Source organism: Candoia aspera, chromosome 8 (assembly GCF_035149785.1).
Source record: "Candoia aspera isolate rCanAsp1 chromosome 8, rCanAsp1.hap2, whole genome shotgun sequence".
In the NCBI taxonomy this organism is placed as follows: Eukaryota; Metazoa; Chordata; class Lepidosauria; order Squamata; family Boidae; genus Candoia; species Candoia aspera.
In genome coordinates, this window is record NC_086160.1 from 76,564,765 (window position 1) to 76,633,789 (window position 69,025).

General features: G+C 52.3%; 4 protein-coding genes across 5 annotated transcripts in view; 1 reads left to right on the forward strand and 3 right to left on the reverse strand.

Moving 5' to 3' along the window:
- Positions 1–10,191: 10,191 nt before the first annotated feature.
- On the reverse strand, positions 10,192–20,341 carry LOC134501951 (CD209 antigen-like protein C). The gene is made up of 6 exons (XM_063309980.1): positions 18,884–20,341; positions 17,161–17,268; positions 15,650–15,736; positions 13,374–13,537; positions 11,374–11,477; positions 10,192–10,963 (listed from the first exon to the last, which is right to left on the reverse strand). The coding sequence occupies exons 1-6, from the start codon at positions 19,041–19,043 to the stop codon at positions 10,798–10,800; spliced, it is 789 nt and encodes a 262-aa protein (XP_063166050.1). The 5' UTR covers positions 19,044–20,341; the 3' UTR covers positions 10,192–10,797.
- Positions 20,342–24,142: 3,801 nt separating this feature from the next.
- AP5S1 (adaptor related protein complex 5 subunit sigma 1) lies at positions 24,143–25,727 on the reverse strand. Its single transcript, XM_063309872.1, has 3 exons — positions 25,649–25,727; positions 25,083–25,276; positions 24,143–24,655 (listed from the first exon to the last, which is right to left on the reverse strand). The coding sequence occupies exons 2-3, from the start codon at positions 25,250–25,252 to the stop codon at positions 24,229–24,231; spliced, it is 597 nt and encodes a 198-aa protein (XP_063165942.1). The 5' UTR covers positions 25,253–25,276; positions 25,649–25,727; the 3' UTR covers positions 24,143–24,228.
- Positions 25,728–32,730: 7,003 nt separating this feature from the next.
- CDC25B (cell division cycle 25B) lies at positions 32,731–57,378 on the reverse strand. The gene is made up of 15 exons (XM_063310100.1): positions 57,207–57,378; positions 53,319–53,416; positions 51,504–51,562; positions 44,567–44,599; positions 43,653–43,757; positions 43,422–43,535; positions 41,371–41,508; positions 40,291–40,368; positions 39,054–39,230; positions 38,147–38,242; positions 37,953–38,015; positions 35,826–35,924; positions 34,082–34,215; positions 33,609–33,720; positions 32,731–32,923 (listed from the first exon to the last, which is right to left on the reverse strand). Exons 5-15 carry the CDS (start codon positions 43,659–43,661, stop codon positions 32,783–32,785), a joined length of 1,161 nt encoding a protein of 386 aa, XP_063166170.1. The 5' UTR covers positions 43,662–43,757; positions 44,567–44,599; positions 51,504–51,562; positions 53,319–53,416; positions 57,207–57,378; the 3' UTR covers positions 32,731–32,782.
- A 9,704-nt stretch (positions 57,379–67,082) lies between these two features.
- SPEF1 (sperm flagellar 1) overlaps positions 67,083–69,025 on the forward strand; it is an 8,856-nt gene continuing 6,913 nt past the window's right edge. Inside the window, exon 1 of one of the 2 annotated variants that reach the window (XM_063310390.1) lies at positions 67,083–67,241. In XM_063310390.1, the coding sequence (XP_063166460.1) occupies positions 67,130–67,241 (112 nt within the window). In that variant the 5' untranslated portion in view covers positions 67,083–67,129. The remainder of the gene's footprint in view (positions 67,242–69,025) is intronic. The other variant, XM_063310391.1, reaches the window with a different exon arrangement.

The following is a 69,025-nucleotide window of genomic DNA, read 5'->3' on the forward strand; positions in this document are numbered from 1 at the left end:
GAAAAAGCAATGAAGACCCAGGAGCATCCTTATATACTGAATGCACAAAAGATAAGAACTTCCAAATCTTTTGCGGTGGTGGACCCTAATTGTCTGCTCAGGAATGATGGTTTTATCATGTGGGTGTACAACTGTCAGCCCTTCGAGGCAGGTGGGGTCCGGAGACAGTCGCCGCAAGGACCACCAGACCTCTCTGGTTGTGGGGTATAAAAACAGAAACTTGGAAGTCGGCCAGAGCTTCCCTCGGCCCCTTCTTACACCAAAGAGAATCAGGGTGGGGTTATCCTGAGTTTCTTCTTCACACCTTCTTCTTTCCCAGGACTAAGCTGACCACCTACTGGACAGTTCTTGCATTCCTTCTTTACGGAATCTCTACAACAATTCACCCTTCATTCTTACTGCTCCATACCAGTTTCTCAACCAGGGGTGCCTTTTTGCCTATGCCTCAAAGAATTTCTAGGAATCGCAGAGGAATCTGGGAGATGCTCGACGGGGCACACCTTAACTGGACTTCACTGACCGGAGCTACGCCCTGGAAGCACACATTTGCGCACACCCACAGTACGCTGCTTGCGTGACAACAACAGTAGAGGACCCCACTTTTTGCCCTTACGGATCTTCTCGTTAAAGCCTCTCCAAAACTCAGGGATGACTTTGCAAGCTGTGATGGAGAAGCACCCCTAGCAATGCGTGCAAACGTCACACTGTGCAATATTGAGCGGGAGAGGAATAACATCAGAACTGGAAGGGACCCAGAGGGAATGAGGAGGAGCTGGAAACAGAAGGAGAGAAAGAAGAAAAATATAAAACCTGCTCTTCAGAACTTAGGATGGAGGTCAAATGGGCCTCTCTGGATATGCAGAAGTTCTCTGCATCATACCAGTTCTTTTTTCCTCTTGATATGTAGTAGAGGCCATTTCCAAACTGCTGCCACTCTGTCCCAGACTTTATACTTTGCCTGAAGAGGGATTCTATGTAGGAGGGGTGGAAAGAGAAAAGTGCAATGCAATAAGTAATGGGGGGGGGAGACAACAGCCCCCCCCCCTTTGGCACATCAGGTGGTTTCACCACTTAGCCTCTCTGAAGGGTCCTTGCAAAGACAAATGAGATGGTCCCGCCCGTGCGGTTCCGGTTCTTAGCCCTTGGGAGCGAGGAAGGGACCCCCACCCAAGATGATAAACTGTCTCGTGGTCTACATTAGAATTGGAATTCAGCCCTTCGGATGATGAACTCATCAAATAGGAAACTGCTGGGCGGATTCAGTTCCGGGGGCAAACAGATGTCTGTCTCCCGGAGGCTTCCTGATTTTCCCATTAGAAACAACTGGGGGAAAGAACAGCGATGTCAAAGGCTGCTGCTGAAGCTGTTCTTAAGCCCACCAGCTGCACCTTGAGGGAGCTTGAACTGCTGAGTTAGCTGGCCAGGTGGTTGGCAATTACACTTGTGTAGCACCCAAGAACTTGGGTCCTTGGTCAGAAGCTTGGAGCCTTGGAGAAGAGCCGGCACCGATAGGCGACAAACCAACGAAAAATGAAAGGTGTCGCCCTTCACAAGGAAAGAAAGAAATGATGAACCATCCGATTGTCCTCTCCTAGGAACCCACACTGTTCTTCGAACAAGACTGCTAAAATAAAAGTTAGGAAGAAGTCTTTAAAGTAAGCTCCCTATTTATATGTTGGGAGAGATTAATTACAGTAAGGAATCTTTTTTCCTGCAGTTATATGAACGTGAGAACTGAGAGCTCCTTGGCTCATACATTTCCCCCTCAGTCCCAGCTACAGACCATATTTAAGCGCATTCAAGATGTTCCTTATGCAGAATGCCTCGTCATCCAAGTGAGGTCATTGTCGTTTCATCCAACTCTACCATGTCACCGTATTTGGAGATATTGCTACTTACGGTACTTTCTTTTCTGGTTATTGAAGGTCTTTCCGGAATCTTTCATGTGGTCTGGTAGTTTCACTGCTTCCTCCGCTACCTTCCGGGCTAAACGGCCATTAGAAAAGTTTATTCACTATCCACACGACCCCCACGTGCTTTCGTGGATGTCTCTATCCCACCTTTCTGACTCACAAAGTGCAATTTCCAAAGTAGTGAATGCATCACATGAAAATAATAAGAAGGGTGATATAAGCATCCTACCCAATGTCACAACCACCCCCATAAAGCTAAGAGAGTTGTTTTTTTTAAAAAAGCAACAAAAACAAAGAACAAAATGCTAAATGCCAACAGAGCAGGAGTGGAACATTCTCTTGGATGACAGCGGTACCCAGCATAGGCACTCTGACGAAGAACTCCCAGACCGGCCATCAAATGGGCAACAAGCCCTACGTGGCATGGGGCCAGGGCACCTGAGGGACCGCCTCTTCCCCATTACACCAGCCCGTCCCGCCCGACCGTGCGGAGAGGGCATGCTGCGGACCCCGCCTCTAAGAGGGTCCAGGAAGCGGGCCTTCCCTGCGGTGGCTCCCGCCCTGTGGAACTTGCTGCCCCCGGAGGTGAGGTTGGCCCCATCACTCCTGGCCTTTCGGAGGAGTCTGAAGACCTGGCTCTGCCGCCTCGCTTGGGGCGGAGAGGGGAATAGATCTACACAGGGATGGCCGCTACAGACCACGCCTCCCACACTTGGACTGTTTTAGATTCTTTTGCCACTCGGACTTTTTATTTTTTTACTCTTACTTATGTTATTTATTGCTGTGATTTTATATTGTATATTTTATTCATTGTATGATTGTTTTAATTGATTACTGTAAACCGCCCAGAGTCCCCCAAAGGGAGGAGATGGGCGGGGACAAATTGGATGGATGGATAAACAAACAAACAAACAAACAAATAAATCATAATAAACATGTACAGAGCAGACCTAAGCATGTCTGCCCAGGACTGTCAGACTTCAGGCAAGTGGACTTTATGCAGACAATCTGCTTCTGGAAGAACAGAGGAATCAGGCCCTTTAGATATACAGCCCCAAGGTTTAAATCCCAGACCTTCTCCTCCTGCCCATTTTAGTCAACAGATTCTTGGTAACACAGAGAAGGGGATTCCCACTGCCAAGAGGGGTTTTCCACTTCCCATCCTGATCGGTGTCTGGAGAATTCCTGGTTTTCCCCATCCAAAGACTAACCTTGCCTGTTCCCGCTCAACTCTGGTCATGTTCGGTTAGGTGCTGCCACTTGGCATGGCCTGGTTGAAACAATGATGCTTCACCAACGAACACACTTGAATTCACTGATGGAAGCTGCCCTGTGAAGAATTTTCCCTAAACCAGGGGTCTTAAACCGCTTGTGCTGCGGACCTCTCCGCAGGCCCCTTCTCACAAAAATGTGTTTCAACACATAAGACAAAATAGTTCAATGGAGACTGCATTGCAAAAGAAGCCGATTATGCTCAGATATGGTTATCGGAATGTTCACAGCTATTCAGGGCCAAAAGAATCTTTGAAATGCAAACTGGGTTGACCATTATCCATCACAAGGCGTGCTTCAAGGATTGGTTTTGTGTCAATGGAAGAGAACAAGGTGGTCCCACAGATATCTGGGATGGGTGTCATGTGGGGAAATGCCTTCTCAGCTTCTCACAGAGCACACCCAAGGACCTGCTGCACTTGGTGCTAGTAATGTTGAGAACACAGGAAGAGGCTTTCTTAACTCCCCAAGCAAGATACACACACACACACACACACAGAGTGCAGCGGGGATCTTATCTCCTGTGCCTGCAAGAACCTCCCTTGCTGCTCTTCCTGTGTTGCTCTTAAACGGGGGGGCTGATTCTCTACCAGTCAGAAATAAATCACCCTCACTTACGGTTTTCATAACCCAGTTGAGGACTTCTCAGGCCAATCGCCATGGTGGTCTTCAGCTTTTTCATCGATGCCTCAAGTGGATGGGGGGGTCGGTTGACTAATGCTGCATCTGAGGAGGTTGGGAAAGGAGAGATGGTGGGACATCCAGCTGCCCCAATTTGATCTCTTAGAAATTGGCCCTAAATAAACATCGCCGCCTCCAATGCATCTGGGCAGAAGCAGACTTGGGACTGTTGAGCCCAAAACTTTCCCCTTCTGCTGAGAATGCTTCTTCCCAAGTTCACACAGAAAGACATTTCCTCCCTCCTGTGCCGGCTGCTCTCTTAACATGGTGGCCAGGCATTAACTTGGGATTGTGTTGGTTTCCTTGCTTAAAAGATGATACAAACTGATATGAATGTTGTGACAGTCCCAGAGCAGTTCGTAAATGTCAAAACAACTGATTGCAATTTGCAATACGACAAAAACTCATTAATTGAGTAAAATACCTACAGTACTTCTGTTCTTGGGTCTGATAACAGCAAAGCCTTATGGCTTGGACACAGGATTTTGCAATTGTATAGGAGAGGAAAAATTCTAAATCCCATTGGTTTGAATGACCAGGCAGTCTATCTATTCAGGATTGAATTAGTTGGGAGCATGATTCCTTGTAAAATCTGCACCTCAGAAAGACAGGTTCCAAGGTTTCAGTTTGGTCGGATGTACGGCAACACACTCTGTGCAAAAGAGTTTGTTTCTATCTATCATTCACAGTTGGAGAGGGAAGGGCAGCGAAGTGTGCTCTTGAGAAGGCCCAGCAATATTTGGAGTAGGATAGCTAGTTAAAGGATGTACTTGCAAAACTACTGCATAAATAAATCTACTAAACAAGGTAAGGTAAAGGTTTCCCTTGACATTAAGTCCAGTCATATCTGACTCTAGGGGTTGGTGCTCATCTTCATTTCAAAGCCAAAGAGCCGGCGTTTGTCCGTAGACACTTACGTTGTCATGTGGCCAGCATGACTACTGAGATATAAATATGAATGCAAGCACGTAAAACTAAAATATGAAATGGGCCACAGAGCCAAGCCACAACCCTTCGCCCCACACCCGCTTTCAGACGAGCCTTCCACCACTGGGTTTCTTCAAACAGACGACATTACAGTCCCCATCCATGGGACACCTGGTCCCATTGGCAAGAGCTCGGGGGATTTTTAGAGGAAAAATTCTGGAGGGACCCAAGTTCTGGACTTTGGTGAAGCTTCTGATGGAAACATCAAGGGTTTGAGGGAGGAACATCAGAGCAGCACATGATGATGCTAGAGGAGAAATGCATCATCCCAATCCCCAGGTACCATCATCAGGGAACAGACGTAACTATGTGAAAAGAGGAGGGTGTGGCAGAGTGCTAGAAAGCCTTTGGCCCAGGAGAGATCAGAAAAGTCACACACCAGGCATTTCTATAAAAATAATTTTATTTACAGAAAGTAAACATATTTAAAGGCTGTTTGCTGAGAGGAGAGATTTCTCTCAGCTGCATATTCTCTGCAAGCCTATACAGAAGGGAAACTGAAACTAAAACAAGTCCAGGCAAGTTCTCCCTGCCCCCCCCCCAGTGCAAAAATTAACAACTGAACAGGGGACAATTAAATTCAACCTCTTCACTGGCCAAAATGATTAGTTACCATAGTAACCTTAATCTGTAGTAGAAAACATTAACAGAGGGGTGAGCAGAAATGCACTCCGGGTGTCCCGTAGCTCTGGGGACAGCCTTAGAGACCCCTAAAAGCTTCTACCAAGTTGAAATGTTGAATGGGACAGGAGGGGAATGTTATTCAAAACAAGACTGGAGAAGAATCATGTATGTTAACTTTGCATTAAGTCAACACGTCAGCGCAATGACCAAAAAACCATTATTTTGTTTTGGGTGTCATTCTGGCTCTGTCCATTTCTTTTGCATAAAAAAAAAAAAAAAGATTTGGCTAACCCCCAATAGCTTCTTGCTTTCAGCAGCTTCTCATGTACCTTGTTTCTGAGATCTGGGATTCCCTCTGGGCCTTTACTGGAGGGGCAGCAAAATATATGGAAATATGTGGATGAATATGACTGAAGGGTAAATCAAGCAGACTACAAGCGCAGAGCTTCAGTTGGATCCCCTTTGCCCATTGGATGGGTGAACAGGCTCCAGTTAACCCCTGGCCATTTGCTCCCTCTTCTTCCGCATAGGGCAGGCGGGCGGGCGGGGGGGGATTCTGGAAAGGTGGTCACGCCTGGTGACCAAACTTGGTAGGATGGTTGTGTGTCAGTGGTTGTCCACAGGGCAACGCTTGCCTTCCACACCTCTGGAGACTCGGGGTTGCTTTGGGCTCAGAGAAACCCTCCCAGACTGAACAAATCCTCCCCTTTGCTGGCCATGCCTCCCGTGAGCAACGCGCAGAGCTTGGAGAGAGGTGGCAGGAGGAATTCCTCCCACCTTCGACCAGCGCATGGCCCACGAAAGGCGGAAGGCACATGTTAGCAGGCCAAGCCGGACTTACACAGGTAGCTCACCACCGTCAGGACCACAAGGCAGATGATGGCAAAGGTTGTGAGAAGCATCCACAGGACTGTGGAAGAAACGCCGCTGAAGGGATTCGTTTGTGGGGCTTTTCGTTGCTTCTCGCTTCCAGGAGCAATAATCGAAACTTGGCTCTTGGCCAGCCGGGATGCCATGGCTTCAGGGCAGGAAGCAGAGACGAGAGAGAGAGCCCGCTGCCATCTCCCAGAGCCCAGTTCAGGGCTCCTGCCCCACAGCTAAAGCAACAGCCAGTCCCGGGAAAATTCAGGTGCCTCCTGCATTTGGTCCTCGGGGGGGTGCTGCTGCAGCAACGCTGCCAAGGGAACGTAAATACATCCTTCGCAGGCAGGAAACCCTCAGTGTCTTGCGAACACCTTGGGAGTGTTTAAGAAAAGTCTTCAAACGGGAGCAGTGTAACTTCTGAAAAGGGAGGGGAGATCCTCAACATCCAGGGATCCACATCGGAGATCGCCAGACCCATCGAATGGCAAGGCGGTGGGCAGGGCCATGGAGACCCCCTAGCCCAGCCCCCTGCCAGCGCAGGGGCTCCAGACGGGCGGCCGTCCCTCGCGTACCTCTGCTTGGGATGCCTCTCAGGAGCCCCCGGATACTGTGGGAGGGTCTCCCTTGCTCACCTCCCGGGCCTGCCTGTCTCGGACCCCCGCGAGGGTTCTTCTGAGGCCGCGCCGGCCACCTCCACTCCTTTCCACGTCCTCCAAGGCTCAACTGCTGGGCCCCCACCGGATTCTCAGCCAGCAGCACACCTGCAGCTGAAAGGGAGAGTGGCATTGTGACATCACGGGGGCCGGGCCCTGGGAAATGGCCTCTGGATATCCTGTGGGCTGAGAAGGGGCTGCCCCCTTTGCTCGTTGCTTGCCTGGCATGGGCAAAGGCGCCCTGTCGAAAGGGAAGTTCAACGGCGCCCCCCTTTGGCATGGCCTTTGTCACCCCAAGAGGCAGCATGGGCTGGTGGGCCTCCGAAGTAGCACGGCTCTGGGAGGGGGCTCTGGGAGGGGGGTCCCTTTCCCACCCTGCTTCGCTGCTGCAGGCCGAGGGACCAGGATCGCCTCCCCAAATCTGGAGCTGTGGGGATGCGTGCAGTTTACCAAATTCTGCAACGTGCAGGTTGGGGAAAGCAGGCTGAGCCCCTGCCCCCTCCCCCGGAGGAGGTGCGCAAAGTAGGGACAGAGTCTAATCCACAAAGCACGCACTAGCCTTGCCAGATTCACCAGAGGAGCCATTTGGATTGCCAGCTGCGACTACTGCTTTGTACAGACACAGGCTGGGTTGGCCAGCCAGCCGGCTTGCCCTCCCTCCCTCCCTCCCAAATCAGACTTGTTTAGAAGGAATCTGTTCAGATACTCGAGATCCCTTCCAAAGCTCTGTCCCAGTAATTCAGCAACTGACATTGTTAAAAGTTAACCAATGCTCTGAGTTAGTGGCAGGTGCCTCGAAGGACTGATCGCTCTCCTGCCTTGCTCCCAGTCGCGGCCTCTCGCCCTGACTGTGTGTGTGTGCAGGTGCAGCGCTGGCCAGCAAAGCAATTGGCTGAGTCCCCCTCCGGCTTGGCTGCCCAGAGCTCTTTCGGGAGGCAGGACCAGTAGAGCAGCAGCGCGACGGACTTGTGAAGCGGAAAGGGTCCACGTCACCCCAAAAGGGCCCAGAAGGACCCTCTGGCCCTACTTATCATAGCCCACCTGCTTTCACCTCCAGTGTGATAGGTGGATTTTAAGCACCAGGTCATGCTGATGCTCTGGGTTGCAGAAGGAAAAGATGGCTTAAACTCCAGACCTTAGGCCTGTCTTATGCCTGGGCAGGGAGGAGATGAAGGCCACATCAGAGCGTTTGTGCCGCTCCACAAGCGGGGATGCGGCTGATGCCTCCCTTCCCTGCTCTACACCCCGCAGGATGGATCAAAACAGCCAGAAAACGCCAGCATTTCCTCTGCCGGGTGGCCTCCATGCCGCCCGATGGCCTCTGCAGCAGTGCCCCAGTCCCTGACACACCCCTGATGCCAAGGTTAGCTATCAGAAGCCTGGCAAAAGAGATGCGGGTCCACAGTTTTTCCGAATGTGGAAAGAGCGCACGGTCCACCAAGCAGACGATGCAGGAGGAGGCCTCTGCCGGGAGCCCCCACGAGCCTCCGACTCAGACGGGCCTTCCAAGCAGCCAGGCAGAGGCCGTCCCCAGACAGCCGCGTCCTACGCTGCCTAAGGCTTTACGTCCAGGGCAGCTCCTCCACTTATGCACTGAAAACAACCAGCAGCCACTATGCTCCTTCAGCACAGGCACCGCATGAGCTGGGTGCAAGTTGTGCTTCAGGGTGTCTCAAGGGTGCCCCCAGAGCCCTGTGCAGGACGCGACAAGGACAGGGAACTGGCCCCCCACCCGGCTGGCTCAGGGCATCTGAGGGGGAGCTTTGCAAAGGGACTGCTCATCACCAGTGCCCCCTGCAAATTCCACAAAGGTTAAGCAAGACTCCCAGGCTGCACACTGGCTCCTTCAGAGTCAGCATAACCCACAGGGTGAACCTCAGCCCGCGGCCCACGCTTGATGATAGCCACGGAGAGGCCCAGGAACTAGCAGGGCTGCCTTCCTCCTGCCCATCCACCAAGTGACCAAATGGAGTGCATGACTCCATTTGATAACTAATGTGTTTTATTCATTACATGCCAGCCACTTACTTGACAGGCTTACTCTGAGCACCTAGCAGTCAATTAAAAACCACCAACAATAAAGATCATCTAACCAAAAGTACATCACAGCTAGGGGGCTAAGAAAATACGCAGCCAAGACTCAGCACTGTTAGGAACTGTAAGGTCGCCAATTTCTTAGCCACAAATCTTTACAGCCAGAAAGGGTTTCTTTGATAGTTATAGAACCCATTGCCTCCTTTAAGTGGTGGAGATGACTTCCCACTCCTGGAAAATTATTGATCACCTCCCTTAACCATCGTGACCAATTTAATCAGTCAGAAAGAACCAGGGCAGACTAGCCTTCATCCCTTCCTAAACCCATTCACCTTCTTGAGTTCTACAGAGTGAAAAAGAATGGAGACAGCGTGGTACTGGTTTAGGTGCTGGACTAGAAATGGGAAGCTGTGAGTTTTCATCCTCCCACCCAAGGAAACCAGCTGGGTGATTTTGGGCCAGTCCCTCTCTCTCAACCCAACCCACCTCACATGGTTGCTTCTTGTGCTGAAGAGGAGGATGGAGCAGGCTGCCACCTTGAGTAAGTCAGGGTGCATTTGACTCATAGACAGCCACGGGTTCTTCCCCTCTACCAGCTTGTATGGAAAAGCCAGGTAGCTTTTCATTCCCTCCACAGCTACCAAACAGGAATCCATGTGGGCCTTCCAAAAGGTCTTACTCCATGCTTGATTTGACTCTTCCAGAGGTCCTCCAGGTGTGCCCCACCTGACGTCCCATCCACTTATTGTCCTCAGTTCCCCAGTGAACCAACGTGCTGATTTGGTTCAGTGAAGGGAAGGAGAGTTCTCAGGAGCAAGAATGTCTACTGTGCCATCTCTCTACTCCCCAGAGCACTGAGAACTTACCTGGCATCAATGAGCAGATTTACCACCTTGGGTGCCCTGCCACTTGAGAGGGAGGGAGGCCAGCTGGAGGAATGCCATCCATCCCCGGTGCCAGCCAGGTTGCACCCTCTCTCTAGCACGCACTTCAGCTTTCCTCCTAGACCACCTTCCATTCCCCATTCTCTCCCACCTATTCATCCCCTAACACCAGGTTTCAATACAACCAGCAGTCCAGTCCCTCTTGTGTTTAGGCCACTGCAAAGACTATGGTGGGGTACCTTTGGTTCCCCCCACATTCTGCTGGGAAGATAACATCAAGGATTGCGCAGGCATGGTAGAGTTGGCATGATCTGCAGAGCGGAGAGACCACCAATATCTACTGGGATGCCACAAACATGGTCTCCTGAAGAAAAAGACCTTCCTTCTGCAGATTATTGGAGATGAGAAAGTCCAGGAGGAGTGCCCTGAGATGCCTGGAACAATGCACAGAGAAAACAGGATGGATCCGCATCCTTGGGTCTAATGGCTTGGACAGAAAGCTTGGGCTTGGATTAAGGTGATGCTCAGCCTTAAACCAATATATTGGCTAGGTCCACTTGAGATGCTGACCCATAAGTTAGTCAATCCCATTTCAGTCTAGCTGCAGGAACCCAGTGCACAGCCAGTACATCATGTGAATCCAGACCACTGAGTCAACCACAGTTCAGGTCACGTGGGAAGTGTGTCTAGGCTGAGACCAAGAGGTGGTTGCACAAGGTCTGGGCTTGGTTGCAGAGCTCATATGTGAAATCAACCTTATGTCTGTTCCTTTGTTCCAGGATGCAAGCACAACAAGATATCGTTCATTATTTTACTGTGTTAGGTGGAGAAAAACAAAATTGGTTTCACATTAGGGTCACTCCACGTAGTAGGTTCGCTTAAATATTATGATTCTTCGGTAACTAGGATCTCTTTACAAACCCACTGTTTAAGTTCATGGCAGTTGTCGTCATTCCAGTTACGTGCACCAGACAAAGGTTTTATGAACACACAATCTCGCTCCACTTCTTCTCTCTGCTGTAACCGGGTGGGGCTGCCAGCATCCCAGTACCTGGGGGTGGGGGAGAGGGAAAGGTTACTCCGGGCCTACGCCATAGAGTAGAAGGATGGGGGGAAGGGTGTGATCACAAGGGGAAGAAAATAACACTTTTGCCAACCTCTATCTAAAAACAACCTCAAAATCGGGCAGTCTTAAATAGCAAAGAAGAAAAATGGACCCATGTCAATAGTCTTGGTGCAGTTTTAGTCTTTTAAATGCCCAGTGTGGTAGGAAACGACAGCTCTGACTTTCACTGGAAAATAACCCTATTTGAGGAGCGCTGCCAGAAGGGCCCACAAAAGCCCATGTGTGGCTTCATATGACACCGCCCCACCACCCACCAGTCTGCCCCAAATTTAGTTATCAGGTGCGGGCCTTGGTCTTCTGGAAGCCCCGGGGGGAGCCTGTGGCTGCAGACTCACTGTACTGTCACTCTTGACCCATCCGACCATTCCCAGGTGCCTTCATCTTTTTCATCGGTCAGGCCAATCCAGGCAGACGCTTTGAGGTGCCGTGAGATGTACTTCTGCCGAAAAAGGAGAGGAGCCACTTCACGGGATCATTCAATAAAGCGCCTAAGCTTAACAATAAACCACTTGTGCTCCTTTGCTAAAGGAAGCCAATTCCGTGGCTAAGGAAAGCCCCAGACACATTACATACAGGTAAGACACCCTTTCATTAAAACCTGAAGGGTCACCTTTCACAGCTATCCAGCAAGCAGTTTGCTTGTCCTCCAAGCCTTTTGGGGAACCTGGGACAGATCTGGGACGGACACTTCATTTGGGCCCAACCGTAATTTCTTGAGGGGAAACTTGATGTGCTCCAGGGTGAGACGCTGTAGAAGATAACCAAAAGTGGGCCCCTTGGCAGGGTGAGTGGCCCCAGTGGACTTGTGGGGTGCCATGGTCTCAGAGTTAAAGGTTTTTTTCCCTGTGGACCCAAATCAGGCTCAGCGGCACAGAGACACCGAGAAGCTTCGTGCTTGCTTAAACCCCCGCCTTCTAGCTGGAAACATATAAAAGGGCAAGAAGCATTCAGGAATGGAGGAGGAGGTTGCTGGACACCCCTAGGGTCCTTTGTGGGTGGCGTGGACTGGTGGTAGCCTGCATATCAACAAGGAGGAATCTGCAGTTGTGCATCCAGCAAGAGCAAGCAGGACCTTTTGAAATGATCTCTATAGAATGTTCTGTGTGTGTGTGTGAGAGAGATCAGGGTCAAGGCTGAGAGAAAGCAAAGGCCACTGTACAGGTAGTCCTTGGTTAGCAACCACAATTGGGACCAGCAACTCGGTTACTAAGCAAGGTGGTCCCTAAGTGGGAAATTGCATGATCACGACTGTGCTTTGCAGCTCGAAACTGAAAACACCTTCCTAACCACTTCCTTGCCCTTTGGAATGCTCACCCCAGTGCTGAATAATTAACAAGAAGGGAATTAATGTTTGTATTTACATTCACTGCAGAGAAAGGGATTAGAAGAGAGTAAGCAGGCACACAATGGGGAATACTGTACTCGTCGAAAGCAATGCGCTGGCACTGGCAGCCGCAAGCACACTCAGCAAACAGCCATGTATTCCCTACTGTGTGCCTGCTTACTCTTTTCTAATTCCTTCATCTCCAACCTCTCCACTCTGGAGGGGTGGGGGGAGAAAAACAACAGGTCCGACACAGGATAATGAGTGCTGACTGTAATGGTGATCGCATGACAAAGGGATGCTGTGAATGTCATAAATGGTTGCAAATTGGTCATAAAGTTATTTTTTCAGCACCGTCGTAACTTCGAACGGTCACTGAATGAGTGGTCGGTAAGTAAGGACTACCTGTATACTGTATATTAAATATTGCTGTAGATAGAGAAGAAGGGTGCTTGCATCTCTGGAAAGCTTCTGTCCCTTTTTCCCACCCTCTGGGAGGCACATCCCATTTGCTAAGCATTGCCTATTTCCTGATTCCAATCTTCTAATTGAAGAGCCTTCATAATTTGCCATGGATAACTTAGGACACACTTGCAAACTCTACAAAGCTCCTTGAAGGAGCTGCAGTGTCTGGATAGAGGCACAGAACCTCAGAGTTGGAAAGGACCTTAGAGTCATCTAGGTCAACCTCTTGCTCAGTTTAGGATCCACCCCACCTCACCATCTTTGACAGATGGCCATTCAGCCTCTGCTTGAAGGCCTCCAGGAAAGGACAACCCACCACTTCATGTGGCAGCCTGTTCCACTGACTGACAGCTTGCATAGACAGGAAGTTCTTCCTGACATCTAGCCTGAACCTACTTCTCCATAGATAGGAAGAGTTTAATCAGTACCTGCAAAATGTTTGCCCAGGAACATAAAGGGAACAGGATAACCCAAGTATTTAGTAAGGGTGGAGCAGTGCTTAAGAAGCAATAGAGATCAGTCAGGGGAAAAAGAAAATTGTGAAACCTGCTCTTTGTCAGTTATGATGGAGACCAGGTGGGCATCTCTGGAGAGGCAGAAGTTCTGAGCATCATACCAGGTCTTTCTTCCTTTTGATATGTAGTAGAGACTCTTCTCAAAAAGCATCCAGCCAGTAGAGGACTTCACAGTGCCTTTCTTAAAGATGGATTCTAAGAAGGAACAAGGCCAAGGAAAGGCTGAAAGGCAGGCTCCGTGGTGGGAAAGCCTGGCTTACATACACATCTCACAAGTGCCATGTTCCTCAGCAGATGAAGGGAAGGGGAGTCCACACCTGCTCAAGCCTGCCTGACTCTCTGTTTTGCAAGTCCGGTTTGGCTGCTTGCAGAACGCCTGATCCCAGAGCAAGAGGCCATGGGCTGGTGGCCTGAGGTTCTCAGCCGCCCGCCAAAAGCAGCTTCCCGAGCGACACTTCAGGACTGGACATGCATCAAAGGGGCTTTACTAGCTTGGAATCTCTGGATTATTTAAGAGCTGATCTGCAATGGGGGTTCTCTTTATGCGTCACAGGCGTCAGCATAAAGCGTTCAAGGCAACAACTCAAAGCAAGCCCCATTTCGCAAGTAGCCCATTGCCAAGTCTTTTTTTTCCCCACAAAGGCATTTATGCCAAGCCAAGGTCTTGATTGCAGTCCTTGTTTCCAGAGTTTAACGAAGGCGGCTGACCAAGAGAGCAACGGACAGTGCCCACGCATCTAGTTGTCAAAGTTCCTGGAGAAACATAGATCCGCCCCATCTACCTCAAAGAAAACAACCTGTCCTCTCTCCATCCATTTTTTCTACACGCCTTGCATGCAGCTGCTGTGGGGGGAAGCCGCTCTGTTGTAACGGCCCCATTCCTGCCATTCCTATCCAAAAGCCTTTGCTGGCTGGGAGGCTGGAAGAGGAGCCTGGCAGCCTGTGCACAGCCACAAGAGCCCTAACAGTGGCCCTGGTTCCAGGGAGACACTTTCACCATGGTTTTAGGGGGCAACATAGAGCCCCCGAGCGTGTATGCGGGAAAGGGGGGGCAGGAGGTAGACCTAGGCAAGGGCTTGGTGCAGCTGCTTACAGGAATATTTGACCCAGTAGCTGGCGAAGCTGACCAGAAGGATGAAGCTGTTATGGCTGCCTAGTTCCTTTTCTAGCCCAGCTAGATGACCACAAACGATGAGCAAGGATTTGCTTTTAGGGGAAAGCAAAACCAAGCCAATAGAAAAATGTAAACCCAGTGCCGCCCACTGCCCCCCACAAGCGGGGGGGATGGCTTTGCTTCAGTTTCAGGTGACTGAGAGAAGAGAAACTCTGTAGGCCAGGGTTGAACTGTGGAGCCCCCGGTTCTCTCTGGGCCCAGCTCTTTGCCTGCAGACGTTTCTTTACCCATGCAAATCGCTCCCACTGATGACGTTACCCGGTTGGGTGGTGAAATGTCTACAGGCAAACAGCCAGGCCCAGAGAGCACCAGGGACTCCATAATTTCAGGTAAACCAGGGAGGAGTTAGAAAAAAGGCCTCCATGGCACGCATTGGTGTCATGGGGACAGGCTGTGCACAAATGGGCACTGTGGTGATCACCATTAGGACGAAAGCTTGCGACGTCTTACCGACTGTGTTCTGATCCTCAAATAAATCAGAAATGGGACCTGGGCAGGGTGTGTGTGTGTCTGTGTGTGTCCCCACATGCGTTTTGGAAATATTTGGGGCATTTTCAGATTGGTCACCAAGGGAGGCTTGGTCTGTTTCTCAGCAAATACTTTGGCTCGGGCTTTCTGTAGGATTTGACTTCCCTGAAACTAAAGGCCAGTCAAACCATGTTTCCTTGCCTGATCACAGCTTCTGCGGAACAGTGAGGGGTACCTCTCTCGTACCCCCCAGGGGAAAGGTTGCCTCTCTGAGTGGGGACCACTCTTGGGGGCTTTCTCATAGCAGGTTGTGCCCAGAGCTGAAGCATGGGCACTTGGGCATATGAAAGTGGCGCCATTCTGCTCCACTCCATGCCCATCACATCTCTGGAAGAGGGAGGGAGGACAAAGCAGGGGGCTTCAAAGGAGTTGGGGGGAGGGAGCAGAATGGGCAGGCTCACTGGGAGGGTGTGGACACCCCCGCCCGTCTGCACCTTTCTCTCTGAATGCCAGCATTCACCCAAGGGGCTCATTCGCCCAGCGGCAGCTGTACAAATGGAACCCTTTTTTTGCAGCCGAATCACAATTAAAACTTGGAGGTGTTAGCTGACGGCCACATTCCCCAAGCCTGCTACAGCACCCTGTATGGAAACGCAGCTGCTTACGGTACTTTATTTTCTTCTCCTTGTAAGCCTTTTCAGATGTTTCCAGGTAGTTCGGCAGTTGTATTACCTCTTCTGCTGTCATCAGATCTGAAAGAGATTCAGAGTTTGGAAGCTCTCCCTTCAAGAGCGTGCACGTTTTGACATAGCCATAGCCAGACCTCCCGACATAAAAAAGGAAAGCTCCTCCCCAGCCCATCTGCAGCACCTATATATCAAGGGGGCTTAAAGAAAAGTCATAATGAAAAACAACAAGGAAGCCGGAGTTAAAGCAGAGCAGTGCCCCGTTGCTGGGAAGGCAGAAGCCGGTGAGGAAAGGGGGGATTTGACAGAAAAGGAGCCCAGTGAACGAAGTTTCCCAAAATGGAAAGGCCCTGTCCTCCGGGCCCACCAAGCACAACTATGGGACTGCAGGAATAGTCTTCATCAAAAGCCAAGAAGCCTGCAGAAAATCAGGAGGCACTGGTAGCACCTTTTCCGACCAACAAATTTGAGCAAAAGGCTCCAGCTGAGTCTACCTAGTCCCAAAGCAGGACGTGCCCGGGATCTTCCCCAGCACTGAGAAGACCACACTGCTTCTGATGCTGGGTGCAAGCCACAGGCTTCGTCATTCATGACCAAGGGCCAGCGCCTGCCTTCCCCACCTCCATTCATTGGTCTGGTCCCTCTGAAGCCACCCAAGTCGATGGCCATGGTTGTGTCTGCTAGCTGAGCAGTTTAATGACAGGAGCCCTTTCGTTCTGGGCTCTTCCTTCCCTTTAGTGTCACTGAGTCAGTCTGGAAAGAAAGAAAGAAAGGACACAGCTTTCCTCTGACTGCCGAGCATTTCCTGGGTATCATCCCAGGCATCCTAATCTATGAGAAAATCTGAGAAGAGGGCAAAAGTAAAGGGTAGTTTAGCTTCCAAACTGCTGGTTTTGAGGGTTGCATCCAATTTCAGGAACGGCCTTCACCCCAGAATTACCACACTGTCTTGGCCAACCCGTGCACCCAAGTCAGCATGGCAAAGACACAAGGCGTTTGCAGGCCCCACCATCTTCTGTGGCTTTGCAAGTGGTGATGGTTCAAATTGCACATGCTCCTTTCAGTAGGACCCTCTTCCACGACTGCAGCGTTTCACCCATTCCAAGGAGAGAAGCCGCTCCCGTCACACTCTGTTTAGTGCCTCGGCTTTTCCCCAGCCCCCCAGTCCTGCGAAGGAACCCAGTCCAGATTGTGTGGTGAGGCCAGATTGAGTTTGGGGTGCCCCAATCAATTCGCGGAGTAAAAAGAAGCCTCGAGGCTGAACCAAAGAGATGGGAAGAAAAGGTCCCGTGAGCAGAGGGAAGGGAGAGGAGGGCTGGAAGAGAGAAGATCAGGATCCAAAAACACTTGTGCTGGCAGGGTGGGGAACCCCGCAGTGTTCCCATCCCAGCTCAACGGTCTTCCCAGGAGCTCCCTCGCATTCTCGCCTGCCATGGCAAAAGCGGGGCTGAGCCCAGCCCACCGGGCAGAAATCCTCCCCCTCCACTTACGGCTTCCACCACTGAGAGACGGTTTTCTCAAGGCATTGGCCATGATCCTCTTCAGGCGGGCCATGGATGGCTCCAGAGGGTTGCCTGGCGACAAAAGCAACTGAATATCTAAAACGAAGACAGGGCAAAGGCTGTCATTTTGTAAAGTGGCAGAGAACTTTACAGCCACCCTCCCAACAGAGACTGAGGGACCGAGCACGGTCTCCTCTGCTGGACCCAGCAAGGCCCTTCTCTTTCCAAAGCTGCAGCTTTGTTCTCTGGCTTGTTCCCCAATCCTGGCAACTCCCAGATGAGCAGCCTTCAACCTCCAGAACATCCAGCAACTGCTGTGCTGGCTGGGGCAACCTGGGAGATGGAGGACACATCTCTGAAGGTCAGGAAACCCAGCCTCAGATGTTTGAGATGCTGCCCGCGGAGCTTTGGGACAACTCTCCAAAACGGGAGACTGACTAAATAGGTGTGAAACGGGTTCCATCTGTTCTTTGGAATGCAGTGCATAGGCTGTGCCAGTCAACCACACGGCAGAAATGAAATTGGGGCTCTGGATGGTTCCTCCAACAGAGAAAGAGGCTGGAGGGACGTTCTTAGAGATCCAGCTCCCGAAATGGAGAGCTTCTCAATTTTAGTGCCCCACCCAAAGCTCAGCTGCCAGACAGCACAGGTGGATTGTGTGGTGGATTGGTGGCACCAAGAAGGCTCCCAGGGAGGGAATGACAGGATGTGGCATGACAGCACTCCCTTCTTAAATTTCCACTCCCTACCAGACTTCTGCAAACTGGCCCCCACATCCCAGGCTTGCTATGATCCCAAACTATCTGAAGCGGTTCCCTTTGGCGGGTCTCCCTCCCTTACTGCCAGCACATCTCTGCAGCGCTTCTCTTCTATCACAGGCCAGGAATTATGATGTTACCCTTGCTGGATGGGGCCCACGATCGCTCCCATCCAGGGGCCTAGTAACATGGCCAGCTTTGCTGGAAAGCATCCGCCTGCCCACAGCTAAGGGGCAGCCTTGAAAGGGCCACTCTCCATGGAAAGAAAGCCAAGGCTTCCATTGCCCCATCCTCAAAGGGCAGGACACCGGGCCATCCATATCCCCATGGCTGGTGCGTGGCCAGGCCGGAGGCCGAAGGTTCTCCTTGGACAGAGCAGCCCAGAGGGAGGGACGAGGGCCAGCACAAAGCCAGCCGTGCATCTCCATTTCCCTTGTCGGCAAGAGGGAATTTGGGCCACTGGAGTTAAGAGAACATGAGAGGACCGGGACCCCCAGATTAATCCCCCCTCGCACTCCCAGTGCTTGCACGTTACAGTCCCAGAGCTTTACCAGCTGTGCATTCAAGGCACACGGGAAGCCGACGCCGAGTTATGCCCTCTTCAGGCACAGCTGTCCTGGCTTCAATGCCTCTGACCCCAAAGAGCGCTGCGGGGGACGTCCTGCCTGCAACCCTAGAAGCTCACTGCACGCGCGCGTTTGCATTACTCAGGCTTTCTATCGGGCCCCTCCTCCCCCGGACCGTATCCTGTCCGTACGGCTCAGAACTCCTCCCCAGGGCTGCTCGACAGAGAAGGCGGGGGGCCGGGGTCAACCACCGCCCCCACCCCCGGAGAAAGCGAGGGCCTTTCCTCGGCCCCTGATTTCCAGCGGGGCGGGCTGGAGACTTTTGGCAGCGAGGGAAACCCGGCAGTTGCTGAAAGACGGGAAACGGGCAGGAGGAGCAGAACTTACAGAGAACCGTCATTACGATGAAGGTACAGAAACAGGCGAGTCCAAACATTCTAATTATTCGCCATTTAATCTCTGGAGGAACGGCTTTAAAGCGAGGCGCAATAGGGACCCCTCCTGCCGCCGGCGGCGGCGGCGGCGGAGCAGGCTTTTTCGGCGCCATGGCTGGGGAGAAAAGGAGAAGAAATCGCCACCAAGGGGACCGAGCAAGAGGCAGTGCCCACCCTCCGGCCCCCTCGCCCACCGGGGCCCCCAAACCGGTCAGCTGTCCCGCGCCCAGGCCTTCCAGCGCTTTGGGAAGACACCTGGGCAGGTGGGGCGCTGGTCACGCTGGGGGGCGGCGGCAGCGCCGGGGAAAAGAGGGGGCGGCGCTGCCCCTCCCCCCGGCCCCTTCTCTGCTGGTGCAGCCCGGCCACCGCCCCGGCCACCCTCCCCCCAGTTGGCCGGAGGGGAACCTGGGCCGCGCCTCGGGAGGTGGAAGGGGGCGGTCCCGCGGGGAGACGCGGGCGAGGACCCTTCCTGCCAATCCCCGCACCTGTGGGGCGGGCTGGCCGCCTGAGCTCTCCCGTCAGGTTTGCCCCGGTGCCCGGAGAGCTCTACTGGCACTGGCTGGCCGGCCGGCCGGCCGAAGCCCATGTTAATCCTTCGGCGGTGGAGTTGGGGGGGAGAGAGAGAACAAAAACCATCTTGGGGATTTTCTCAGCTGTCCAAAAGCCTCTTGCAAAGAAAGAAAAAGCTGGGGGGTTCCAAGTTCTTCAGCCGCCCGGAGGGTTCCCACTCCTTGCACCCATCCAGCTGTCCTGGGAACCTTGCCCCCTCCCGCTCCACTTGGGGGAGCCCCTCTCCGCACGAGACCACCCAGCTTTTGCACCAGCCGAGTGTTTCTGCGCTCTCCTGCGCAGCAGCCCTAGGTGGACCGTCCTGATTTCTGACCCAAGAAATCAAGAAATCCCAGCTTGGGGGCCTCCTGAAAACCCTTCTCTTGTGGGCCTTCTGGCTACCTGCAGCCGTCATTTGCTATTTTCTGTGTTTTGTTATACCGTCCTATTTGGGGGGTTTCCAATTGCATTTAATGCATTTTTAATTTTGCGCATGCCCATTATGCGCTGCATTGTATAATGAGACAGACAGCACCCACTGGGGTCAAAAAAGTGAAGGTGACAACTACACCCATGCATCAACGCTCTGCCCCTTTTCCATACATGTATACATGATGCTCCAGAGAAAGGAGCAGGGCTTTGATTACAGGGTTGCAGCTGCCATCTTGGCTGTTTTGACCCCAACTCTCATGGACATCCATGATGCTGATTGATATCCCCACTCCATAAGGGAAGCGGGAGGTGGTAGGAAACTCCCCAAAACAATTCGAGGACATCAGCCTTCACATCTCAGTGAATCTAAATCCCAGCGGGGAATGATTTGTCCATGCTCCGAAAGCTATCAGAAGTTTTCCCTCACCTTCAACCATCCCTGCCATATAGGGAGAAACATGTCGCCTGTGGGAGGTGGCCAGGTCCCAACAGGACAGCGCTGGAGTCTGCTGAAGAAGACCAGGAGCAGCAGATGAGGCACCAGGAGTCTCCCCACTTGGTCCCAACAATCCACCTTCAGACCAACAAAACGGGAAGGTTGTGGGATGGGACCTCCCGGGTCCTGCCAGCTGCTCCAAGGCAAAGGCAGGAAGGAAAGCAGGTGGTGCAGGCCTGGTGTCATCTCAGCAGACCTCGACGAGGCAAATCCAGACAGCTCACTTGTCCAGGACTGGTCTTAGGGGGTTCAGCGAGACAGACCGAAGACACCAGACTTGGGAGCAACCAAGGCTGAACTCAAGGCTGCCCATTTTCATTAAAAAAAAAATGCAGGGATTGATGCTACCATGTCTTATCTGATTCTGATTTGGTTGGGGTTTAAGCTGGAAGGACGTTTTTTAATGATGGTATCATTCAAGACACCTCACAAGTCAAAACACTTGGAAGTAGAATTTAAAAAATAACCTCAACCCTGTACCTGCTACTTGTGATTCCCGTTAAAAGTCCAAAGCTGCTGTTCCTGGGTGTGCTGAATCTTGGGCAAGTTCCTAATGGGGTCTTTCATTGCTCCCTCCTGCTTCTCCTGCCTGCTTGGTCTTCTCAGTCCTCCTCACTGGGGGCACCCACCACCCTGTGACTCATGCAAGTAAAGGGAAAGTGGGATTGTGACATGGGGGTGGGGGAGGACGACACAGACTGGCCTTTTGGCTCCTCCTACCAAAGTGGGACAAGGCCACCGCATTTGGTAACCATTGTGGGACCTCTAAGGAGAAGCATCAGTAGGGATCTCATTGGCATTTGGGCTTCCTCCACCTCTGTGGTCCCTGGGCGGAGAATCTCTGGCATGAGATCTGAACCACTGCAGCTCACAGTTCTGCCTCTCACCCACTGCTTGAGGCTTGGTTTGCATGTTCACGTTTCAAATCTCTCTCTCTTAAAAACAGATGCATTTCCTAAAGTGTCCTAGTGACAGCATGGACATCAGTCACTTCCTTTTTGCTGCAAACCGTAGTTGTTTCTCCCTGGTCACATCCAGCAAAGGAAAGACACGCATTTGGCCCAACAGCTCCTAGTCATTTGCACACATAACACACCACCTTGGGACAAAGCAACGCACACGTTGTTACATTAATCCAGACAACTGCATCCTTGCACAGATCTTCCTCTCATGCAGGAATCAGGCGTGAGGAAGGCCAAACCAACAGGTTTTGCAGGCTGAACAGCAGCTCGGAGGTGATTTTTGCTGGGAAGGTACCCCAGCAGATAGGGACAAAGGGGAAATTTCATGTAACGTCCCTTCTCTGGTGGTACCCTAATCATTATGCCAAGGGACAAGGAGGGGAAGCACACCATGCACCCCTCGCAGGCTACACCCATCCCAATTTTTGGAACAGATTTTTATGGCCTGCTTCTACTGGCATTCAGGAACCACCTTGGGATAAAGCCCCAGGCAGAGATGAGCCACCGGTGAGTTGGGGGGCCACATTCCAATTGGGATATCACCTAAAGGTCTGTCTTCCAAAGAGGGACCCCTTCCAGTTCCTAAACCTTGGGCATTAGAGCAGAAACGCTTGAAAACCACCAGCATTACGAAGACTGAGATCTTGGCTCCTCTGCCAAAGGGAGTATGTGGGGGCCTCTTTTTAGAAAGCGTGCTGGAAGATGAATCATCGTTCCATGGTGATCCTAGGATGTGTGCTTGGAAATAGTATTCTCCACCCACAAAGGCCGGTGAATGCTGAACACCACAGACTCTAGATCCCTCTCAGGTGACCTAACCTGCACAGCTGGTCAGACCCTCCCTCTTTGCTCTGAATGGTCCCCACCCCCATTTCCATGATGCATTCAGTGCTTTCTCCATGCTTCCATTGCTCCACCCCTGCTACCCAGTTATCTTTCCATCAAGAGCAAGAATCGTTTTCACTGATGGGGCAGACATTATGGGGGCTCTTCTGGCAGCCAGGACTTGTCTCATTTCACATAGCAAGCAGCAGCTCCTAGCTGACCTCAGCTGATCTCCAAAAGCTAAGCAGGGTCGGGCTCGGTTAGCGCCCAAAGGGAAGATGATTTAGGAAACTGCAGGGGTATGGGCTGAATTGAGAAAAGAAAAAAATGAGGAAGGTGGCAAGGGCCAACTGCCGTAAGAAAGCCACAAATGGAACTCAACTCCAGGAAGTCTATACCTTTCGTTAACCCATGGCAGGACCTACAAGCGATGGTCAGTGATCTCGGTTGGAGACAGCTCCACTGGCATGAACCAGATTCAACCTGTTCTGCATTCTGAGGTCCTGCAGCATCAAGCATCCACTGCTGCTGGAGCCAGATATGTCTCGTAGAGTGTTGGGGTCAGTTTGACAATTTTACCAAGGCCATGGTCCTTGTTCCCAAGCATCCTTGACTGAGCCCCACAATGGCTCTTCATTCTCCTAAGGAGCTGAGAGCTACAAAGCAGTCTGATCAACAGCCTGAGCCCCCAGGAGTTAGGAGGAGCATAAGCCAATGCAGCCAAGTTGGGTCACAGGGCAGAAATGTGGCAGAATTGCTAGTGGGGAACTTTTTCCTCCTGACATTTCTACAAGATGGAGCAGGCAGCTTTTCTGATGTTCTCTTGTGTAGGTTCCAGAGAAAAGAGGAAAAAGTTAATTCTCTTATTATTTGCCTTTGGTCCTTTCTTTTACAGGATATTAACATCTGCCTGGAGTTTGTTTACTCTCAGGACCTCAGAGTTGGCTATGAAATTGTTCAGCTCCAGCAACAATGGTCCTGAGTCGGACGATCATGCAAACCGGGACATGATATCTTACTCCTGAGCAAGAGAATGGAGAAGATTTTCAACACCAAGTGCCCTCAGATGACACAGCTTTCAGGCAGCATTAGGTGACCTTCGGAGACATGCTTTTTGCTCCTCCAAAGAGACAGACTCTAACGGACCATTCCTTGGGATCAGGACACAAAGCCACTTTTGCCCCAAATGAATATTTTACAAAGTTCTTGGAAAAACTGATAGGACAATTGATGAAGATGCTGATCATATTCAAGCAGCCCGACCAAAAAGCTTCCTAATAGTTTACAAGCAAAGCAGGGGCTTCTTTAGAAAAGTGGTCAGGCAGGGCACCTTTTATGCACTGCCAATTTCTTCTCTCCCACAACCCTAGGTGCAAAGATTACTGCAGATGCTGACTGCAGTCAGGAAATCAGAAGACGCTTAATCCTTGGGAGAAGAGCAATGACAAATCTCGATAAAATAGTTAAGAGCAGAGACATCACACTGACAACAAAGGCCCGCATAGTTAAAGCAATGGTGTTCCCTGTAGTAACATATGGCTGCGAGAGCTGGACCATAAGGAAGGCTGAGCGAAGGAAGATTGATGCTTTTGAACTGTGGTGTTGGAGGAAAATTCTGAGAGTGCCTTGGACTGCAAGAAGATCCAACCAGTCCATCCTCCAGGAAATAAAGCCAGACTGCTCACTTGAGGGAATGATATTAAAGGCAAAACTGAAATACTTTGGCCACATAATGAGAAGACAGGACACCCTGGAGAAGATGCTGATGCTAGGGAGAGTGGAAGGCAAAAGGAAGAGGGGTCGACCAAGGGCAAGATGGATGGATGATATTCTAGAGGTGACGGGCTCGTCCCTGGGGGAGCTGGGGGTGTTGACGACCGACAGGAAGCTCTGGCGTGGGCTGGTCCATGAAGTCACGAAGAGTCGGAAGCGACTAAACGAATAAACAACAACAACACAAAACAACAGGACGAAGTACTGAGAACTGGCTAGTCTATCTGGAAAACATGGAAAACGGAAGCCTCAAGGGACCTTTCATTTGCCGAGATGGGCACTCAGCTCTCTCTCCAGCCCCACCACGAACTGGTCGTTCAGGAAGAGCAACTGCCCGTGAGGGAGGAACTTCCCAAGGATCACCTCCATCCGGTCCGTCTTAAGGAGCACATTGCTCCCAGAGCTTAGAAGCTTGAGATGCTCCAGCAAAGCATTCACCACAAGTCTTAGGGTGCTCTCTGCAAGCATGATATTTTCATCAGGATCACAGACCAGGGCAAAGGCCAGGCACTGGACCCCCAACCAAAGCACCGTTTTGTCCTCAGAGAAGGGGTCCCCTGTGGGGAGACGGAAGACCCCTAATGGGGTCTCCTGCAAAGAGAGCATGTCCTCAGGTGGCTGGTGCAGGTGCTCCGGGTGACGCTTTCCTGTGACGGTCTGCTGCAGCTTGCACACCGCTTCCACCTGCCTGTGGACAGACAGGAAGTTAGGGTTCACGCTTAGTGTTTCTTACAGCTGCTATTTCAGAAAGTGGGGAGGAGAATTGTTCAGAGTCACGGAGATGGCTAAGAAAGCCTCTTCCTTCCTTCCTTCCTTCCTTACGGGGCACCTCTCACAGGAGACAGGCACCCCGCTTTGGATAGATGTTCCCGCAAAGACTTGCTAAACACAAAGTCCTTTAATTCCAGCTGGGAATAAAAGCTGGGAAGGCCGAACGGCCGGGAAGGGAACAACTGGCCAGCTTCTGTACATCAGATGCCTCCACTGAAGTCAGGGGACGGAGGGTAAGTGTACGCGATTAGTAACACTTTGGGGGAACCTGGCAGCCACGCGCATCCGCCCGCCCGCCCGCCCGCGGGCCCCAGCCAGCCATCCACCGCCTGGGCGTCCATCACCTGGCAACGGCCAGCATCCGCTCCTTCTGGCCCAGGCGCGCCTTCTCCTGCTCCTGGCCGTCTTCCGGCCCTTCTGCCGCAAAGGCCCGGGAGTAGAGCACCCGGCAGGGCCCGGCCGCGTCCTCCCCGGGACGGCCGCCCAAGGCGAGGATCAGGAAGGCGTGGACCATGGCGGCAGGCCGGGCGCGGGCGGCCTGCGGGCGGAGGAAGGGCGGAGGTCAGCCTGGGGCACCGCTGCCCCCCCCGGAGCATTCCCGCCCCCAAGAGCGATGCAGGCTGCCCCCCGAGCAGCTGCGCAAGCGTGAGGCAGAGAAAGAGGAGGGAGGACGGGGCGGCAGGGGGGCTCCCCCTCCCGCCCCCCCAGAGCTCCTTGGCTCCGCAGCCCCTCCGCTCTTGCTGGACTCCCTTTAAAGGGGAGGGGAGGGGAGGGGAGGGGAGGGGCAACCCCTCCCCCTCCGCGGCTGCCCTTCCTCCAGGGAGGGCCGCGAGCCCAGCAGCCCCGCCCGCAGGATTACAACTCCCCCCGCCCCCGGCGTGCAAGGGGTCCCCGGCGGGCGGGGGCGCACCGGGTTCGGAGCCTTCCTTGCGGGGGACCCTCCGCGCCGCGGCCGGAGGAGCGAGCGTCGCCCGCGCGGGGACCCGGGCGCCGAGAGACTACGCTTCCCGGCGGGCCGCGCGCCATACCGGAAGTGGAGCTGACTCGGAAGGCCGTCGCCCTCCGCTCTACCTCGGGGCTGGGTCTTCGTTCGCGCACGCGTTTTAAAACCTCGGGCGCCTTAGCGAAGGGGGCGCGGCCTGGCGAGGGGGCGGGTCCTATTTCGAATGGGAGGGGTGAATCCCACGGGATTGTCCAATTAGCAAAACGGAGGCGGGGCGCGCTGCGGCCGCGATTTTCAAAGGCGGGCCGGCGCGGATTGGCTGTCCCGCAGAGGGGCGTGGCGCGAGAGCCCCGCCCTCCCGTCGCACGTGCGAGGCGAGGGCTCTCGGTCCGGGGCTGGGCGGGCGCGCTGCCCGGCTCCCCCAGGCGCGCGCCTGGAATCCGGAAAGGAGCAAAGTGCCTCCGGAACGCCGGGCCAAGGTGAACCCCTCCCCGCCAGCCCTGGAAGCCCCCAGACCCCTAAAGGTGCCTCTCTCAGGGCAGGGTATTCGGGGGCCGGCTGGATCGATTATGTGCCGGGACACGTAACGGCCACATCGATTGATTGTCTGCGGGGCGGGCACAGTCCCCAACCTGGTCCTTCGGTAGGATGGTTTGAGCGGTCACTTGCGGCCCGAGTGAGAACTCTGGCTTGATGCGTTCATGATCCATTCACAGGGTGCCTTGGGTTAAAATGGGAGGAAGGAAAGGGGGGCCATCTGGAGCCCCAGAACGAAAGGAGTTATCACGTTCCTCCATTTTCCCGTGTTAGTAAACTTCCACCAAAGTACACGGATCCATCTACTTGTTCTAGGGTTTCACCATGTATATGCAAGCTGCAATCATTCTGTCTCTGACCAGCCATGATCTTTGATAGCCCAAGATTCTTTGTTGCATGATACACTTTGGCGAATAGTTGCTGTAAATGTATCCCCAGTACACAGGATGAAGAGAGCGCCCAGTCACCCTGGAAACAGGCGGTGCAAAAATTAAACTGTATTATATACACATGCACACGACCACACACATGTAGATCAATGCTATTGAGCTTTATTATGTACTTGTCGTTGACTTCAAGAAACACTTCTTTTTCAGTTCTTCAACCAACCCCCTTCTAGTGTCAGTTCACGTCAGTTAGTTTATAATCTCATGTTATTGTGTGAACCCAGAAAATGGATTAATTCAGTCATCAGATCAAGCATTTGTACGACTGAAATGCATGAGTTGGCTGGTGAGATGTTGCAAACGAGTTCTAATCCCGCCTTAAGCCTGAAAGCGGGCTGGGTGACCTCGGGCCAGTCCCTCTCTCTCAGCCCAACCCACCTCACAGGGTTGCTGTTGGGGGGAAAACAGGAGGAGGGAGCTTGTTCCTCCACAAAGCAGGAGCTGAACCCCTGCACATGGTTCTTTTTTAACCTCAAATCATAGTCGACTTCCCTACATTTAGTTGCTGTCTTTCAACCTTCCCTACATTGCAAGGGAGTTGTGAATGTGGATCTGAGGAGGAAGAGAACGTGTCTTTAAATATCTGAAGAGGGAGTGGGCTTGTTCTTTATGGCCCCACATTGCAGGACGGGGGCAGTGAGTTAAAATGGCCACAAAGGAGGTTTGGGCTAGACGTCAGAGGAACTTCGTGGTTCTGTGAGCTGTCAGCCAGTGGAACAGGCTGCCACATGAGCTCTCCTTTGCCAGAGATCTTCCAACAGAGCCTAGATCAGTGTTCCTCAACCCTGGCAACTTGAAGATGTGTGGGCCTCAACTCCCAGGGGATGGAGCAGATGGGGGGAAACGCCAGGGGTGGGGAGCAGGTGGGGGCCTGCAGGGAAGACCGATGCCCAGTTTGATTTAAAAATGAGAACGGTGGCGCTATCCAAAGCAGAGCTGAGCAAAGCATGTGCCGAACCGCAGGGACAGACTGAAGCAGGCTTTCTTCTGAATTGCCCTGGCAAGTCATGACGGGCAGAGAATTCTTCAGCTAAGAGCAAAAGAGCCGTTTGGCCACAGAGGTGGAGGAAACACGTGCCGAGGGGGCTAGAAACGGGTGGGATGGCACGGGTGGGTCTTCCTTCCCCGAGTCTGTTTAATTCCCTGGAGCAGCCTCAAGTTGAACATTTAAGCAGAAATGCAAGTCAGAGACTGCTTCAACCCCCACCCCGATTTCATGCCTTGCCCAGTGGATCTCCGGTTCAGAAAAGGTAGCTTCCCAGGGGTTACTTCTGAGTAAGCAAACCTAATTTGGGGATCAGGTTTCATTTGGAATCCTACAGCTGCCAGGAAAAAGGAGGGTGACGCTCCCAACAAGTTGGTTTGCAGATGGGAAGCGGATCCCAAACCTTGCAGGCCCAGCGACTCATCCCTGCCAAGAAGAGAGCTGCACTTCTAAATGCAGGAGGCTGGTGTTCCTCGAAGTGTGTTCTTTCTGGAAGGCCATCTGCAGCTTTTCAGAGGTGAAGCTTGCCTGTGAATTATGGGATGGCGTTAGAAAAGGGCAGTCACAGAATAGCCACAGTAGACAAGGTACCGCCAGAAAAACCCAGGACCCATGGAATCCTAGGGTTAGAAGGGATCGTGGAGGTCGTCTAGTCCACCCCCCTTCCCAAGGTAGGAATCCTCAGACCAGCCCAGCCCAAAAGCTCACCAGCCTTGGCTTGAAAATCTCCAGCAACGAAGTCCGCACAACTCCAGCAGGCAGGCAGCTCCACTAGTAAAATTCCCGAGGATTTCATGGACACATTCACAGGGGTTTCCTGGCAGCACTACGGAAGTGTGGTTTTCCCCACCCGCAACACTTTCCCATTTCCAACTTTCCTGCTGGCCTCGCGTCTAAGTACGAACAAGTCCTGCCCTGTTTTCACCAACGGTGGTCAAACACCCGATCTAGAGATTCCCAAACGTCATGGAACCCTGAAGTGGCTCTACAGTTTCCCCCACAATCCCTTGCCACTGGCTGAATCCAAATCTGCCACTGGGCCGGGGGGGCGGGGGGGGGAGGCGTCTACCCTATTTCTTTTCCCCCTTGCAAAGAAAGCGAGGCCACAATTCCCAATCCTTTCCAAGACCTAGCAATTTATTCAACTCTCTGATTACACACGACTGCATCAGGCAACATAGACAGCAAGGAGACATTTTTACAAGGATTTCATGGGGGTGGGGGGGGGGCAAGTACATTTAGCAAGTGTCAGAACAATTATCCCAAGCAACATCTGGCAGTACAATCTCTCAACCCCCACCCTAAAGGAAAGTCTAATACATTTCAAGCCAAATTGGATTCAGCACTTGGGCCTTTCCCTCTGAGCCGCCCCAATCAAGTTTGGCTTCTGACACACAGACCCTGAAACAAGCAAGCCCCCATCTCCGACAGGGTGCCCTTCAGATGCAGGGGGCCAATTCCCTCAACGTCCCTGGAGTGTGGGGGGAATGAAGTCTGGTGTGTGTGGACAGCGCCGGGTCAGTGATGGCTGGAACGCAGCTTTTCCCAGCTGAAGCCAAAGATCACCCGCAACCTTCATGCCAATTGCCTCCTCCCACATGGGGGCCCTGACGCCTCAGTGCAACCTCCACAGTGCAAGGAATAATGCCTGATCCTTTGTAACGTGGCATGCGCTCGTGCGCTGCGCTATAACCCCACAGCATTTTCCCAGCAACCCTGGCAGGCCTCCGTTCCATCATCCCCAAAGGGAAGAGCAGGAACGGCTTCCTGGGGTGCATCGAGCGGAAGGGGGCAACGCAACCTGCAGGATTCGTGGAGGAAGAGGTTCGACCCCTGCCACAAATGGGGTCAAACCTTCCTGAGATCCCCCAAATCTAGCATGGGCTGAACAATCAGGGGTCTAGTTCCATTGTGCCCAACCTGATGCCCTCCAGGTGTGTGGGGATTCTGGAAGATCTCCTTATGGCACATCTGGAAGGCCCTGGATTGCTGCAGGCAGATCTGTACAGTACTCAACTGCACACAGAGCAAGGATCAATTTCTCACACAAGTTCATCAGGTACTGTGTCATGCAAATACTCAGAAATCTGGGCTTCCACAGCTCCCACTACAGAATTATCCATCCATGGGGTACCTTCCCCCTCCACACCCGATTCCTTTTCTACTCTTCATGGACACCCCCACCTCCCACTCCAAAGATTGATGCCTCCAGCCACCTTCTCTGCCCCGGCACTGAGGTTAATTCCCCGCCCTCTCTTTAGCACAAATGAGCTTCAGGGTTGAAGCGAAGGACGTCGCATTTTCTCTCTCTCTCCCCTAGAGAACTTCAACATTTCTGCCCATGATTCCAAGCATACCATAAATAAGCTGTACAAAGGCACTTTTCCAACTTTTTACAGGCATGCTACTACTTGGATTGAAAAAAGACAGGACTGACAATCAGCCTCGTACTAGGTAGTGGTTTTGTATTTGTTGATAAACGTTGAAAGTGAGTCTTGCTTAAAAAAGAAAAAAAAACCTTTTTTCTTGAACCACATATAATGAAGAACCACATTCTTCATTATACGTCAACGGTAGCGCCAAGCTGAAACATGCTCCAAGAGAGATTTTTTAACACAAAATGCTATCATTACAAAATGCTTTGATGATTTAACCCTACTGGAATTCCACGCCATAATTCCACATCACCTAAAGGCACCCATGCAGGGATGGGTGCAGTACACAGTAACTTGCATTCCAACTCACATACCCAAAATGAAATGCCAGGCTTCTCTTCCTCTTTCCCACTCTGCCTCAAATCACCCCCTCCCTGTGTGCTTCAACCAACTTTCCCACCTGCAGGTCCCAGAGCAAAAGAAAAGAGCTCCTTGGGTTCATTAAGCCAGAGGTCAAGAACCCAAAGCTTTAAAAAATTCAACGATCCACGGGAATAAAGTCCCTTCTGTGCAAATTCAGGGTTTTAAGTGCTGTTGCTCCCACCTGGGAGTGTGCAACTGAAAAAGAGGCTTGTGTGGTGTGCGAGAGACCAAAGCCGGACCCCTTTCATCGATCGTTTCAGAAGCTTGACTCCGTTTGTTCTCGCTTTGCAACGGCAAATGACGGACGGTTGGCTGTCGGAGGTCAGATCTGCAGGGACAGCCCCTTCAGCAGATGGAGGTGAACCTCTCTTTGATACCAAGGGTGGCAATCGCTTGCAAGTGGCCTGGCCAACTCTGCTAGTTCCCCTTCCGTTTCCTTAAGCCAGCTCGACTCCACTTTTGGCTGAGCACCATGCGGAGCGTGCTCTTCGGTGTCACTGGCAGATCCAGCCCAGCACAAGTCATGGAGGCAGGGGCCAGCTGGCTGCAGTCCTTCAGATGCAGGGCGGGCGGGGCAGCTTCCTTGCTTGGCCTTTCTTCATTCTTGCCCAGCATCTTCCTTCCCCCGGAAACTACGTGGTTCGTCTGCTGTTCTGTCTCCTCCTCAGCGGGTGGGGGTTTCCATCACACACACACCTTTCCCAGTGGAAGTGAAGGGTTGTTAGCGAACAAAAGCAGGAAAAGCAAAAGCAGCATTTTGCCATGTCAAAGAGAGAAACGAGGGGGAACTGGGTCCCTCTTCTGCTCTCAAGACGAGGTCCCCCTCTGAAACCAACTTGTGCACCAACCTTGCTGTTCCCTTCTTAAAGCCACTGGCTAACACAGTGTTTCTCCACCTGGGCAACTCTGAAGTTGCCCAGGTGGAGAAATACTGGGCTGATACGACCCAAAGGAGGCATACAGGTTTTGGCTTTATTTTCAAGCAAGTCCATTCCTCCCCCTAAATCTGGAACAAAACCTGTAAATCTGGCGTTTGGTCTCAACAGACCTCTCCAAGTGATAAACTGTGTAGTTTTGGGGAGGGGGGAGGGGGTGGTTGGGAAGAGAGGAAAATATGGTTTCCTCTGTCATGTTTTGATCATCCGTTTGAATTCAACTGATAGAGGCCAAAGGGTTTGAAAGTTCTAAGTCAAAACCGGTTCTGGCTTTTAACTTAGAGAAAAGCTTGCTTTCAACTTAAAACTGGTAACTTTCAAACGGCGAATAGTCTTCGGCGTCCAGCTCTGTCTTCCAAGTCCTGTCTCGGAGGCCAAAATAAAAATACAGGTACTAAATGCATCCTTAGAGAGTCCATTTCCAACCTGGTTCAGCTCCAGATTATGGAAACCAAGCTAGCTGATGGGCTTGCCGTACTCAGCATTTTTCTCTTATTTTTTAAAACTGGTCTGCACTATTTTTTTCTTGTAGTTGTTGGGGGGTTCCCAGTCCTTCACCCCAATGCCTACAGAGATCCCAGGACATCTGCTTTCTGCATGCAATTAAAACAGCCTCTCCCCACTGTCCTGCCCCCGAATGAAAGAGTCCTCCTCCGATGCTAAGTACGTACAGCGGGATCTTGTGGAATCTCCTTCCATTTAAGCAATCCGGACTGGTGCAAACGTGACACAACACACACACACAACCCCAGAGGCACATTGTAAACACTGCAAGCAAGCTCCCAAGTTGCTTCGTCGTCTCTCGCTCACTGCTGAGGGAGATGGGAAGGAACACAACGAGGCATGCTCACATCTGCTCAGGACCGCGATGCGGCGCCTAGGCAGCTGCACCGTATCAATAACAGACTTTGTGTTGCATGGAAAGACATTCCCCACAGCCACCCCCTTTGTTCTGCCTTTCAGCAAGGAGGGGGAGGCGTTTCCTGCACGGGGGAGGCCTGGGTGGATGCGAGCCTGCAGCAAAGCCACAAGGAGGCGTTCTCGGCTGAAAGGTGTCTCTCGGAATCAGGAATGGGTCCTGCTCAGCATCGCCATGACCCAAACCGCAGACTGCGGTTCACAGCGCTCTGTTGGCTTCTGGTGAGCAGGAGCAGGACGACACTGTTGTAAGATAAGGGGCCGGATCCTGCTCTTTGACCTTCCGCCAACATCCAAAGGGTGCCAGAAGGGAACAGTACAGAGTAGGGGAGGGATCTGTTTTTCTTAGCACTGCAGACGTCTGTCCTGGCTCGGCGCAGGGCAGGAAATGCTCTGCCCTTGACACATGCCGCAGCTGCCCCATCACATCTTCCTACCCCCCTCCCAGCCCAAACTACCCCCCGCCACGCCTCTTCCGCCTCTCAGCAGCTCTGGAGACGATTGTAGAGCTCTCGCTTGCTCTTCTCCCCGGCCCACGTGCGGCTCTTCAGGCGAAAGGTGCGCAAGTCTTCCTTAAAGTCCTTGTGGTGCATTGGACGGTAGTTCTGCGGCTCACAGTGATTCTGGGGGAGGAGGAGGCCAAAACATCAGGTTACAGGACACCCCAGGAACCCAAAATAAGCTCTAAACCGTTAAAAAATGTCAGCCCCGCAGGGCAGACCAGACCAGGGCACAGCTCAGAACATTCGACACAATCAGTGGCTGACAAAGCCACTTGCGCCCACCCAGTTCAGTTCTGGAGCATTCAAAGTCTGCATTCTGCTGTGGCTTAAAATCTATCAGTATCCCCCACTGGGACCCACAAAATGTGTGTTCTCCATCTTCCATAATCCCCAGCCAACGGTGGAGGTCGGTTCCCAGACACAAGCCTCTATAAGAACCCATGACAACATCACATGAGCCACGACCTCATTGGCGCAACAACGGCGCCTATGATGTCACTTGCATCTCTTGCGGACATCCCCCATTCCAGCACATCTGGATGGCAACTGGTTTAGGAAGGCTGGCTCGGTCCGTAACCGTGTCCAGATAAAGCTGGAATGGGATAAAAGCCGCAGAGAAACGTCTGATGCTGGAAGGCATTCTGCCTGCGACCACGGAGGCCCCATTTGGCTTATCAGGTCAACCTCTCCCTTCTCATAGTTCTTCACGTCCCCTTTTAAAGCTGCCATGGGGGCAAACTGCAGGTGAAAACAAAGACAGATGCACTAATGCACAGAGCAGAAGTGCCCCTTGCAGGAAGCTCACCTGATACTGGGGGAAAAATTCCTTATAGCCCCCTTTCAAAACATACAGCTCTGGATAGTGGAGAAAGGGGTACGCATTGCAAGCTCTGTCTTTTTCCCGAACAAAACGGCACCTTTGGGAACAAAAGATAAGGATGAATCGACACAACGCACGCCCAAGAGGAGTCCCACCCCATCTGGCTCTCCAGCCTCATCCTCTGTTTTACAGCAGCAGCAGGGTGTCTGCAGAATACAGTCAAAGAAGTCAAGATGGTGGCCACGCCGGTGCGATAGAAGCTCCACTTCTTAATGTGTGGAGACAGAGCTTCCATCGCACCGTTGCGGCCGCCCGTGCCCCGCAAATACCCCTGGCAGCAGCTGTTCTTTCCAAAGGCTTGCAAGCCTTTGAGCTTTAGTGTTGCCAGCTGGGCAGTGAACACCAAGGAGCAAGTGGAGCGCTAAAGGGAGAGTCGGCGACCAGAAGGGAAGACTTACATCCGGGGCCCTCTTTCCGACGAGAACTCACAGTGGAAGACCACTATCACCCGCTTGGCAGAATCACAGGGCACAATGGGCTTTGTGAGAAGGAACTCCTCCACGTCCTTCTCCAGGGGAAGGTTCACAGCTCCCTGGAAACAAAGCAGAACAAAAGGGTTTGTCGTTTTGAAAGCTGCTCCCCAACTTCTGTCACAGAATCAGGCAGCTGTTTGGGAGAGCCGTGGGCATAAACAAAGCTATCCTCAGCCTTAAAATCTCTCACTGACACCCTCTGACATTAAGTCTGCCATCCTGACGGAGAACGTTCAAGAGAAGCAGGGGAACTCAGGAACCGCTTTTCAACAAGCCCAAGAAAAGGAACAGGGGTGGGTCAAGGTGGCATCTCAAGCTCAAGCCAAGATGGCAATGGGGCCAGCTGAACCCATCTGCTGGCGGACGGGACTGGCCAGAAAGACGGTTCCCCGCCTCCTCAGATATTCTCGGAAGAAGAAAACTCCCTTGTGCTTGGCATGAGCACCCAATCGGTTTCAAGCCAAGAAAGATTCCATCAGGATGGTCAAATGCACAAAGTGCCATTGGAACAAAACTTGAAACAGCTGGAGTTTTGTTCTTGCTGCTGTTCTGACCTCAGAGAAAAGAGAAGAGAAGAGAAAATCTCTCAGAATAAACATCGGAACAGTCCATGCAAAATTGGTGCTTCCCAGCTTGAGATTATTTTTTATGACCAGAATACTCTAACCGCAGAGTTGGTTCGTAGGTCAAAACAAAACACGTTTCCTATTTTGCACGCGTTCTTGTCACAAATGCTCGGAACAGAGTTTTGTTCCAAACCTGGAACATCAAAAAGGCCCCTTCCCGCTCAAAACATGTTGCTCTCAGGCTACTTTGCACTCCCTGACATTCATTCTGAGAAGCACTTTTCACAGCACTTTTTAAGTGACAAGAGATAAAGGCAAGGGAAGAATTAGGGCTGAACAGTATCACAAATGGGATTCAGGAGGGCGTATTTGCACACCAGTGTTGCAGGTTTATTGTTCTGTCCATTCAAACCAGGACAATTTCAAAAAGTTCAGTTTAAAGCTCAAAATCAACAGCAGAGCTCAGCTAAGAGATTCTGGCTTGTTTACTTCCCCCCAGCCAAAAAGGGCTGCAGTTCAGCCTAAGTGTAGCAACCATCTTCTGTCAGTTTCTGTCAGCCCTTCAAGGTAGACCAGGCTAGGAAACCAAAATTACACAGGCCAATACTACTTTTATTGTAAGTTTATGGTAACAGACTCTTGCAAGTCTGAATGCGCTTCCCCCCTCCCTCCCTTTATCTTCCTGAGAAGTAGGGAGGGTCTCGTCTGAGGCGCTTCCTCGGGTTACAGTTCCAGACCGGACTCAGGTTTCTCTTATCTGACCCTTGTCTTGATAGCAGCTCTTCCTCCTGCTCCTTAAGGCCATTCCTTCTTCCCAGCATAGCTTCAGACATAAAGGGGGTCAGCGAGACCCCCTTGGAACAAGTGCAACAACTTATTCCATTCTGCTAAGCTTAGCTGGCAGCCATCTTACCTGCCCCAACCCAAGCTGGCTGGGAATGAGAGGTACTGAAGTCCGGTGTGTCTTGAGAACCCCAGATTAGGGAAGGGGTTGTGCCAGTCAATGGGCCAGGTGCTAGCCCACCCAAGTTACAATCTACCCACCCGCCTCATTCATGCCAGCCTGCCAATTTCCCTTAAGAAGCTGCAGGTGGAAAACCAACCTTGATGTGCCCGCCTTCGTATTCATACGGGTATCGACAGTCCACGATCACACAGTTTTCAATGAGGTTGTTGAACTGGCCGTTCAGCACCGCCACCATCTGTGGGCAAAGGCAGGGTTAAAAAGAAGCCCCCATCTCCACAGATCTGTCTGGCAAAGCACAACCTGGTGGAGAAGGTCAGGTCCATCCTGGAGGCCAGGGCCAGGGCAGGCTCCGCATGCTCGTCTTCAGCCCTGACTGCCACACCAGACCACCAGCTTCCACGAGAAGACACCTGGGGGGGAGTGGAGACCATTCCTTTTCTTCATTCCCAGCCAGAGTGCCAGGACCTAACGACGGGGACCCCGTTTCAGTCCTCGCTGATCCCAGACAGCTACTCTGAGCATGGGCAAGACATCATCGCACCAATGCTGCCACTTACCTTCTCGCTTTTTTCATGGTATTTTGGTGAAAAATTCGAGGGGCAGCTTATCCGTGGATGGGCTTATCCAGAAGTACGTGCAGGATATATAGAGGGGGATAGAGCTACATGGGGATGGTTGCTATAGACCACTCCTCCCACACTTGGACTGTTTTAGATCTTTCATCGCTTGAATTTTTATTCTTTATATTTCTGTTGTTGTTTATTCGTTCAGTCGCTTCCGACTCTTCGTGACTTCACGGACCAGCCCACGCCAGAGCTTCCTGTTGGTCGTCAACACCCCCAGCTCCCCCAGGGACGAGTCCGTCACCTCTAGAATATCATCCGTCCACCTTGCCCTTGGTTGGACCCTCTTCCTTTTGCCCTCCACTCTCCCCAGCATCAGCATCTTCTCCAGGGTGTCCTGTCTTCTCATGATGTGGCCAAAGTATTTCAGTTTTGCCTTTATTTCTATTTATAGTATTTTTATTGTATTTTATTATTCTGATGGTTTTAATCACTTGTTGTAAACCGCCCAGAGGCCTCCGATGGGAGGAGATGGGCGGGGATAAATTAGATAAAGAAAATAAAGAAAATAAACAAATATTTGGGTACTTTATAAAAGTATTACCGTATTATACTCACAGATAAGCCCATCCACAGATAAGCCGAATCCAATTTTCTGACTGTATTTTGGGACCTAACATTCTCAGTTTATCCACAAATATATAAATGAATACAGGTAGTCCTCGCTTAACGACTGTTCATTTAACGATGGTCCAAAGTTATGGAAGTTATGACGGCCTCAGAAAAAGTACTTTACAACCCGTACTTGCATTTACAACCGTCTCAAACCGTTGCACTACCCCTGCGATCACATGATTGCAATTTGGCACTTGGCAGCCAGCTCCAATTTATAACCAGTTGCGCATCTTGCGGTCACGTGATCTTGATTTGTGACCTTTTTTTGCTGGTTTCTGGCAAAAAATGTTCATTGGGGAAGCTGGATTCGCTTAATGATTGTCTTAAAAATGGTCATAAAATAGGTCCAGTCATGTGGTGACTCACTTAACAACTGTACCACTTAACAATCAATTTTCCAGTCCCTATTGTAGTCGTTAAGTGAGGACTACCTGTACGTGTACAGGAAGCGTACAGAATCTGCTTGTTTCCACCTGCTCTGGCAACAGCTGCGATCCCACTTGGATCCTCAATGACCCCAGGCAGCTCTACTGAACGGGCGCAAGATGTGCATTTCCGTTGTTTTGAAGTGCCTTTTGCAGAGGAGGGTCCAAACATCACTGTAAATGAATTCTATCTAGCCCTCACTGGAGTGTCCTTGGGAAAAACTTTTCCCGACACCCACAAATGGGTAAGGGATGAGCAAAGCAGTTAATCTGTGACTGCACTGTTCTGAAGTAATGCCAGCCTCAGATTGTGGAGGGGGACTGGAGACCTGGTAAAATGCTCTCCCTAGGCTTTTTTGCACAGATGCACCAACTTTAATTACACACACACACACACACAGACACACACACACACAGAGGCAGCGTTGCTCCTGGCCACTTGCTCATCTCCTGGGCCACCTGCCTAAGGACAGGGGCGTTCCTGACCGCAAGAGGTGCGGATGCAAAACCAAAGGGTGCACGACTGGGGGAGGGACGTTTCCTGCGCACCGAGAAACATGCCGTACTCTGGAGTGACAGATGTTGGTGGTGTTTCCTTACTATTTCTGAAGAAATGTACTTGAGGTCTTGGTGCTTCCCTTCCACGGTCTGGAGGACGTACGCCTGCAAGGAGGAAAGCAGGAGTGGCCATCAGCTGCCACTCCTCCTGTGAGCAACTGCCCCCTCGCCCCCGATCCTTAACTGGCGCCAGGGAGCAAAAGCCGGGGTGGCTTTCTTCTCTTCCCAGCCAGTACCTTTGAGAAGTCGCCGATTAGCTCCCGCTGGTCGTTGTCCAGGATGTTTGCAATCTCGCTGGGACAGCAGGAACGGGACCGGACCAGCCGAGGCTTCTGGGAGGAAAGGGTCAAAGGGCATCAGAGGAGTGGGAGATGGGTTTTGATGAGCTCCCACCCAGCAAAATCTTCACGTGCCACGTTGGAAGACAGAAAAGTGTCCTGCATCATCCCCTGCCTGGAAGTGCAGGTCCTCCTTGACTTAGTCTCAATTGGGACTGGAATTTCCACCATAAGTTGTGTCACCACATGACCGAGCCCATTTTACAGCGGTCATTAAGCGAATCACTGCGGTTGTTAAGTGAATCCAGCTTCCCCAATGAGCGTTTGCCGGAAAATGGCAAAAAATGTCGCAGGACGCTGCCACCAGTCATAAATGCGAGCCGGTTGCCAAGCGCCCGAAATGCGATCGTGTGACTGCGGGGGCAGTGACCTTTTGCGATGCTCAGAAGTGCTTTACAGGCCGTAAAACACCCATTCTGAGGCCGTCGTAACTTCGGACTGCTGGTAAACAAATGGTTGTTAAGTGGAGGACTACCCGTAGGCTGACCAGTGAAAGGAGCCCATCAGTTGAGAGAGGCCGGGGTGGGGCCTAGAAATTATTTAAATCACTCAAATCAATCAGCTTTTAAGTCTAGCTGCAAAGGGTTTGGAGATCTTTAGCAAGATCCTCCTGGGGAAGGAATTGGAGCACTGAAGGTTATGACAGCCTCTTAGAATCCCCCCCCCCAAACACACAGCTGCAAACAGGCCGATTTTGCCCCCCCAAAAAAATCTAGGAAAGGGGGCCCCTGTGCCACTGCTGGGCATCCCAAGGCAGCCATGGTGGTGGGGCTCAGATCCAGGGGTCTGCCCCCCGGCCCCTTACCGCTTCCTCCTCCTTCTCCACAATGGCACTGCCGTTCAGGCTCTTCCGCCGCTTGGTCTTCACAGGGGCATCCTTCTCATGGGCCCGGTCCAACCGTTTCATGATGGGCCGGATGGCGCTGCTGGGCATGGACGGCGACCGGAAGAGGCGCTGGTACCTGGCGCTCCCCGCCATCGTCTGTGCAAAGTCAGGGGAAGGAGAGGTGAGGCAGAAAGAAGGGTCCCAGCAGCAGGGAAGGAAGCACAGCCTCATCCCAGCTTCTCTGCAAAGTAGCTCCTACCACTCCCAGATGGTGGCGACACCAGCAATGGGGTGCGTGCCCATCTGCCCTCATTGATCTGCGTGGCCTGAGGCCAACCTTCTCAAGCATGATGCCCAGGCAAAAACGTCTGCCAGGGAGGGGTCAAAAAAGTCAAGATGGTGGCCGCAGCCAAAGGATCAAAGCCCCACCTCCTCCATGCAATCACACGTAACAGGGGGGAGGGGCTGGTCATGCAGTGGCACACACTGTCTTGAATCCCCCGCCTGGGGCTACAGCTCCTAAAATCCTCGGACTCAGCGCTACCGGTGCATCTGGGGCTGTAATCCCACCCACTGGAGGGAAGGGTTCCAGAAGCCCAGAGTTCTGCATGGCCCCCTTTCTCCTCGAGGGGCATCAAGACATAACAGTTGGCTACTGGCCATGAGCAAGTCAAGGTGGCCAAAGAGTGCGAGGTCTGGCTTGAATGGGGAGAACCAGGACCGGATGCTCTTTTGCAGCATCATGAGAATCCCTTCCTCCTCCTCGCTCAGTCTGACCAATCCGGGGAACGTTGCTCTGCAATTAATTGCATTAATTTGGATTTAACGGATTGTTGGAGGCAACGGGCAGCCTTCCTCCCACGTGGCCTGTTACATCAAGAGTTTGCTGAAGAAAGCATCACGTTGGCCAGGGAGACTCTGAGGCCTTGGTTCGCCACCTTCACACCTTCAGGACCCCCCAGCCAAACCCAAGAGCGACAGGAGAGTTCAGGAGGTCCAGGGCAGACTTGTCTTCCCAGGAGAGAAACTCTGGCTTCCAGTTTCCGGCTTCCCTTCTCTCCCGGGTGAGAAGCAGGGCAGAGACCCCGAATGCAAGCAGGGCCACAAGGAATGCATCACACACACACACACGATGTTGCAGGGTGTGTTAAAACTTGCATCCGAAAACTGTCATTCCCCGCACCCTCCTTCAAGGATAGCAAAGGGCTCTACGCACCAGGCTGGGTTCACTCTCTTTCCTCACAAGTGGAGCCGTCAGCAGGTTCTCCATGCCCGAAGGGACATCAGCATCACCCTGGAAGAGGGAAGGGTGAAGCGTCACGCTGGCAGGTAAAGGACACCGTGGCTGGCATGGCAGAAACCTGCCCCCCCCCCAGTGAACAGCAGAGGGGGACCCCTTCTCTTAATTCCCACACCATCTCCTGAAGGGGGCATTGAAAGCCTGGCTGCAACTGGCAGGACGATAAGCAATCCCAGGCCATCCTTTCCAACGACGGCTACCAGCAAGTTCAAAGTACCAAGAACCGCCCTCCTGCGTGGAGATCCTTATGATCAACCAGAACCAAGCAAAAGCAGCAGGAGGAAGGGATCCTGGCAGGGAGTTGAGGAGATGTCACCCCAAAATGGGGAGAGAGCTCCAGCTCCCAGAATTCCCAGGCTGAGAGAAGCTGCAGTTTGCAAATTGGGGAGTTAAATGAACTTGGGTCACAGCCCTGGCCCAGCTCTTGTGAGGGAGGCTCTTTGATTAGGTCAGCCTCCCAGACAGATCAGACAGAAACACGGGGACGTGAGCTAATCCTACTTTATTGTAAGGCTACCTTAACAGGACCTTGCAAGTCTGAAAGTCCAAATCTCTTTTTACAGCCTAATACGTTAAAGGGAGGGCCCTTTCTAAGTTTCTTTCTGTGCCCGTTATGCAGCTGTGGACTCCTCCGGCTTTTATCTGACCACTCCCTAGGCAGCATCTCCCCGCCACGTCTCCAAGGTCATTCCCACGTACCACTTCAGATTAGCAGGGCTTTTTCTGCAGAGCTCAAGCCACCGTGGGCTTTGCAGTGCCTCCTCCCCTCATGGGACCTGGATGTGGCTCCACCTGAGGCCAGCCAGTCACCGGAACTATTGGCCAGGAACCTCTCTGCCCACCTGGACACCTTTCAGCGGTATGGACTTCACTCCCAGAAACACCTCAGCAAGCAAGGGGATTCTGGGAGCCAGAACTCCCACACATGAAGAGGGCACCCAGTTGGGGAAAGGCAGCCTCCAACCAAGGCCAAGAAACAAGCCACGTAGCATTTACCTTCAGCTCCTCTTCGTCTAGGATTTCCAGAAAGCCATCATCATCTTCATCGTTCATGAAGGACGTTAAAGATGAACGGCGCAGGTAGATTGGACTCTCAGCCTCGGGATTCACGTTCTCCTTCTGAGGGCTGCAGCACTGAAGAGCGAGGATCCGTAAGCGCAGCCCCACGGACCTTTGGATGGCCTTTTCCCAGGCAGTCAAGTCCTCCTAAGAATGACTGCGCTGGGCCCTCCCAACCAGGTGTCCACTGTCTCCCAGTGGCTGCTGAGTTGAGGTGACGTGGCTGAGAGCTGCAGCCAAACCATCTGCAAGGGCCATACGAGGAAGGTGGTGCCTGAAGAATAGCCCCTCCTGCCCCCCCCCCAGCCAATCTATTCCCTCTCTGGTAGATCTAAAAGGGCTGCCATCTTTTGGGTCCAATCGCACCCGCAATGTGATCTGGTGGGGCCCAGGAAGTTGCTGCACCCCCTCTGGAATTGGGTCTGCCGGTCTGCCTGCCTGCCTGCCTGCCTGCCTGCCTGCCTTCCACATCTTTTCCCAAGAATTGGGCTCTGGGAATTGGATGACCTGCTGACTTAGCTTTCCTTCCGGCATTTCTCTGCTGGCACACTTTTTGAATTGTGTTTTTATATTTTGTTTTATTACCTCGGTTAAATAAATTATTATCCTCCATAACTGAATGAGATACAGCCATCTGGACTTTACTTTTATTTATATTATTAACAATATGTAACTTTATAATGCATTTTATATATTTATTCTTTTACTGAGTATTCTGTTGCAAACCACCCAGAGTCCCTCCAGTGGGAGGAGATGGGCAGTGACAAATCTGATAAATAAATATAAATAAATAAATAATGTGCACCACCCTGAGTCGTGTGCCAAGCAGGGTGGCTATATAAAGCAAGTCAATAAATAAACAAAATTGCATGCCTAATCTAACGATTAGGGAGGGGCAAACACTGTTTTCAGTGGGAAAAAAAATAACACATGGGATTCTGATCAGGGCTGGAATAGAATTTCATATTGTGATGGGTCATGGTTAAGGCACCAAGCTAGCAACCGGGAGACCGGGAGTTCTAGTCCTTCCTTGGGCACGAAGCCAGCTGGGTGACCTCGGGCCAGCCACTCTCTCACAGTCCTGGGAAGCAGGCAATGGCAAACCACTTCTGAAAAACCTTGCCAAGAAAACTGTGGGACTTGTCCAGGCCGTCTCCCAAGATTCAGACACGACTGAATGGATTAAAAAAAAAAATTGTGATGCAGCTTTTGTTCGTCTCTCATTTTCCAAAGGGGCTGTCAATCGGTTGAGAAGCTGGAGGGGAGGGGGCTGGGGAGCATCAAAGGGATGGTTGGGCCCATGTAGACAGCGAGAGGACAGATGGTGTCCTCCCAGGAAAGAGATTTTTAAGGTACTGAAGACAGACAAGGCCTCTCCCAAGGGAGAACGCCTGGGCCATTTTAACAACAAAATCCTTGTAGACATTTTGGCTATGAATGTTTTGCTAGCAAGGGCCTTTGTCAAAGAAGCCAATCTAGAATAGGAAAGAAAAGAGTCTTGGCTGATTTTCCCAAAAAGGCTCAAATTCAATCTTCGGAATACACATTTCTTGCATCCCGTCCAAAGCACTTTGAATGAGGGAGTGGGGGAAAATACCCCCAGGTTCCTGCAGCTCCACAGTTCAGTTCTGAGGATCTCAAACAGCTCCATTCACAAAAAAAGGAGCCCCCCCTCCCCACTCCCTTGCTGAGAAATACCCTACATTTTCTCTGTCACTTTGGGGCTTAAACATGATTTTGTTGGCTGTTTTTTCCATTCTCATCTTTAACAACAGTTACCCTTCATTTTAACAGCACCAATTTAATTTTTCACGACTGAGCTGTAGCTGGTGGGGTTTTACGCTAAGCCTTCCGGAGCCTTATTGACAAAACGGACTATAAACGGGGGATGAATAAGTGACAATGAAATGGCCCGTGCGTGAGTCTTCGCACGCTCACAAGCATCCATGCCTGCACTCGTAAACACGCTTCAGAGAGTCCACACTTACCATCAGCTGTGGGGCAGAATTTGGCCTCTGGGCAAAGGGCCCCCTCTCCCCCTGCCCCCCAGAGGAAGACAGTCTGCTTGTCGGTCGGGAGGGCTTCTTAAAAATGACCCCTTCCTGTTGGACAGACGGAAGGCAAAGCACGCTGCAATTTTAGGAAGCCAGGAAAAGTCCTGGGGGAGGGAGGGAAGGGGAGGGGAGGGGGTCAGGCCCATGGCCTTCCCCCACACCTACATTTTCCATGTCGCCTTGGGGAGCCAAACTCTTCTGGCCAGGACCGTTGCACTGCTTGCAGTGTGAAATGTTCCTGAGGATAGGGCTGGCCCCCAGAAGCCTCACCTGGGGAGAGATCAGGCAGTGAGAGAGGAAGAGGGGTTGGTTGCTGCTGTAGCTGTGGCTGTTCTGCTCCAGGACGCAACCTTGCAAAGGGGTGAAGGGGAGGCCCAGCTCACGAAAGCCCTCGGACCCCTGAAATTTTGCCCCGGCCTCTTTTCCTTTGCAGTCTGAACAGCGCAATCTTCAGGAGGTGCACGAAACACTTCTAGGCAAAGCGTTGGTCGGGGACTAGCTTGTCCACGCAGGAAAATTTGCACCGTCAGCTCTCTGTGGTGCAAAATCTCTTGCCGCAAGTAAAACCGGGGCCACAGCAAGCTCCCCATCTTTGTGGGTGACGGAGGAGCCTCCAGCTGAGACAGGCATGCTGCTAAAGGCCTTGATCAGAGCGGGCAAGCTGGGGACCCCCTTTCCACCCCCCCAAACTCCCTCTGACTCTGCTGCCAAGTTTCGGTAGCACAGCCTTTGACAATTCAGCACCCGGTTTCCCTTCACAGAACCCACTACCCAGCGCCTCCACCAGATTCCCAGGGACGTAGAGATCTAGCAGGCATCACGACAATGTCACAGGCACGATGACACCATCGTGCACATGGTGTGCCCTGCCCCAACCCTCATGCCTGTGGGATAAAGACCGACCCCGACCCTCATGCTGTGGCCCGGCCCTCCAGGTCCCACTGGACTAACCCAGAGATCGATGCCACTAAATGGCTGCCCAGTCCTGGCTAGATGGGTCCTGTTTCTTCGGCAAAACCCACCCAAGGGTCCCCATCCACAGGACTCGACCAAGGCAAGAGAGCAGAAAGAGCATTTACCGGTAAGGACTTGATTCTCCGGAGGGGAAGCGACTCCCTGCTGAGGGAGGGAAACAGACAACAGTTAGGGTTTCTGACCAAGAGGCTGGGTTGCAAGCTAAGACGGACCCCCAGGAATCGTTCTATGAGGACTGTGTTGGTCGCTTCCCAGATGGATCAAGATTTGGGAGACCGTTGGTTTCTTGACCATCTCTGCCTCTTGCACATGCTGGCTTTAAACCGGAGACAGTTCAGCTGCTGGGATTCTCATCAGCCCACCCCTTCCTTCTCAAAAATCTTGCTAAAGAGAGTCATCAGGACTCATGCTTGGAAAGAATCACTTTCGGTTTTAGGCAGCTAGCAAAGAGTCTGACAGTTTGCACCGATGCAGGCTGCGGACTACGGGCACCAAATATGAATTTTGAATGGTTTGTGTCATGCACGAGACCCACCTCAACCCTAAACATTCAGCTGGGAAAAAAAAATAGTGGTTCGTTCCCAACCTGTCATCCTCTCTCCCTGCAGAAGAAATTATTTCCAGGGAAAACTTACGGCCTGTTCCCAGCCACCTTCATCCCAAAATAGTGTGATCCAGGCAGATCTGCACCATGTGACTGTGCTGTCTCTACAAATGGCTCCCCTTTGACCCCCAGCCCCTCCAAAGTGTCGGCTTGAAACTCCTTGCAAGAAGTTTCCCTGCCACCCCAAGCCTTGATGTGAACTCCCTTGGAAGGGCCTCCGGCATCTGGAGATCATTATCAGCACCTGCAGGACTTGACACACAGCACAAAAGGCTGTGCATGTCTTTCTATGCTACTTGCACAGAATCAGAAAAATCACCAAGGCGCAAAAGCTTTGCAGCAGAACCTCCTCGGAACCTCCCTGCAAAGGGAAGTACCCCTCCAGTTTTCTAAGGCCCTTTGCTCCCCTGCATCTTTGCCACGCTTGGAAAACAGCATGGAAACCTCACAACTTTTTCTACGGACCCAAAAACTACAAACAGCGGCGGGGGGGGGGTGCTTTACTGAGGAATACGCACCTTTCCCCTGGATTTCACCTTCATAATCCTGCTTGCTCTAATTAAAAAGAAAAATGCTTTTGGGAGAAATCCCTGGAAACAGACAGAGGCTTTCTTAGCAAAGTCAGAAGCACCGATATATCAAGTGGCCATGAAAGGGCCATTAATGGGGCCTTGTTGAAGGTCCCAGCAATGGAAGGCAAGCTCTCCTTTCGTGTAAAGTAAGAAAGGGGGAATTAGAAGATCTCCCTGTTGTTCAGGAAGGTGTCAGGAAGCCACAATGCCACGCAACGCATTCCACCAATCTCCAAGCTCCTTGGCGCACACATACAGCCCAGTGTGAAAACCGGGTAATTCCAGGATTAGTTACAGGGATGCCAAATGAAAGGCTGGGCTTGGGTGACGGCTGCATCAGTAGCCCACAGATGCCAGGCTCACACAGCAAGGGAAACACGCTGACCCACGGCTTCCATTCCCAATTCCCATCTCAGGCGCCCACAGAGGCAGAGCGACGTAACTGAGCTGCTATAGAACAAGCACCTGCATTCAACTCCTGCCTGGCACATGCCGGGCAAGCAAGCACAAGGCCGCCATGCCTCCTCCCCAGCTAACTCTTAACTCCAAGCTTTCCTGAAGGGGAAGACGCCACCTGGAATTCCCCAGATAGAAAGAGAGAGCTTAGAATATACTGGCATCGCTGCTAACGCATCCCCAATTCCAGGACAGTTAAACCCTGAGTCCCCCCTCCCCTCCAGAGCGGTATCATCGCCAAAACAAGGGCTAACCCTAACCCCACCCCACATCAGGCCCGCAGGTAAAGCCATTCTCCTCCTGCATCCTTTCCCCCGCCCGCCCCATCTTGCTTCCCAAACTAAGCCACTGTTCCCCCTTCTTGCAGAAGCAGGGCTGACTACAGGTCCCATGCTCGAGAGAGCCCCTTTCTGCTCCTTGCTGCGTTCCTTGCCTCCTGGGGGGCAGGTCTAGAAGGCCTCCAGGAGCCCAGGTCGACACCGACACCAGCTTCTCGGGGATGGAACGGAGGACTTTCCGCCGAGAACAAACATCCCCTTCTGTTAAAACGCAGTGGCCTGTCTCAACCCCTGCTTCTCCCGCAGCAGAGGGTCTTCCTCCCCCCCCCCCTTGAAGGAGGGAGCTTCAAGCTCTCCCAGGCTGGGCCTCCTTATGCCCCCCCCCCCATTAACAGGCCTCCTTTTCTTTTCCATTGCTGGATGGTATTCAGAGCCTGCAGAATGGCCGCCCATCTCTTGCTCCCCTGCCCGGAAAGTGGGGAGGGGGATTCTGCCCCCCAGCATGCTTGGCTAGGCCCAGCCTGCTAGGAGTGGTGAATTCAAAAGACAGGCAGACAACAAAGGAAGGAGATCAAAGGGGGCTTCTCCAGGCCTGGGACTGACCCCCCGCCCCCCCCAAAACCGTTGCAGTTTGTAGCCACCCACCTGCATGCAGATTAGGGTATGGAAAGGGAGGCCACGCCGGCACCATCTGTCAGATTCAAGCCCCACAGCCAGGCTGCCAGGCCATCCTCCCCATAACAAGAAGGGGGGCGTGAGACACCACAGCTTACACAACCCTCCACATGCGCCCCTTCAGGGTGGCTCCTCCACAGCAGCCACTGCCCGCTGGATGCCCTGGACCACAGCATTCCCTGGCCAGGCAGGAGCGGGCAGACCTGAGACTTACTTGCCAGGCGGGGGGGGCAGAAGGATACCCGATTTGACCCACCTAGGCTTGATGAAGGAAGGCAGGCGTGCCCACAGAGCCCAGTTCAACTTTTCCACTACGTCTTAGCAATCTCCCTTGGGAAAACGGAAGGGCATGAGTCCAGCCGGTGTGCAACTGCCGGGGAGGGTAGCACGTGCCAGTCTGCCACAGGGGAAGCGGCACACCTCCCTGTGCAGAGGAAAAGGTTGAGAATTGGCTTCAAAGTCTGCTGGACTCCAGATCCCACCTCTAACTGCAGCTTCCTCAGAAGGTCCCCCCCACCCCCAAATCTATGGGAAGACGCACAGGAATAGGTAGAGCCCTAAATGCATGCACCCCCTTAATTAGGAAGGGAGTCACATGGGACTCAATTGGCAAACATTTACTGCACCCCTCCAAAAAAGCCACCCAATTTCTCAGAGGCCAATGTGGGAGGAAGAAAGGAGGGAGGGAGGGAGGGAGGGAGGGAAGGGCTTCCCCCTCACCAACCATATGGCCTTGCTACGTATCTACCAGCTATGCAATTGGGGGAGCGGTCCATAAAACTGCAGGGCAGATGCAAAAGAACTCAGCCTAAACTCTGCGAAGGGGGTACAATTTACTGAACAACCCATGGGGCAGTGTTTCTCCACCGTGGCAACTTCAAGCTGTGTGGACTTCAACTCCCAGAATTCCCCAGCCAGGATGGGGGAAGGACCAAAATAAAGCCTGCTCCCGCAAGACCCTCAAAGCCGAGTGAAAGAGCACGCATTTTACTACACAAAATGCTATTTTCCTGGAGCGATCCCTGCCAGATTTGAAGGGTGGGTCACCCATTTTTTTAAAAAAATGCAGCTTCCCCAAAGCACCGTTGAATATTCTAGCTAGCACCCGCTAACGATCACCGATTTCAGAGGATGATGTTTTGCTGTCAGCATGTTTAGCTCTCTTTTTTCCCTCCAAGGACAGGACTGTGGCCTGCCTCCCCTCTCTCCAGATTTTCAGCAGTCAAGTTTCCATCTATTTTTCATCGATTTCTTCCTCCCCATTCCTGTATCTTGTTTCCTGAATTTTGGCAGAATTTTTACAGCCAGTATAAGCCATGACGCATTCGTGCATGCCAGTTGTGGTTTCAAGAAAAGTAGGGCGTTGGAGCATCTGTCTCAAAACACTCCAGAAAGCCTCTACTGAAATTCGGAAGGCAAGATGAAGGCCAGAAATTCAGGTGGAGAAGGAAGACACAGTGCACGGGGCAGATCCCCAGTACTCATGCTAGAAACTGGAACAACGCGCCGTTGAAGCATGCAAGAGAAGGCCTGAGTGGTCGTGTCCTTGCCCAGCTGGTGAATACTTCTGGCACAGACTGTAGGGCGTCTTTCAGGTAAAAAAGATGAAATTGCTAACAGAAAACCAAGAGATCACAACAACATCTGTCAACTTGAAACAGGCAGGAAGCTTTCCACGTAGTTGTGGCTTCCGGGACAGTGGTGCGTGTGTGTGAGAAAGAGAGAGAGAGAGAGGGGCCCCATCAGAACACAGCAGGCTATTTTTTGACGACTAAACCCCAAGCTGGTCTATGACTGTAATAAAGATTGATTTGATTTGGACTAATAACCCAACGTGACCGGGCACACCCAACGCACCTTGCCGTCTCCTGCCCAAAGGAGAACATTCTTTGCTTCGGTCTGACTCATGTCTTGCTCCACGTGGCCTGAAAGAAACCTGTTTTCCCAAACCACGTGCCTGTAATGGTTGCCTATCCTAAAACCCTCTCAGACTCACAAGCAAGAGCTTCATAAAATCTGATTTATTTAAGAATAGTATGCAAGTACAAAGAAAGCTGAGAATGGGAAAAGCGCGCCAAATGCAAACTAAAAACCCTCGGTACAAACGAGATCCCTCCCCCCGTGGACTCTTCCCAGGCTCACAATCCCAGGTGCTCCCAACGGCTCCTGACGGTGCGGTGGAAAAGTCCTTGAGCCGAGCACATAACCCAAACACATTCCATTAACATGAACCTAGATACAGAGCTTGGCACAAAGTCCCCCACCAGCTCCCTCCCAACAGCAACTCGCGTCAGCACCATGGCATGTGAAACGTTATGATGTACAGTGCACGCTGAAACAGTGAGCATGACAGTGCCAGCCCACCAGGCGTGGGATTGCAGCTCCCCTTCCGCCCAACACAGCTGCCCTCCTGTGCTCTGATCACCACCCATCCCAAGGATTAAAACTGGAGCAGGCCGCCAAGGGAGTTTAGGCCTTCTCCACAGAAGAGCTGGGCCAAGAAACTGGATGAGGACCTCCCTGAATGTCTCCAGAGGAAATGGATTGTTTTCCCACTGATTCTTGAAGAGGCAGGAGCACCCTCCTGAGAGTGCCCAGGGGAAGGGGTTCTCCTATAGCAGTGTTTCTCAACTTTAAGACATGTGGACTTCCCCATGCTGGCTGGGAAATTCTGGGAGTTGAAGTCCACATGTCTTAAAGTTGCCACGGTTGAGAAACACTGCCTCCAAGGTCTTCTCCTGGGCTGTAACAGAAGGGTGGGAAGCCGAGAGAGGGAGGGAGGGAGACGGTGCAAGGAAGGAATCCGCACACCTCTCCCCTTCTCAGCCACCCCTTGCAATGATTGCTCTGAAACTCCCTTATCTTTGGAAACTTTCTTTCATCAGCTTTAAGGGGACTGATAGGAAAAAGAAGAAAAAGCAGGAGGAATTCTCCCTGCCCAGCTGTAACCCTTTAGCAATGCCTTTATCCCTTGCTGGGTTCTGGCCCCAATATTGCAACCTGGACTTCATTTCTGCTGCTATTTTTATAGTTGCTAATGCTGTTTACATTTTTATATATTGTATTGTTTTTGTATTTGTTGTTTTAATTGGCTACTTTTGTTGTAAACCGTCCAGAGTCCCTCTGGGGGAAGGAGATGGGCAGTGACAAATTAAATAAACAGACGAACTACCGACCCCACAGCAGACCCACAAACAATAAAGCGACTAATTGCCGGGGTGCTCCCACCAGCAAGACCGACACTTGCAGAAACTGGAATTTCTGTCGGCTGCAGCTGGAAACCTTCTTAAGCAAAGCAACGGAGCACGCGCACACCAGTCCGTTTCCTCCACCAGATGGAAACTCTGTGCTAGGCCTCCATGCTCAAAACACGGTCCAAACGCTTTCTGCAGGCCATGCAGTTCAACTGCCTCGCAAAGGTCTCTGATTACTGAAACTTCCTGGAAGTGCAAATAAAGGCCCTAGACTTAAGCACCAAAATCCCACATCTGCCGACAACAAACCAGCGTTAAGCCACAGGCAGTAAATGGATTAAGGCGGCACCTCCGAGGGCAAAAGAAAGCCGGGGCAGGCCATAAACCCCAGTGAAAATCTCCCAACAAGCCTCAGAGCAGCTCCCCATTCCATTTAGCTTTATTTTTTCCCCTTCTTCGCTCCACCAGCAGATCCAAGCCCTTTTGGATTTAATCCTCTGAAAGGAACTGATTGTTTACAGATTTAAAACTAGTTTAGAGCTGATAATAACAGCCAGATCTGTATCAGGTGACATTCTGCAGGAGTAAAAAAAGGCCAAGAATGCAGTTAGCGGCAAAGGAATTTGCTCCCCTTAGAACCCCAGGTTAAAAGGGAGAAAGGGGGAAAAAATGTTCAACTTCATGAAGCCGGAGGCTAATGGCTGCAAAACTTAAGTTTCTAAAGAGCAATGAACAAAGATTCCCAGAGACCCAAGACCTCTTTTGGGTCCTTCTTCTAAGAGCAGCAAAAGGAGCATGAAGCAGATTTACACAGGTCACCCTTGTATGGGTGCAGAATTCAGATTTAAAAAAAGGAAAGATTCCCTGGAGCTGAACTTGACATCTGTGTCTGCATGGATATGTCTGTGCTACGCAGCAACGCAGAGTCTGCAACGGCCTCTTCCTACGGTTTTGTGTTGAATTTCCCAATCTAGGCCGCAGCTCTGGTGATCTCCCACCCAAATCTTAACTAGCTTCAACCCTACTGAGCATTTTGGAGATCAGCCGAGGGCAGGTGGGCTCTGCCGCTTGAAGTGGACTACAGAATTTGGGCAGCTGGACACAAAAGACAACACCGTGCACGCTCCTCCATGGATATTCAGAAATTCCTCGGCTGGGTCCTATGTCCCCAAACACCCTCAAGTTTATAGGGAAGGTAAAACATGTTCATGGCGGGCACAGCCACCCAGAACCCCCATGTTTAGGCAGAAGAGCGTGCTAACTTACAGATCGTCATCTAACATCTCCACATCTGGCTCCACGGGGGAATCTGGGCCAACACCTGCGTGAACAGCAAAAGATGCTCTAGTGATTATACAGCGATTATACGGAGAAGGGCAGGGCAATAGCCCTACGCAGGGACCCCCCCATCTATTATCCTCCCAGATTCAGGAGAAGAGCAGTTGCTGGCTGTCTTTGCATGTCCACCTAAGCCACGCTCCAGATTCGTGGCCCAATTCCCAGAATTCCCTAGCCAGCATGGCCCCTGCTGAGAATTCTTGTGAGTTGGAAATCCACTCATCTGGCAGGCACCCAAAATGAGGATGGCCATGTCAAAGCAGCCAGGCTCACACTTGGTGTGAACCAAGGTGACGGTCATGTTTGCACACAATGGAAATGCTTCATAATAACTGAAAGTAAATTAGTCTAGTCCGGAGTTTCTCCACCTTGGCAACTTTACGACATGTGGACTTCACAGGCTGGGGAATTCTGGGAGTTGAAATCCACACGTCGTAAAGTTGCCAAGGTGGAGAAACACCTGACTAGTCCCTTCAAAGACTGGAAGCAGCTTAACGAACAGAGAAAAACCCATCCATGTTTCAATACTGCCAGGTGGAAATCAGGAACTCTGGCTTTACTTTCTTCTGAGAGGACCAAGGCAGCATCCTGTTTAATGCTAAACAGCCCTTGGTTTCCTTTAACCGCATCCTCCGTGGGAGGAGATGGGGGGGAGCAATCAAGCAGTGTGGAGCAGCCCACGGTTCAGCCAGGGTTGTAACACCACACACAAATTTTAGACATTGTACGAGGCAAGCCGCATCAGTCTGTGGTGGCCGGCAATCAGAGGGAATTTGCTAGTAAAAAAAGGTGCTGCGCTTGTAATTTCTTACTGCATGCAATAATGTGCCCACCCTATTTCACCTCTCAGGAAAAGCTCTTGAGTTGGAAAGATCCCTGCTTTCTCTAAGAATAGGAGGGTCAGGTGAATTAGGGATCCCCCTCTCAATCATTCTCAGCCCAAGGAGAGGAGGTACCACAGGGGAAAACGTAGGGATCCCCCCTCTGCTCTTTCCTGCCCCACTCCCATGCCCACCTCCATAGCATCTCCGTAGCTTCCACCTCACCTGATGAAAAGCAGGCTGCGTGAGACCTACAGCACAAGCATGTAGCCCGAACAGCCCCGTGCCCGCAAAATGACGGGACGCCACAGTCTGTGCCAAGGACAGAACGTAAATGGGAGCTATTGGGAGATGTTCTTCCCATTTGGTCAAGCCTTAAGGTAGAGCCCCTCGCTCTGACCCCGGAGCAAACGCTTGGAATCCTCACCAAGAACAGGAAACCAGAAGATGAGAGCTTTTACTGAGAGTACACGTTAGGGGAGAATGTGCCCATTCTGCAGGATGTGGACCCCCCTCCTAGGAAGGAGGAGTTGCTCCATCTTCCACAGAAATGGGTCATGTAGAAGTTGGCTCCCAAATAGCTCTCCACAGAACGCTTCAGGGGCCAAACCCCACCTAGAGGCCGCCCCCCAGCCTGACTTGATTTCTGCCCACTGCTCTTCTGGAGAAAAGTCACACATGAAGAGAAGGACCTGGGAGGGGGCAGTCTGCTTGGCCCACTTTCCTGCACCACAGGAGCACAGAACAGGCCATCCTGGTCTCGCACGAAGCTGTTCCTGAGCTCACAACAGGCCTGTCCCACGCATTCGGGGACTGGGATCAACTCCATTTTTAATGCCCAGATACAGTCAGCTGAGATACAGAAGACCCATGGGGGGGGGGACCCAGAGTTCGAATCTATTCCCACCCATCCCTCACCTGAATCTGCAGACTCTGAAGACACTGAATCTTGTGAGGACCACTCCTTTTTGAAGTCCATGTGGAGCTTTTTTTTCCTCTTGGGGGTGTCCCAATCACTGCAACACAAAGAGGAAGAAAAATAAGGCCCCCACCAACGTGCTAACTGTGCCCGATTTCCTTTCTTTCCTTTGGTTTGTTCCCACATCTTCCCTTCATGAAACTCAGGATATACGCTGTTGACTTTTCTTAGTTCTTCTCCCATCTCTTTTCCTTTTTCCATCATCATCATCATCATCATTTCTTTAGTACAAATAATTAGCAACCATGGAAGGGCTAACAACTGCAACCGAAATACCTGCATTTCATTTCATCCCAATTATTATCACAAAAGCTGGATACCAAAAACTAGATGGACAACATCACGGAAACAACAACAACATCAAAAATGGGGGTGGGGGGAGAACAACTGAAGGGGAATGGAAAAAGAGAATAAACTACTTGGTGAAGGTGAAAGGCAAGCACCGAGTCCTGTCTGACCCTTTGGAGGGACGTTGCTTTCGTGACGTTTTTCTTGGCAGACTATGGCGGGGTGGCTTGCCATTGCCTTCCCCAGTCGTCACCTTCCCCGGCAAGCCGGGTGCTCATTTTACCAACCTTGGAAGGATGGAGGGGTGAGTCGACCTGAGCCGGCCACCCAAGAGTCCGGCTTCCGCTGGGATCGAACTCGGGTCGTGGGGAGGGTTTTGGTTGCAATACTGCCACCTACCACTCTGCGCCACACGAGGCTCTAATAATAATACAGTAACTATAAACGCAATAAGCTCCTTAGCCACCCGCAAAATTCTATTTAATTTTTAAAGAGTTAAACACAGACCGTACAGAATCATACATATTGCTAATATATAATGCAAAGCAGTGCAATGCAGTATCTTCTGATCCTCCCCCAAATCTTTGGCTAGCATCTTGAACCAATCATCCACCCAGCCATCGCAGCTTCATGACTTACTGCAAAGTGTAAACGCACCAATGCAGCTTCACCACATGGGAACCCAGCCTGCACTGCAGAACTAGACCCAATTCACCCAAAAACTTGACAGCTGAGACTGTCTGCACCGGGGACTTCACAGTTCACAACTCCACACACCTTACAAAGTTTATCAATGCTTCCCCCCACCCTGCTTTCTCTGACCTTTCTTCTTTAAAAACAAGCACAGGAAACAATGCCTCTGAGGCATTATTCTGTTTCCTGGTAGACTCTGAGTTGGAAGTAGCCTCAAAGCTCTGAAGCCTCCCCCCTCCAGGTGCAGAAATCCAGATTCAAGCCTCTCAGCAAAAGCCACTCTGGTTTCTCCTAAAATTCATCCAGCCTCTCTGTGCACCTGGTTCCCTTGTAAATGGCAAGGAAAGTGCTCCTGATGGGCATCACTTTCCTGTAACTTCGGATAAATGTGCCTTGTGCACCAAGCTCTTGACTTTCTTTGATGCCAGGTCTTGAGAAGAGCTTAAGTAGCGCCTCACCCGCCCCTTGCCTGGGTTCCCTTCTCAAAGCAAAAGAGAGCTGGGTCAGTCCGGCCAAAAGGCAAAGGAGCCTGGTGGCACCGTTTCCCACAGACAATTGTATTTAAAAGGGGAGGCCTTTGTGAGCTGCAGCAACCCAGCTTTCTCAGTTGTTGCCTCTTCAGAAAGGGCGCGCTTGGGGGTTGTAACCAGATGTAACCACCAAGCGGGTGAATGATTAACCAGCAGCAAGGTGGGTTGGAGAACAAGATAAGGAGGCTGGCCTGGCCAGCTTAACTGCCCATCATCTCAGATCAAAGCCTGCCCATGAGCGGTTTCCGCTCTGCACTGGGTTCCACCCAAGGCCAGGAAGCCGGGTTTGGGGGCTCAGGGGAGAAAGAGACCAGGTCCAGACCTTGCACCAAGGCACGGTGCGTTTAACCCCAGCTGTTTGAATCCACCATGGTTGGCTGGGTTCATCCCACATGCCAAGGGACAGGGAGGGTCTTGTGAGATTTTTCCCACCCGTCCTTGGAGCCCTCCGATCCGCAGAGATGGGCCTTCCAGAGCGGATGCAACAGCACTTCTGATGGGGGGGCTGGGGCTGTAGGAATCAGCACGCAAACCCTTGGCTCCTCTTTCAGGAAGAAAAAAGGCCTCCCCCCTCCATCCCAGGGAGCAGCACTCTGTTGATCATGCAGGCCAAGCACCTTCCTGCTCATTTTCATTTTCTTTGCAGAAAACTACAGTCGCAGCAGCTGCTTCTGGGAGCGCTTCTGCAGAAACTGGAAAAATTCCAGGAGGCAAAAGGAGGCCCTGCCAAGACAGGCACACAAGAAAGGAGGGTCAGGGTTAAAACTCACTTTAAAAAGCGGACTAGCCTAACAGTTGCAGAAAAAGAGGGAGGGTTAAGGCAAGTCCCTTTGGGTCCCCCACCTTCAGTGCATGCACATCCCCAACACTGTGACCCGTGTGCAATTTCTAGCCTTTCATCGGAAACCCCCCTCTCCCTGCAAACATGCCTGTAGCTGGGAAAAGGAAAAATCTGCATTTGCTGACAGGTAGGAAATTCAAAAGCCTGCTGCAGGCCATCCAAACCAAGATATTCAACAAATCCCCCCCTCCCACTCTCCCCCTGCACAGGAATCTTACCGTGCAGAAAAAGAATTGGGGGGGCAGCCCCCCCAACAGGCCTCACGCAGAGGAAGAGGCTGGAACCAGGAGCCAAACTTTGAAATGGACGAAAGCCCGCTTGCAGGCGGAACCTGGAAGGAAGCGGACTCATCCCCTGGATTCCGCCCTGGTCCAACCAGTATCCCTGCACGACTCCCATCACACCCCCAGGTCGCTCTTTTGCCAGGGTTGCTCTTTTGCTGCTGGCTCTTGCGCACAGAGGCCTCCACCCCGATGCAAGGGGCAAGGGAGGAGAGGGGTCTGGCTGCAGACCAAGCCAAGAAGACCCCTGTTCTCTGCCGAATGAGGGAACTGCCTGTCTGCTCCAGGATAGGGGGGTCGAGGCCCCTCCCCACGGGCCCTGGCCCGCCCAGACAGTTCATTCCTGACCAGAGGCGGCCTGACGAAGACCCCCGGCGTTCAGCTCATCTGGGGGGGCTCATTTCCAAGGGACAGCCCGACCCGTCGGGGGCTGCGGGGTCCTTCCCACCGCGGGAAGCAGCAGCCCAGGTGCTACCGCGTTCCCAGGTCTCCCTGAAATTTCAAGTCCGGTTAGGGGAAAAGGAGAAGGCTGGCCCCCGGCCCCCACCCCCGCTTCTCCAACTTGGAGTCCTCCTGCTGGAAAGGTGCGGGGGGGCGGGGCCTCCTCGGCCTCCCTGGGGCCCCGGCGTGGCGGGAAAGGCGCCCGTGACCTTGGCGGCGGCTCTCCCGGCGCAGCGCCTCTCCCCCCGCGCGCACCTGACGGAGGGGCTGCAACCCTCGGCCGACGGGGGCTCCTCGAGCCTCCCGCGCCCCTCCTCACCGAAAGTCACTTCCAAACGGCAACGGGAGCCGCGACGGCCCTCCCCGCCGGCCGAACGGCTGCCGGCGCCAGCCCGGGCGACGGCGCCCGGCCGAGCACATCTGGAGGGCCGCCAGCCCTCCCGCGAGCCGCACCTCTGCCCGGGGCAGGCGCCCCCGGCAGGGCCTGCCGCCCGCCTCGCCCCCCCGCGCCCCACAGCCCCCCGCGCCGACACTCCTGCCGCCGCGGGGGGGCGCCTTGGCTCGCCCTCGGCCCACGCGGCCCCGGCCCCCCCGCGGGCAGAGCAGGCAGGCAGGCAGAGGCGCCGGCCCCCGGGCCGGGCCGGCCAAGCGGGGCGTCCGCGGCTGCCGGGGCGCACGTCGGCCCGGGAGGGGCGGCCCAGCTCGCTCCCGGCCGGCTCCTGCGCGCAGCCCCCCGCGTCCCGGGCGCCGTACCTGCCCAGCCCGGCCAGCTTGTCCATGTCGAGGGCGAGGTGGGTGACCGGAGACATCGCGGCCCCAGCCAGGCAGGGCGGCCGGCTCCGGTCGGCGGGGCGGCCGCAGGGGGGCGGCGCCGGCAGCCTCCGCGGCTTGCGGGCTTCGCGGCGAGGCTCCGGGGAGCGCGCGGGGGGCCCGGCCGCCTCCGGCTCCATCTGGGGCGCCCGGCCAGGCGGCGGCGGCGGCGGCGGCTTTCCGGGCGTCGGGACGCGTGGCCGGCCGGCCGGCCGGGCAGCTGCGGGCGTGCAGCGGGCCGCGCTCCGGAGCCTCCCTTCCGCAGCCGGCTCGCGCGCAACGAGGCTTCGCCGGGCCGGGCCGGGCGCGGGAGAGGCGTTTGAGCGGGCACGGCTCCTCCCCACTTCGCCACGCAGCCTGCGGCTTCCCTTCCCTCCCCTCCTCCGGGCGGCCGGCCCTGCGTCGCTATTCGAAAAATAACAGAGCCAAGCGGCGCAGCGCCAGCCAATGGTCGCCCGGCGGCGGCGGAGGAGGAGAAACGCGCGAGAAGGAGAAGGAGGAGGAGGAGGAGGAGAAAGGGGGGTGGGAGAGGGCCGGGAGCACGTGACTTTAATTTTGCAGCGGGGTGCTGAGGTGCGCGGTACCCCTCGGCGCTTCCTCGCGGCGTTGTTGCTGCCCCGTGAAAAGCCGGCTTGCAAGGGAGCAGAGCCGACCGGCATCCCGGAGAGCCGGTGCGCAGCGGAGAGCGGCCCCTTCCCCCGCCGGGCGCCTTCGGTGGTGCCCGGCTGGGGATGATAGGCGGGAGGGTAGCTCCCATCCGGAGGGCAGCCGCGGAGGGAACCCTGTTGGAGAGGATTTGTGGGCTTGGGGAAGGGGGCTCCTTGGCATCCCATCAAGGGCCGCAGATGCCTCTATGGGGGTGGGGAGAGCTTACAGCAGCCTTTCTCAACCTTGGCAACTTTAAGATGGGTGGACTTCAACTCCCAGAATTCCCCAGCCAGCCATGCTGGTCTTAAAGTTGCCAAGGTTGAGAAGCGCTATGCCAGCCTCCAAGCCAGGTTCAAATTTGCCTTCGCTGCCTTAAGAACGGGCTCACCCCAGATGCTGTTTCCCTCTGGCTTAGCGTCAGGTGTGGCCCCCAGCTCCTGCCTAACTGCCTTCTAGCCTTGTTAGGATGAAGACAATGGCAGAGCATTCCTGGGGGGGGGCGCTCCTGACTCTTCCCTGAGCAACAGCAGGGTTTGACCCCTTTCCTTGGGGCGCAGGGTAAGCTAGCCATAGGGATGCCCCACACAGAGACCCTGATAGTGGGGCTGACACCATCCTTCTGCAGAAGCTACGCTTGGCCCTGGCTCCTGGATGAGAAATGGAGATACGGTGGACGCATCCAAAGGTTTGTGGTGCAGCCCTGGTGGAGCACATGGTCCTCCAGACTCCACAGCTGCCGCTGCTGCTGGGCTTTCAGTCACCTGCAAGCATTGCATCTCACTCACACACGCCATAGTTCTGAGTGAAGCATGCAGGGTCTTTGCCTGCCCTATTACAGAGCATTGCAGGGGAGTGACCACCTTGGTTTGCCACTGCCTCTGGTCAAACCTGGGTTTACCTGTCACACCAGACTAGGCTAAAGCGGGACTGTGTGGCTTGTGGTTGAGTGAATTGTCAGAAACCCGGGCATTTCTTAGCAAATTGTACAAACCAGGCTGTTTCACTAAGCCGTCACATCATTTCTTTGGACCCGAGGCCACAGGAATTGTGCTTTGTCAGCCCAGCATGTTGCAAGCGTTGCAGCTCCATTTTCCTTCCATTCTCATTTTTCTCCTGGTGCTTTTTCCCCTCTCTTGCACTTTTTTCCTCTCCACTTTTTCTCTTTCCTTTTACGAGCCTTTGGGCCCGTGGTAGAGGAGGTGTCTTTCAGAAAAGAAAAAGGGCACATGGTGGTGATGAGAGGGAGGGCTGTAGACCAGCCCTTGATGGCTGGACAGAGGCCTCTGTTGCCAGATGGACAGACACCCAGAAACCGGGGCGGGGGGGGGGGGTAGGCAAAACAGAGTTTGACCCCCTTGCCCTTTGAAGATCCTGGATAAAGTGGGGTCGAGGAGCGCTTCCAAGCCAGAAGAATGGCAACATCTTCAAGAATGGGCTGAATCTGCAGGTACAGCCCCGTTTTTGGCTGATCCACAGCACTTTCCCCAATCTGGATTTAATCTCCATTTCTCCACCTCACCACCCACACACCAGCACTTAAGGCGGTTGAGCACCCATGCTCCTCACACACTGGCTTCCAGTCCCTGTGCCCACTGACACATCCATAGAAAAATGGTATTTGGCAATGAATAAATAAACACAAATAGAAAAATCTGAAATAAGAGGGGCGAGGGAAAAATAAAGGGATTAGGAGACCATCCGAAAGGGTGAGGTCAACTGACAGACATACTTTGGTCGCACAATCCCCGAGTCTCATTCTTGGCATTTTATGGATGACTTGTTTTATTTATTTATTTGATTTCTCTAGCGCCTACTTTCTCGCCACACCTTCCAACTCCTTTTTTTTGCCGGAACTGCCGTGCGGCCGGTTGTAAATCCTTTGGATTGGTAGCAGTGAGAACACCTACTCTGAGAGCACCCAGAGGAAAAGGGAATGAGCAAATGAACCTGGAAAGCTGGACAAATGGACTATAAGTCAAGACGAGGTCAGTTGCTGCAGGTAAAGATGGAAGGTAGGGCGTACTGCAGCCGTTCGTGCAAATAAACCCATGCCTGCAGCCTGGCCAGGATATAGCACACAGCGTATTCCTTTGAGTGGCAATTGCTGAGTTAAATAGCAGCTGGTCCTGGCCATGCTTGGAAGCCGGGACCAATTTGGAGGAGCCTGGCTTCCAAGTATGGCCAGGACCACCGGCTACTTAACTCAGCGTTCTCCAGGTGGACTACAGTTCCCCTCCCCTCACAGCATCACTGTTTGCTGGAAGTTATGGGCAATGTAAGAATATATCTGGAGGGTGCCAAGTCGCCAGAGGGAGCTGTGCCATTTAGGGCAGCTGTACGCGCATCTACAACAAATGGCATCTTTCTAGGCCTGGATATCAGCCTGTCAAGGAACTTGGATATGAGTTTGGGGAAGATGTGAGAGCAACTTTAAGGGGGGGACTTGGAGAAGAGAATACACAGACCAGACGTGGATGGAAGTGTGAACGAAACTCAGAATAACCCTACCTTCATTTTGTTGAGCATAAAAGAGGACAGAGAGAAAATTGGACAGGCTCTCAAGATTCTGTGATTATACCCTACAGCAGTGTTTTTCAAACTTGGGAACTTTAAGATGTGTGGACTTCAACTCCCAAATTCCCCAGCCAGGAATCCTTCCTGGATTCAAAGCATCAGACCTGGATGTCTAAGATAGTAAAGGCTGGGCTTTTGGAAAGGGGGAAGTTTGGAAATGTTCCTGCTTGTCCACGTGAAGAAGGAAAAATGGGCTGTTCAGGAACGTCCTGGTGGGGCTGGGCATTTGGTGATGGGCATTGCCCACCCCAGAATGATGTGGAAGCTCTGCCCTGCAGCACCCGTATGAGTGCCAACTGTAAGACATTAAAATTCCCAAAGTGACAAATGAGCTTTAAAAAAAAGTAGGGGACTTGGAGTGCTGGCATTACAATGTCAGCATCCCAAATCTACAGCCACTACATGGAACAGAGAGAACATAACATTTGGGGCATCTGATTTCATCTCAGTGTTGAATCCTTGAGGGAAAATATCCTTGGTAGAAAACCAATCCAAATGTCTCGCTAAGAGTGCAGAAATGAACACCGATAGAATCCGTAAAGCTGCAAAAAAAAATGAGTAATCTTTAGGCGGTGTTTAGCACACGCACCACCCGACCCCATGACTGCAGAAACTCTTCCGATAGCTGAGATTTCCAATCTAAGCATGGCCAGAGCTGGGCCTCCGGCTACAGGCCAGCTCAGTCGAAAGGTCAGGTGTGGTATGAGGACGACTCCCTTGTCCAGGTGTGTGGTGGGTGCTTCTGAATCATGGCTATCTGTTGGCCACCAGGCCTCAAGGGCGGTTCCTTCCCCCTTGAAAAGGCTGGGTTGGGGCTGGGGGAGATTTCAGCAAGCGCATCGTCACCAGGCAGCAGCGTGGCTCCAGTTGATCCCCCAAGAGCCAGACTGGGCCACAGAGTATGATCTAATCACGGATGCGTCAGAGATCACAGGGATCAGGGAATAAGACAAATTTCCGTGCCTTGGGAAATCCTGTTGTCCTGTTCCAAGACTGCAGAAAGAGGGAGCCATCCATCCAATGCTGCCATTCCAAAGGGTGCACCACACACACAAAAGTCATACACACACACACACACACACACAGAGACCAGTTTGCTTTGCAATTACTAAAAAAGGGTGCCCTGGGTAGATGTCAGTTCACTGTAAAGCCAGCTTCTGATTTAGCGCCTCTAAAAAACCACAGATTTTTTTAATGCAAGAAAGGGGGAAAATAGTTATTGAGTATGTATCGGGAGCACAGTCATATTAATTATATTTAATTTGAATTAAATGTTAAATGAAATCCAGTTTTTTCCCCCTAACCCCACCACTGTTTTTTCAAGCAAGTTCACCCACGGCCAAATTCCAGCCTTACTTTGCACATCTCAGAACTAAATCAAGTCCATGCACTGTGGCACATTTTCACCAACCTTGTACCTGCCTGCTGGATCTCTACCCCCATCGCCCTCAACAATATAGCTTGCTAGCTAAATGATGGGCTTTGTAGTCCAGCACACCAGGAAGGCACCCTTCTGGGGAGAGGCTGGATCTGGAACACAAGGGACTAATTCCAGAGGGTATTCTGAAGAAAAAGCAATGTTCTGGTTTGGCTGGGTTCATGATTGTGCTAAGACCTAAATTATAGTTTCAAAACCCCAGTGGCTGAATCCATGCAAGCCATGAACTCACAAATTTCATTGTAGCTTAACAGTAAGTATGAATGCCATCTTAGATCAAAGAGCTGTGTGAAGGGATGGAATAGGATCAAGACAGTCAGGCAGCAGGTTTTGGTTTTTGTTTTAATCGTATGGCATAGCAGTTCGGAGTTCATGCTGCTTTTTCTTGCTGGGACATCCTTGTGAGGTCCAGCAGCCAGATGTGTAGACTCTTTAGCTGTGACAAGTCATGTTGCCCAGGGTGCACCATGAGGAGGCTAGTCTACATTGCACCGAGTTGGGCTGAGAGAGAGGGACTGGCCCAGGGTCACCCAGCCGGCTTTCATGCCGCAGGCAGGACTATAACTCACAGACTCCTAGCCCAGCACCTTAACCACTAGACCAAACTGGCTCTCTAGGCAGCAGGTGTTTCTGCACAAAACAATCTTGACTGTTTGGACCTGCTTACTACATGGATGGGAGACCACCAGGAGATTCCAGAGTGGTAGGCTAAACTGGTAAGGCCTACCTTTCCAGTCAACCCCTCCCTGCCAAGAAAGAGACTTGTCTATGAAGTTCCCAGGAGTCAATCTCGTCTTGAGGGAACCTTTCCCTTTCCCTACAAAGGATTAGCCAGGAACGGCTCCTCTTCAGCATCCTCTTCATGGTGCCAAAGACCCAATCCCCATCCCTGCACCACCCCCAACCAAAACATCAGTTAACCTGGAAAGAGAAGAGGGATGAGGAAGAAACTCAAGACCATCTGCCTTGATCCTCTTGGGTATAAGAGGGAGGAAAAGAGAAACACTGTCAGGTTTCCAAGATTCTGCTATTTTCTCTATAACAACTGAGTTCCAGTAGTTCTTGTGTTACCTGTTTGCTTTCCCCCCTTGGCTGCCCAAGGACTGTCCGGTTCCGTCAACGGCCTCTAGTGGTCACCCAAACTTTTGGGTGACTTTTTCCAGCACTTTTCTCTAAGAATTGCCGAATAATTCTGTTGCAATTCTTTTAAAATTCACCTTTAGTTGCTGCCATCGCTGTTCTTGCCAAGAGAATGTGGAACAGCCAACTTGGGGGAGGCCAGAAGTGGATTTTTGTAACTGGTTTGCACAACACCAAAGTCAGGATATAAATGAAGGGAAGGCAAGGGAGGCAGCTGAGATGGGACTTACAGGCACAGGGACCCTGCTGGGGCCCCCTCCTCGCGCCCATTCCTTGCTCCACATCTTCAATAAACCTGAGTGTACAGCGCAAGGCTAATGTATTTGGGGTGCAGAAGTTTGGGTGACCACTAGAGGCCAGGAGAAACCAATATTCACCATCTCTTTGTCACCCTCTAATGGTGGCTCAGAATTTTGCAGCCCAGAGATCGAACCAACTACAGTAATTGTCTTGGCAGGTTGTGTGAACAGGGCATGATAGGACTGATTTGTTTGCACACCACGTGTGATGTGAACCCAGCAATCAGGTTTTGTTTACCTGGGCTTGGGGATTCGAATGTTGTGCGAATCTACCCTATGTGAAATCCGAGCCCTTTGTAGCCCTACGTAAGGAGGCCAGATATCTTCCGACGCTTGAAAGTTGTTGTTTTTTTAATGCTCACACCTGCAAATTAGAGGAAAATCATATTCAAATGGTACAATTGAGGGGCAAATGGATTCTTTGTCTCCAGCAGTAGTTAATCCCAATATAGGGTATTTATTTCTGTGCTGGAGAAATATCTCAAGGAGTTTCTGAGCAACGGGCTCTGAGTTTAATTCTTTCAATACTGTGAGGTTCTGAAGCTAATAAAGTTAGGTCACCTCCCTGTGAACCTTTGGGAATGTGAGGAAATATGCCAGCCGAGGCAATTGCGAGGTGCAATTAAGTTGGGGCCTGCCTGCCAACTCTAACGTATTGTGTTGCAAAGATGCAGAGCAGGGGAAATAATTACAGGATTCTGGTCTGCTAGGGATGGGGCAGAAAATCTTTTTTTGTCATATTCTGGGATTTTGGCTGTGACCATCTGAACAGCTGCTGGATGGCAGCACAAAGGGTTGTTGGCATCTTCTCACATTGGTATCTTCTCATTTTGCATCCTTCCAACTGCCATGGCGGGATGGGAAGGGGGTGGAGAAGACTGAGGTTCTAGCATTTTACCCAAGACTGCAATTAAGCCTTGGGACAGGATAGGATGTATTTGAAGGAGGTTCTGTTGCAAGTGGGTAGCAATGCAGGAGATCTGGCAAACCACACCTCACCCCCCAGAGACACCATTCCTTCCTTTCCGATCTATGCAGACTGCCCACTCTTCCCATCAGCAAGGTATTTGGTAAACAGGTAGGGTAGGAAAGAAATGCAGATGCTGATGGGCCAGGATTTGCATGTTGCAATTAGCAGGAATCTCTCCCCCACAGACTTCTCCCCCTGCCCCCCACCAGTACTCAGCCTCTCCTTCTCTTTCCCAGAAGTAAATCTATGCTTGATACACTTGTATGGTGAAAAACAGACAGTCAATCTGACTGGCACCACTTTTTCCTTTGCGTTCATAAAACCCTGATTTCTTTAATTCCGCAGTAGAAAGGATATAGATGCAGACAGTCATCCACTGTAACCTGCAGCTGGCCCTTATTTTCACAACAGACAGTGCAAAGTAGTACTCCTGAGTTTGTCCACTGTTGCTCACGATACAGGGTATCCGCAGGACAGGGTCCAAACGGTCACGATGGCGGCCGCAGTGCACATAAAAACAGGCAGAACTTCATGCTACCCTGGCCGCTATCCTGACTGTTTGGACCCCACTCTGCAGATACCCCTGCCCACCCAGCTTGGGTGCTTGTTCTGGAAGATCATTTGGGGCTTCCCCAGGCTGGGGGGGACCCAAAGATGCAGCCCCACCTGCATACCTGTGGGCTCTGGGAGATAATGAGTCAGTTTAGGCCTGAGGGGAAAAGTCACAATGTGGGAAAGGGCTTCATTTACACAGGCAAGATTGAGGATTTAACCTTGAGCGTTTCCAGGCAGGGCTCGGAAAGGCTTGTGGGGAGCACTGCCAGTCGGTTCAAGTAAGGTTTTTAAAAGGTGGTTTTCTCTGAGTGGAGCTTGGCTCCTAGTGACTCAAGGAACACCTTGCGTTCTTCATAACAGGATGCAATTGGTTTGCGCTTACCTTCCTCTGGGATGATTTTTCCATTTCCAACTCTAGCCTACACCTCTAGGGTTTCCTGGTGGCCTCCCATCCCAGACTAACCCAGGTTGACCCTGCCTGGCTGGTTCTCCCTACTGGCTGGAGAATTCTGGGAGTTGGTCCACACATCTTAAAGTTGCTGAGGTTGAGAAACCCTGTATTAGGAGAAGACTTTGCAAGGGGCCTTGTGTAATGGTTGCCTATCCTAAAATACTCTCAGACTGACAAGCAAGAGCTTAACAAAATCTGGTTTATTTAAGAATAGTATGCAAGTACCAGTCCGCCGCTCTGCCTTTTAGCTTAGTGGCCACTGCCGTTATCTCAGTCTTTTCGGAAGGGAAGCATGGCCCGAATTGCTCCATGTAGCTCTTTGCATTAGTTAGGAAAAAGGATAGTTTGGTGGGATCCCCATCAAATTGACAGAAAAGTCCTTCACCGCCCCTCCTGCTGGAGCGGAACCGGCGGCAGGTCAAGTGGTGGGACCCCAGGTCACGGTAGTGGTTCCTCTTCGGGGCGGAGATCCATCCCGGAGTCGTCTGCGGCCCCGCTCCACCAGCAGTTCGGTGGGGAGGATGGGTGATGGTTGCGTGAAGCTGGGACTTCCATCGGATCTCGCCTGGCTGCCCATTGCCAAAGACAGGTTTTTTAGCAGATACTCCACCGATTCCATTTTCGCCTCCAGTACTCTCAGCCTCTCAGGGGTTTGAGATTCCTCCCTCTGTCGCACGCCAGGTTGCCTCCCCGTTGCTACCGTGGTAGATTCCACCTCTGGAGTCAGCGGGAAACGGTGCTTCCAGGATGCCTGGGACGTCCCTGGCTGGGGCTCTCCCATCGTATCCCAGCTGATCAGCTCCGCGGGTGACCCACACGGTGCCGGTTGCCCTGGCTCTCCCCCATCGCTAGATCCCCCCAGCTCAGGGCTGGAACTCGACTCCTTCGGGTAATATGAAAGTTCAGTGGGGGGGCTCGGCTCTCCACTCCGAATTGTCGACTCGGGTATTGGGTTAGTCGACTCCTCGAGCTCCCCGGACGCTAGTTTTGACTCTGCCATCGCTAACTGTTTCCCTCACAAGAATTGATCTCGGTAGGAGCTAGCAGTCTACTTTGGAGATTCTCAGCTTTATGTAATGGTTGCCTATCCTAAAATACTCTCAGACTCACAAGCAAAAGCTTAACAAAATCTGGTTTATTTAAGAATAGTAGGCAAGTACAAAGAAACCTGAGAATGGGAAAAGCGCGCCAAATGCAAACTAAAAACCCTCGGTACAAACGAGATCCCTCCCCCCGTGGACTCTTCCCAGGCTCACAATCCCAGGTGCTCCCAACGGCTCCTGACGGTGCGGTGGAAAAGTCCTTGAGCTGAGCACATAACCCAAACACATTCCATTGAAACGAACCTAGATACAGAGCTTGGCACAAGGTCAGCAACATGGCATGTGAAACGTTACGATGTGCAGTGCACATTGGAACAGTGAACATGACACCTTGTCTCTCTCTTTTCAAAGCAGTCCCCTCCTATTGCTCCAGGATGGCTGGGAACGATGGGAGCTGTGGTCCAAGCATCTATGCCCCAGGAAGTGCCTGCTGCTCCATCTCCCAGGATCGGTTGCCCGGCGCTGCTAGGATGTCCTTGTTGCCTAGGAACGCTGTTGTGGTGGCTGTGTCGCCTGGGGCTGGAAAGAACTACCACTCCCACAATGCCTCGCCTGCGGGGGGGCATGGCGGTTGCCATGGCTGTCCATGCAAACAATATGGCTGCCCCCAGCCCCTCTGGCTAGGAAGGAGCGCGGAGCCCTCTGCAACCTGCCCAGGGAGGGGGTGGCAGCGGCAGGCGGAGGCAAGATGGCCCACGGAGAGCTGGACGAAGAGAGCCTCAACGACCTGTACAGCTGGGTGGACACCATTCCTCTCTCCCGCCCAAAGAGGAACATCGCCCGCGACTTCAGCGATGGAGGTTTGGGCGGGGGGGCAGAAGGAGTGGGCCGAGCCTGGAGCCTTGAAAACAGCCGTCCCCAACTGGGTGCCCTCCAGAGGTGGCCGGTCTTTTTCCGTCTTCCATCCCCATCTCTCTGGAGGGCACCCGGTTGGGGATGGCGACCTGAATTTTTGCAGCACTCAGAGGCTCCCTGGAGACCCTCTCCCCCTTTCAGTAGCCGGGACTTCAGCCCCACTCCCCCCCCCCCACCTCCAGCCCCTTCCTCAGGGTCAGCGGATGGAGCGTATGCTCCCTGGGGAGGAGAGCCCCCGTTAAGCGTCTCTGCAGGGAGGGCGCCTTGCAGGGGTGGTCTGCAGCACAGGGAGGACCTCTGGGGGAAAGCTGGCGGCATTCTTCAAATGCCCTGAAAGAATTAGAACCGGGAGAAGACGACGACAAGCGTGGGAATACCCGGGAAATGGGCTAGCCGGCTTTGCGGGACGCAGTTAACCCAGATTAACAGCTGCGTTCTCACAAGCCACAAAATGTAGCTGGTTTCACCCAGGCCCACAACTAGGGTCTGTGTCACCAGGGCAAACATGGATTCGGCGCCCATTTTGGCGCCCCCCCCCCCAGGGCTCATTTTGGCTCCCCCCAGCACAGCGCCCAGGGCACATGCCCCGCTTCCCCCCTCCCAGTTGCAGCCCTGGTTTCACCTCTGGCTCATCTTTTCTGCAGCACGGCTGGTTACCCAAACCCTTCCCAACTGCTCAGTGTGATGATTGCCTTACTCTAAATAAAACTTTGAAAAGAATCTGGAGATACTGCATAACATCTGGGTGGCAACAGATTCTGAGAAACTCTTTTGATCAGGGTTGTCTGCAGGGAAGGGGTTGAAAAAGTCAAGATGGCAGCCACAACCAAGTGCATTTTTATTTTTTTGAGCCCCCTCCCAGCTGTTACCCCTGCTTTTGATTTTTTTTTTTTTTTTGATGATTCCAGCCCTATTACCCTAGGTGCCATAAAATACAAGTTCTGTGTTAGGTGTTTTTTTTTTAATCTGGAACGTATACAAACATTACTAACAGAGGCCTAATCTGAAAGTGGCTTAAGGGAATCTTCTCCAGATTAATCATCTTTTTTCATGCTCATTTTACCCAGAGACTCCATCTCCCCTTCCCACAGCTGCTTGGTTACATCTAAAAGGGGGAAATTAAGACTTACACGAGGGAGGGGTGATTTGGTACCTCTGAGGCTGGCTCCTAACAGCATGGCTATCTCTGGTGCAGCACCACCCAAGGGCTTTGGATTTTCTGAGGACAGGAGTAGGATGTTCCACAGGCTACAGCATGGGACAGAATGCACGCATGCTGGCTGGGGAATTCTGGGAGCTGAAGTCCACCCAAGTTGCCAAGGCTGAGAAACACTGCTCTATGGGAAGTTAACATATGGGCTTTTTGATAGGCTTGATCAAAAAAATCAAGGAGACCTCTTGGTCACCCAAATACATTATAGAAAGTAAATAAATTTTTGTAGAATCCGACACATGTAGATTCTTCCAAGGAAAGACCAACACTTCCCAGACTTCACTTCTGGTAGCATAATACCCAAATGCACTGCTGTCAGGTTATTTGTTTGTTTGTTTTGTGGATTCTGCTTTGACAGACAACAATCCCCTTCACACAATTCCCTTTTGGGGTAAGCAACGCCATTGCGGTACCTTTCTACACTTTTCTGCCCATTACAGCTCTTCACACCCTGCCTTTTACTCTCATTGCTCTTTTTGAAGGTCTCGGTCACCACTTCCTCGGCCTCCCCTTCCT

What these genes read in the sequence shown, in the direction of transcription:
- CDC25B (XM_063310100.1), bottom strand. An exon ending in ATTCTGCCCCACAGCTGATG is followed by an intron (nt 41,509 to 43,421) that starts GTAAGTGTGGAC and finishes CTCGCTCTTCAG; the next exon opens with TGCTGCAGCCCTCAGAAGGA. An exon ending in AAGAGAGTGAACCCAGCCTG is followed by an intron (nt 39,231 to 40,290) that starts GTGCGTAGAGCC and finishes GACTTTGCACAG; the next exon opens with ACGATGGCGGGGAGCGCCAG.
- LOC134501951 (XM_063309980.1), bottom strand. Translation starts at nt 19,043, where the DNA reads ATGGCGCCGAAAAAGCCTGCTCCGCCGCCGCCGCCGCCGGCGGCAGGA. An exon ending in CATCGTAATGACGGTTCTCT is followed by an intron (nt 17,269 to 18,883) that starts GTAAGTTCTGCT and finishes TCTTCGTTTTAG; the next exon opens with ATATTCAGTTGCTTTTGTCG. An exon ending in GGGTCAAGAGTGACAGTACA is followed by an intron (nt 10,964 to 11,373) that starts GTGAGTCTGCAG and finishes CCCCACCCCCAG; the next exon opens with GTACTGGGATGCTGGCAGCC.
- AP5S1 (XM_063309872.1), bottom strand. Translation starts at nt 25,252, where the DNA reads ATGGTCCACGCCTTCCTGATCCTCGCCTTGGGCGGCCGTCCCGGGGAG. An exon ending in CGGATGCTGGCCGTTGCCAG is followed by an intron (nt 24,656 to 25,082) that starts GTGATGGACGCC and finishes GTCTGTCCACAG; the next exon opens with GCAGGTGGAAGCGGTGTGCA.